Genomic DNA, 72,089 nt, shown 5'->3' with positions numbered 1-72,089 from the left:
TTCGTATTAACGTTTATAATAAGCCCTTTAATGACTCGAACGAAGTTTGAAGCAATTATAGTAAACTTTTGCGTCTTTTTACTGCACAATTTCTGTTCGACTGTTTTGTTCTAGAACATTCTTTGGATTTCACTTCGGGAGTAACTTTTTCAAGCTTTTCTTCTTGATTTTTCCGTGATCTAACTTGCTCTTATTTGGAAATTAAGTCTGTTGCTAAAACAACCGATTGTATGAACAGATCCTGAGAGCTGAGCGGTTAATGCTTCCGTCTCCTACTCTGGATGTTCCGGGTTCAACCACTCTTTGGTCCGTTTTTTGCACTCCCAAAAAATTATCTAGGCTGAAGCCACGTCTGAATTAAATTGCTTCCCCTATCGTTCGAGAGCAATTTTTCCGACGTTATTCTGTTTGTTTGTGATTAATAACCGCGTCAGCAATTCCAGGTGGCTATTATTGCGCTTCTAATTTTTTTTTACCGTCTAACAGGTTTTTGTTTCGTCTTACCCTGACTTCTTGGAACTGACTTTTTCAATGACTTCTGCTTTGCAGTTAAAATTTGTTCGTGACGTCATTTCTGCTTTTGGTCAATTACGTGACTTACCTCACTAAAAAAATGACTTCTGAACTCACTTATGGAACTTTAAATTTTATGAACATTTACTAATTAGAGGTCAATAGCGTGCATCTAAGTAATGCCAAACTTATATGCCCAAATTCCTGAGTAATAGAGTTTTGAGTTTTAATATCGAATTTTAATTTTGAAAAAGCTCCATTAGGACTTTTTCCTTGTAGAGCAAATGTGTCTCATAAAAATGACAGTCCGAATCTAACTCAAAAAGTCTAGTGGTCTATTAAAAATCTTGTGGTCGATCTGTCAATCTTATTTCGTTAGTTTTTCAATTCATGGTAGGCCACAAGCGTCTATCGCGGCTAATTTCCGGCGAACTGCCGTCTATGTTTTTGCTGTTGTTATTTTGCTCTGAGCGCTGGTGTCATTCTCCTCTTCTCTCAATTTAGCTTAAGCTGGTCTCACCTGGTCCCAGTTAGCTATGATTAAACCAGCTACTCAGCAGTTGTTTCAGAAATATTTTCCCGACGCTAGTCGGTTTTGTTTGGTTTATTCATTCACAGCCGTGGCCGGTCAATTGCCCGACATACAATTTAGCCGGCACATTTTTAACCGACACTTAAGCAATTATAACTACGCGAAAACCACAGGTCATTAAAATTACCCGCGCACTAAGCGGGTAAAGTAGGGTTCCTTAGTTTTTAAACATTATTTGGCTGTAACAACTAGCTAATTTGGGCATGACTCAGCGGACCGCAGGACTTAATCCATCGGCCTGATAAGATCTTTCGGCCAATTGGCGTGTCTTCTAATTTGTGTGTCAGCTAATACCCTAGCTCCTGACACAACAACATGCAAGAATTACTTCTTTCTGTTTCTCTCTGAACACAATTTACGTATACAGAATAGCTCAAAGTTTAATGGCTGCATCAGTTTTTCCGAGATCAGCGTCAATCTTGATTGAATTTGCAAAATAAAAGCGATCTTTTCCTTAGTCGTAAGTGGACTTCGAAGACGTCTGAGGTTTTTGGTTTGCGTTTTAACGGGTACTATGCTCAATTTATTCTGGAGCTTATATTTTTCAGGAAGGTGTGATATTGACAAAAAATGTGCACAGTGATTTCTGCCAAGAGAAATTCCTTAACTCCTTTATTAGCCGCAACATTTTTGTCTAAGTGAAGTTGTTGTCCCTCATGCCTAAAGCAAGCCACTCTCTAGTCTACGTTTTAAAGATTCTATTTCCAGAGAAGCGAAAATTTAATAATTTGAGTATATGAAACAACAACTCCCGAGACAAGATTCAAACTTTGATTCGACAAAGGTCTTTATTTGAAAACTGCAACAAACTGAAGAACAATATTTGATAACCATGCAAATAAGGATAATTTACTTCTACTATGGCAAGAAAATTTGAGTGTAAAAAGAGGACACATTTCTTACCCTATTGTATGGTTTTCGTCATGGTCCTGCTTCCGGCCTGTGTGCTTAGAGAAAGTTTCAATTCTAATGTTTATATACTAATGTTGATTTCATATAGCTACAGTTTGACGCTATAATCATTGCAGACATAAACGCCATATTTTTTGTTTTTAGAAAATGGGTAATGAAATCTCAATCTAAATTGTGGGGGTGTCCTAGTTGTTGATTCAGTGATTTTGTTGGTTATTTCCTATTATTGTGCAAGTTGTTAGCTTTAGTATTTGCATTCGACGTTAAACACGTCATTAGAAAAAAAATAAAAATGTCATTTTTTGTTTGAATTCTGATTTTGTCAAGTTTGTTCAAAGTTAAGCTACGCGTTTTATTCAAGCTGCATTTCTTTGCTCGGATGTGAAATTCTTGGATGAAGTATTAAATCGTAGAATCACATCAATGTCGAGATGTAGAAACGAGAGTTCAAGCTGTTTTTGGTTTTCGGGTGGACGTTGCCTCTTCAGAAGAAATGTAAGGTAGTACATATTTAAATGATTTTGGAGATGAGATTATCTATAAATTGAATTAATTTTCAAAAATGGGCTTTTCATTTCTCCTCCCCCCCCCCCCCTCACTTCACCCCATATTAGCCCCCGTCCCATCTTTCCTCTCTTAACCCAGCGCGCTTGCTACACCGTGCCGGCACTCTCCAACCCCAGTGCCCTCACCCCGGCGCTCTCACCCCAGTCCCCTTCAATTTAGCTAGCCTCCCTAAACCGTAGCTAGCAACTGACGAAGCCAACTTCTCGCCAATCGTTTGAGAGCAATTCGCCTGACGGTCATTAGAATCGATTGCAAATATTTGTGCTTAGTCTTTGTGATATCTTTTTTATTGTTTTTAATAGCCGCACAGCGATAGTTGGGGCTATTATTGGCCTTCTCTTGTTTTTTTTTGTTTCGTCATCAAGATTTTTGTGACGACCATATGACGTCACAGCCACCTCAAATCTGATTTTTGTTCATTCGTTCGTGCAATTTCAACTGAAGTGCGTGCTTGACGTCATTTTTCGCTCTTAGTGGAGCGAGTTCTTTTTTGTTCATTCGCGTGATTTAAAATTTTTGGTCACACTTGACTTACCTCACTCCCAAAAATGACTTCCTCACTTTCAAATTGACTTTCATTTACTTTAATTCAAAGAGATGAGGTCAAATGGGAGTGTGTCACTCTAGATGAAGGTTATTTGCGATCAGCTAATAGAGGCAGCAATAACTTATACAGATTTTTAATCAAAATATAACAGATCAGCCTTCAATGAAAAGACGAATTTTTTTGGTCTGTCTTTTTTACTGTTTTTTTAAGACTGCCGATCTACGAATCTATTGCGGCTATTTTCTGGCAATCTGCCAGCTATGTTTTTTTTGGTTTTTTGAATCGGATTTTTTTCTAAAAGGTTTTCCCAATCCATTCATAGTTATTTCTAGGCCCAGTTTTTAAACCAAATTTCTTTCTCGCTGGTGAGAATTTTCAAAAAGAAAATCAATTTTAGTTTACACGTTTAGTTAATGTAAGCATTGACGCTGGATTTTGAATTAATCATGAGCTGATGTTGTGCTGATGATTGTGAGGTTTCTGTATTATCTTCTGTATCTCTTCTTCCCTGGCTTTTTCCGCTCCTTAGCTATCAATGCTCCGCTTTCTTTCGTTTCGGACATTTGGTTGTTTCCTTCACTCGGAACTCATATTTTCAAACTGAATCGAGTTTGAAGTCATTAATTAGAGCACTCATCATTTAATCTTTTTGGCATTGTTGGAAGAATCAAGCTGAATCAACAAAGATTGAAATTTAATTACGATTTTAAATTATTAAATGAAAGTCGTCTCCTTTTTTCTTATCCCTTATTTGTTCTTTCCAATTCCACTGGAATCCGCTATGGTGACACAATTGAGAAGAGTGCAAGATCAACTATCAACGAAATTTTTTGTTTTGCGCTAAATGGTGTATCAATTAAACTGCGGTTTTGAAATGTTTTTTTTTCCAATTTGGAATATAGAACCATAAAATCGATTGAATCAAAAGTTTGAGAGCTCTATTTTTGAAATAATGAGGTATTAGCTCTTATCAATTTTAAAACCTACAGTAGCTGTAAAAGATTAAGAGCATTTTGAGTTGAATAGGAATTGCTGAAATCCAACATTTTAAAGTTTTTGTTTGTCTGAAATCAGTTTTGAAAAGTTTTCAGCGACGCGTAGCAGAGATCGGCCTCTTTCATTTTTTCGGCATTAGTAGTTTTAAGCTTCGGTTGAAAAGGGTTGCGCTCAATGCATTTTTATAGGCATTGTAGCTTCTAGTTCAATTGATTTTCAATAAGTGAACAATGATCAATAAGTGAACTAGTTAACAACGATTGCTTTTCGGTAAAATTAACTATTTTTGAACTGTTGATTTTTTTTACGAATCCTTTGGCTCTTTTTAACTTTCTTGTTAAAAATGTTCAATTGACGCCTCTTGTTGACAAATGGGGTCTGACTTGCTACTGAAAGATGGCCAGAAAGCAAAAATAACTCGAGAAAATTTCTGCGCCGACATCGTTCCCGACTGTTTAAAACGACAGAGGCATGATCAAGTTGAACAGGTTTCAGGTGGTATTCAACTTCTTGCTGATTATGCAAAACTGGAAAATTCTATATGGTTTTTAGTCGTAAGTACTTTGTTTCTAGAAGTTTTTGGAATTTTGAGGAACAAATATCGATTTTCAGTCAATTCATAGAAATGAGAAGTTAATATCGGAATTGTAACGAAGATGCTCAAACTCAGGTGACCAAATTATTTCTTATTTGAATATTTAATTTGAGTTTAGGAAATAAATCCACATAATTTTAGACAGGAAATAAACCCCTAAGGAAATAAAGCCCCATTTTAAATTTGAATTTGAGTTTAATATCAAGTCACACGGGCCGCTAAGGCATGGCCAAGCACGCTGATTGCGGAGAACGGTAAAAGTCAAGTTGGTTTTTTTCCGTCCCCCCCCCACTAGCTTAGTGGGTGCATATTTGCACCCCCCAGACGCACGTGCAATATTTTACAAATTAATTTTTTGTTCCGACCCTCTTGAGGGGGGAGGAACTATATACTCAACTGGGTTTTTTTTTTGTTCCGTGAATTTTCGCCGCTCGATATATTCATCGTAGAGAGTTGAGACTGGTATCATTAGAAAGCTCGTCCAGCGTAGAATATGGAATTAAAAAGATTTTTTTAATTTTCGTTTTCTACAGGGAGTTATCGAAGTTTAAACTTCTGAGAAAAGAAGAGTGAATTCACGTTGTTTTTATTCACATTTTCCGGAATTTTTGCCTAAATTTTCGTCAATTTTGCTAAAATTTGTTATATTTTTTAAGAATAGTGTCGTTAATTTGTTTTTTGAAGACGAACAAGCAAAGTTGATTGTTTTGATTTAATTTTTTTGGTCAAAAAATCTGGATAAACATTTCAAAATTCAGCCTTTTTCATCAAAAACAGCACGAAATAAGCTACTTTAGTCCACTTTGATTAAATTTGCCGACAGTACACCCCCAAACAACACACATACAATCTTTGTAGACTCAGTGGGGGCTATTTCTGCTTCAGAGTCCGCTGAGAGTGCACTCTAGTTAAAACTTTGCCCGTTTTTGCTAATTGTACTCGTTGATTATCAAAAATGCAGAATTTATTTTGAGTTTCAACTAACAAATTATCTATATCTACAACATTCGAAAAATCAATTGTTCTTAACGGACAATAAGCATTAACAGGGCTAGTTTTGGGCCGTTCTTGGACTGTTACAATCCAAAAAAAATCGGGTTGTAATCAGTCGGTCTTTTTTTTTTAAAAAAAAAAAAATTTTTTAATAATAAAGAACAGAACATATCAAATCAAAGCTCAGGAGTGATAGGTCCAACCAATTCGCTTGCTAAGCAGCTCCAGGCTAATGCATTTAGTTTTTTAATTGAAAGTTTATGCTCGTTTCTTTTTTAAAAAATAATTGACTTTTCAATAAATAATGGCTTAATTAACTTTTCCTCTATTTTTTTTCTTAATTTGTTCAACTTCCAGCTTAGTCTCAGCAAAAAAAGACTACTTCTTCTTTCTAATGAGTTAACATTTATTCTCGGTTGCAGTTTTAAGCCTGAAGTTATTGTTTTCTGGCTTTGATTCTACAAGATTTTAGATTTTTGTTTGTTTTGATATTTGCCAGTTTTTCACGTTTTCTAATTTTGTCACATTATCAAATTATTGACAGTTCTCATGTCACCTTATTAGCATTCAAAATAAAACAGAATTGAACATATTAAAATCCTGAAAGATATAAATCATCGTCTTAACGGCCTCGACGCCTCTTTCTTGAAGAAATCAATTGAATTTTTTAATTTTGTCTTAACTGTCATTTATACCTTGTCGTTTCGGTCGTATGAAATTTTCTGTATAGTGATAGCTTTCATTGGCTTTTCATGGAAGAACAGAAAAACCGATATTCTGATATTAGCAGATAGCTGATGGCTTTCATGACTTTGAAACCCATCGGTTTCCAAAAGTTAAAAAAAAACTTTTTAATTTCGCAATTTTGTTCTTTTTATGTTTCTTTTTGTTACCTAATCTCATTAGTTAATTACAGGTCAAATATGACATTATGGGTGTCAAAGGAATAAAAGGGATTGGTTTCCCAAGATCTTTTTTTCAAAGAAATTGTTATGACCTTTCTGGCTTCGACACCGCTTTTTCACAAAAAAAAAGTAAATTAATTTGATTTTTGTCATATTTGACGTTCCTTCTGTAGATGCAAGAAATATTCTGGATAATTACAGGTCTCGAGGGTTTCTTTTTCATGAATAAACGACGCTATTTAAATAGCTCTTTTTGTAATTAATGCCTTTCATGACATTGCATGTAATTTTGTTTCGAAAAAAAATTACATACTTTAGCACTTCGCTTTTTTGTCTACTTGTTACCTAGTCCTACTAATGAATGGCCACGTACAACATTATAGCTGTTTGAAGAAGGCGCAATCAAATATATTTTGAGTGCCAAAATTTGGCTTGACGGTTTTGACAGCGTTTTCTGGCAAGTTTCAATTGAAATTTTGTTTGTTCTTTGTTGTTCTTTTTAGCCGCTTTAAAAAATGAATAAGGGCAGGTCCTAATGCCCTTCTATAGAAGCAGTGGTAATCGTAAATTTGTGATAATATTAATTGATTCCTAATGGTATTTATTACTTTGAAGTTAACTGTTTCAAAAAAATAAGTTAATTTTTTTACTTTACTGTTTTTGTTCTTTTTTGTATAATTGTTACCAAACCTTTTTATGGACTGGTCGCATATGTTTTCTGGTGATTTATAAGTTATTTTTGTTTAGTTTCAGGTTTATCTGACGGTATGTTGACTTTGTTATTAAATTTAGTTTTTAAGAGGGACATAAATTTTTTGATGTAATTAATGTTTGTTGTTGTTGTTGTTTGATTTTGCTGTTCGTCTTGACTCGCTTTCTTAATATTGACTTATTACAGCAATCTAATGCATCAATTTTTACTCCGCTGAGTTATTTGTTTTGGAGGTTATCTTATCTTTCATACAGAATTTTTTGAAAAAGACTTAGGCTTTTTTGGGATTCGCAAAAAATAATTTTTGTGTTTTTCTATCTGTTCCTCATTTGGTAGACAATTATGCCAAAATTGTGGATGGGCGGGGTCGGAACTTTATGTGCCATCGCACATTACCGAGCCGCCTTGTTTTACTATGTATTATGACGTGCTCTGCAACTGGGGTGGGGGGGGGCATAAAAGGAGATCCAATATGGGAATTGGTCAAATAATTAATAATTTAATGGCTGGTGAGAAATACTTGATGGCAGTAGTTTGGAAAGCAGTTAAATTTTAACGATACTGCCATTCTTCCACCCCATTATCAGTAATTTCTCTATTCGCATATATCGCCTCATTAATTATTTCTTTTCTTTGTTTATAAATAATTGGTTTTCTACACGGTCTACTGTTAATTTTTGCAATGCCTGAACTTATACAGATCTTAGGAGAAATACAGTTTCTCTTTTAAAAATTTTTTTGTCATCTTTGCATTCTTAACTAAGATTTTGAAGGTAAACATTTTTGAAGGCTAAGTTTACCAGTATTCTAACGAGATGTTTGTTGAACTAGCTTCTTTCTGCTAAACTAATCGATGCCATACACAATGATGCTGCCCCTCATGACTCCAAAGTGGAAATAAAGAATTTGTACTTCAGCTGGACAACAAAACAATTCTTCGTTTTCATAGAACTCTACGAAAAAAAAGAAAGGCGTAAATATGATTTCGATGAAGCCATCAAATCACGAATTGATTTAATCGCTCGAGTGTTCAGAAATCAAAACCTCTTAGACTTCGTTTCAATTTGCGTACGTTGTAACGATGTCAATTCGGAGTCATTCAAAACTGTGTGCGATGTTGTCGAGTCTAAGAACCTGCATTGTTCCTACGCTCAAAACAGAAAACCCTTTGCTAAACCATTGCTGATAAATGCCCGTCCTGAACAACTGCATAATCTTTTAACATTGGCCCAAAGCTTAATCGGCGAATGCAAAGATGACTTTCATTTCACGGTCGATGAAAAAGGCGTCAAATCTCTTCAAGAGAATGCTCGTCTACTAACCGATTCGTGCAGTGGACTTCGAGGGACCTGTTTCCTGACACCATCGGAAATATTTTGTGTTCATAAAGCATGTCTAAACCAACTGATACGTGTGTTCACAATTAAAATGACGGGGTTTCCTTTCCCATTATAGCCCTCCCACGAAATTATAGCCTCCCATTATAGTATGTTTGGCAAGATAGGCGGATTATAGGTACTATGACCACTAAGCTGGGAGATGTGGTATGATAGGAAGGACCCAGAAGCACTTGAAGAGACTTGAGAAGTGAGAATTGCCAACATAATCAACAGGTTCCGAATATGCTTAACTTAAGAAAAAGAATTAATTACTCTATGATAGATTAGATTATTATTAAATAAACAAAAGAGTTAACAGAAAACGGGGTCGTTCGACCCTCCTATTTCTGCCTTGAACAAGCTGTGAGCAACCTAAGTTTGCAACCGAAAATCAGAGAAGCAGGAGAGAAAAATGTTCCAGCCTAGCCTAGTAAAATGATGGTGGAAACTATTTTATACAATTCCCGTTACCAAATTTGTGTGCAGTCCATTGCCGTTAAGTAGATTGCACTAGCTGAAAGAATTGTTTTCTCCTTTCTCTTTTTGCTAAGATCCACCAAAATTTCCGAAAAATTGAAAAATGGCGTTATCTCTAAATTAGAAGAGCTAGTGGGGTAAAACTTTTTCACCAAAATCCGGGCTTAATATTGGGATTCCTTTAGCGTGCCGCCAACGGGTGAGATAAATTGGGACAAATAAAAATGAAAAATATTGTTTACTAACCCGATGTTGTTTGTCAAGAACGACTCTTCATTTTTATGATAAAAACTTTAAATTTCCGATGCTGAGGAGTCCCGTATTTCCACATGGAGAACGCCATTGCATCTGAGCAAATTGAATAGTCTTATGCGCCTGTATGTTATAAAGAATCATTCGATCTTTTTAATTGCTCTTGAACGCAGTTCATAGCAATTATTGTAAACCTGTGTGTCTTTTTTTATGCAAATCTTTCGCTTGACAATTTTGCGCTTTTCTTCTAAAGCATTCTTTGACTTCTCAGGTGAATTTTTTACGCATTCGTTCATCATTTTTTAGTGATCTCTAGTGCTCCGAAGTTGCTAATATAAAATCGGTTGCATCATAGCAATATTAACTGACTCGTAGCGCAGTGGTTAGTGAGTGTTGCCATGGATCGAGAGGTCAGTGGATCGAATCCCGTTGGGTTCAAAGTTTTTTGCACCCATAAAGAAAAATTGATCTGGACTCAAGACCATGAATTAAATTACCTCGCCTGGCGTTCAAGAGCAATTTTTCCGACATTTGTCGGTTTATGTTTCTTTATTAACGGTTGATGAAGGTAATTTTGGTTTCATCGACATGTTTATTTTTCCTTAATTTTGAAAAGTGAATGCAAGAAAGTTTCTGCGTAGATTTTTAATCGAGCGCAGAACAAACTGGAGAAGTTCGTATATATAATACTCGTAAACAGCAAATAGGTTATTCGAAACAAATATATCTTGAGAATGGTCAGAGCGTCGATGGAAATAAATAAGTTTTTGAATTTTCTTCAACAGGTATTTTGGTAAAAGCGCCTTGTAGCTGCAATATCCCTACAGAGCAGAAAATTTAAGAATTGGACAAATATTCTTTGATATTAGTCTAAAAGGAGCTCACGAGGAGCAAAATGTCGTGCGACGATTCTGCATTGTCTACTTAGACGTTGTTTCGCAATTTCAATGTGTGTCTGGAAACTCAACTTAAGTCAATAAATTTTCCTAGGTACTTGCGATTTGGTTCAGAGCAGATTGGTAAATAATTCAATTTAAACACGTTAATGGAAGCATGGTTGTTATGCATCCTTCACTTGTACAGTTTTTCTTTATTATTTAGAACAAGCTTATTGGCATTTAACCAATAACTAGGTCTCTTATGGTCTGATTCGATTTCGGCATTAAGTGTTCCAGCTGCTGTTAAATGTGTATCAGCTGCTGAACAATTGACATTCACGGTCTTACATTCCTGAGGGAGGTCATTTATATAAATCAGGAAGAGTAAAGGTCCCAGCAATAGAGTCCTGTGGAAAACCACAGTTCACTCGATTCGAAGGCGAAGAAACTCCATTTACTGCTTTCTGTTTTGGACTTGTGAGATATGATTTAAATCAATCCAGGACAATTCTAGGAATTTCGATGGCTTCTAATTTTATTACTAATAAACAATGTTCAATAGTGTCAAATGCTTTTTTAAATCTAAAAAAAGTGATAATGTTTCATTTGGAGTGATTGAATCGTATATTTTCTGTGAAGTCGACGAGCGCATTGACTGTGAAATGCTATTCCAGAAAACGAATCTAGAAGACCTTGAATCTTTCAAGATAATTATAAACTTGATTATACATTGCTCTTTCAAAAACTTTACTCCACACGATTAACATCGAAATTGGTCTATTATCGTTTTCATCCAACTTTGAATCGTCTTTATGTGAAGATATTACTTTTGCGGCCTTAAGAGCACTTGGAAACACTCCATGGAAGAAAGACTGATTTGTTAAGTGTTTCAATTAGCTTACAATTACATGCAGTGAAAATTTAACTTGAATATTGAAAATGTCATCTACGCCAGTAGAACTCTTTATCAAGGCCTTCAATTATCGTTTTTACTTCAATTTTGGAAAGCAATCTTGTATACATAGATTGTGACGCATCCTTGGGTAGGGAGCTGGTAAGAGAGTTCTTTCTTCAATTTGGTGCCATTAAAACAAAAGAAATTATTGAATTGTTCTGCAATATCGTAATCAGTTGCTAAGGGGTTGTCTTCATTGCAGGAGTCCATCAATGGAATTCTACGCTCAGTTACACTTAGATCGTTAAGCAGTTTATATGTTTGTGTTGAATTTCCAACTCTTAAACTTAGGGGAGTAGTAGGCTTTTTTGGTGATGTCAAGCCTATTTCAAATTTTATAACTGAGAAATTTCAGCCTTTCGAAGCTAGTAGTTGTTTTTGCTGTTTCCAATTAAGATGAGCTTTACTCCTCTTGGTACGCAGGTGTTTCAGCCCAACCATTTTGGGTTTTTGAAGCGCTCTTTCTTTAGAGATTCTTGAGGTGCAATTTTACCGCTAACCCGTTGAAAGCGATCATTCAATAAATCAAACTCATCATATACATTCTTATTGTCTAGTGTAATATGCGTATGCTTATTGAACTCTGTTCCAAGATCGTCAAGATATTGGTTAGGTTTTTCTAGATCTTTAAATAAGCGTGTGTTGCAAAACTTAAGAATAGTACTTTGATCCATTATTATTGTTTTTAGTTGAAAATGATAGGGTTGTAATCAAAAAACGACCAATGATCAAGAACCTCAGTTATTTTGTTGCTTATAAAAGGACCAAAGCAGGTTGATGAGGTATTTCTGTCACGAGTTGAGAAAAATAAGTGATTAGAAAACTACGAAATCATTTGTGAGTTTGTTTTTTTCGAGTGTATTGTTAAAATCGCCTGTTTTTAAAGGGAGTATCAGCTAATAAAATCTTCTCAAGGAAGTTGTCGAACTCTTCCACATAGACTTGTTTAACATTCTTAGGTTTTTTGTAAGTCACCGCTACATTGATTTGATAACCTTTTTTCAATTGTCACAAATATTGTCTCTGGTAGGGTGTTTTCAATTTCAATCAGGATTGAATAACCCTTGAAAATTTATATCATCACTTCACCCCCTGCGGAGGTGAAATTTTTTCCGGGATATTTTCATAAGTATGCTTTAAATAGCATTCGCATTGTCCTGCTCGGTGAGAACGGTTTCGGTGAGGCACAGTATTGCTGTTGGAGACTCAAGACTATAAACAATTGCTTCCAGATCATTATAGTGTGCTCTGAGACCTTACATTTAAAAAGAGTAATGAATTGCAAGTAGAATTGATTGCACTCAGTTTTGATTGACTTGGATCTATGCACGTAGCATTATTGTTAACGAAAACAATTAAACGTTTCGTTAATAGAGTAGCCCGTATCGTCGCCTTCATCATCTAGGTTTGCGTTGTTGTAGACGGTTTTATTATTTGTCATAGTGGACAAGATAACTTCTCCTCTCGTCCAGCATGATGCAACTCTATCGTCATTTTTCATGTTAAAAAAGATAGCCGAGCTCTAGTGATATCTTCAATGACTTTGACATTGCTACCTTTCAATGGCGCCTTTTTCTTGCGGAGTTATACCTCGGCAACTCTTCTTGAAGGGCGGACTTCCATTGGGCGTACGAAATCTTTCTTGGACGTTGGAATCCTGTGCGTGATGGAATTGTCCTTTTCATCTAGTTTTGCGCCCTGCCGATTCTCGAGTTGAAGAACCTTTTGCATTGTTTCTTCTTGGTTCCCTAGTGCTGCATTGCCATTTTTGTCAGTTCGTTCTATTTCATCTAAACCAAACACATTTACGTTGTCACGACGGTTGTAATTCTCTAATTGCTTAGTTCCGCACATGGCACGCAGAAACAACGTCATTCAGATTTTCGTTTTTCATGTCGACGGCCTTCTTAACGGCTTCAGTGATGCTGTACTTCAGATCATTTACCATCTTCTCGGTCATAAGTGGAATCGCATCATCAAGAGATTTTCGAAGTATTGATCGTTTTCTTCCGTGAGAGGGCTGATAGACGTACATGGTCGCCTTGGCGTTTGGTTCGCGATAGGTGTGGTCATGATATCAAAGGGGTGGAAGGGCTTGATTTGTCACTGCTGTCATATCTTGGGCGTCACGTGGCTCAATTGTCTCTGACATGCGGATTCTCTCAAAATATTTAAGACTATCACAACAATTAGGCTAACACAATGACGGAGGCATGGTCAAGTTGAATAGGTTGCAGGTGGTACTCAACTTCTTGCTGAATATTGAAAGCTGGCAAATTCTTTGTGGTTTTCCTCCTTAAGTAATTCAGAGCAACTAAAGTTCTTTAGACTTTCATTCAATTCATAGAAATTTTAATGTGAATATCGAAATTGTAACGAAAATGCTCAAACTCAGTATAGCAAGTATTTTTTGATTTGAACATTTACATTGGTATAGGAAATATACCTCACGAAAAAACCCTCACTTAATTTTAGATAGGAAATAAACCCCCAAGGAAATTAGCCCCCATTTTAAATTTGAATTTTGGTCGTGATAATTTTTTCGGTAATGGTGTAGTTTCATATCAAGTCCCATGGCCCGCCAGGCGTTGCCAAGAACGCTAAATGCTCAGCTCTGTAATAGACAACTGGGGGTTTATTTTCGTGGGGGTTCATTTCCTATCTAAAATGAAGTGCGTTTTTTCCGTGGGTTTTTCCGAAACCATTTACTTTGGTTAACAACTGTTTTATAAAAGCGTAGAATTGTAAATTATCGGTCGGTCATGTTCCAATGGGGAAACAGCTCCACCTTAAGTAATTCCCGAAAGTGATCAACTAATTTGGGAAGTCCCGATGCGAGAGGCAAAAGCAGAAGGAATTTATCCCTTGGACAACTTGAAAAAAATCAAAGGCGAAATTGAAGATTTCTATAAGGACGCCATAGCTCCAATCGAAAGCGAAATGAAAGAATGTCTGGTATACTCGGCCAGTTCAAAGATGCTGGAAAATTGTATCTCTGTTCCAAGAGGACACCGATTTGAAATTGATTGGGTGCTGTTTCTATCAAGCATGATGTTGTTCATTGAAGTCAGTGCAGGCAAACGACATAAGCAAAAGGCGGTTAGCATTACCTACTAAATAGCCATTTTATCTTGAAATTAGAACCAGTACTTTGTCACTTCTTTCCGTAAACACAATCTTAATTGAACTAAAACTTTATTTGAAATAATTAATAGCCGCCGTCAGCCTCTCAAACTGTATTATTTAGGCGCTCTCCTTTTTTACAATTCAAAAAAATTGTATTGGGGCACTGTCTTTTTTAAGATCTGTTCACTCATTTTCATTATTTTTGAATTCAAATTGGAGCAGCGATTTTGGTCCCGAAACAGGAAGTGTTTGAACAAAAATTCGCTGTCTCGCTAGTGGTTTTTTGTTAACATGCGGCAATTTCTCTTTGGTTTTTAATGTTTTTCGATTTTTGCCTAAGTGGTTTCCCCAATCCATTAATTGTTCATTCTAGGCCAAGTTTTTTGTTTGAACCAAATTTCTTTTTTCTCGCTAGAGGTTTTTTGTTCACATGCGGCAGTTTGACATTGATTTTCTGTTTTTTTAACTGTTTTTTTGGAAATGTTTTTCCCAATTCACTCATAGTCTGTTCTTGGTCTAACTGTTTGTCTAGCCAATGAAAGTTCTTTGAATTGTACGTCAGTACTTGTCCTGCTATTTCTTTTTAATTCGCTTTACCTTTTGATCACGTTTTTCGTTTTACATTAGTCACGATTTTCACTCATGACTTCTGACTTACCTCACTCACTGTTCAACTGAATGGTTTTTAAATCCATTAGCTCAATGAATAACGCAAGATAGTGAATACAGTCAAGGTCAAAAGAGCAAAATCAAAAGACACGGGATAAACCGATAAGGCCCGGCCATTAAGTCATTGAGAATTAGGTTATCACAGTTCCTTAGAGTGTTTGCTAGCTGTCATTGGTATTAGTTTTATTAGCTTTCAGTTTAGAAGCTGAATTAAGTGAAGTTCTAGAATCCAACCGAAACTCTACGCCGAATTAGAACACTTTTTGACACTGAAAAAAATTGAAAAAAATTTGGACAATTTATCTCTTTTTTCTGTTTCGATCTCGATGTGCATCAAGCGCGTCAATGGCGGCTATTTTCCAGCAATCTGCTGGCTATGTTTTGTTATTAAGGTGTCCCGCTTTTTAACCTCTATTTGTTTAACCCTTATGATTTAACCCTTGTATCATTTCACCCCGATTTTTATCTTTTATATAATTTAATACTGTAGTTAAGATATGCAGGCTTAAATGAATCGGGGTTGAAAAGAAGTAGAACCTGTTATTAATTACTGTTTTATTGAGTTGCCAATTTTTTTACCCGCAGCGATATGATTAAGTGCTAATCAGCATTAGTCTTTAAACCCGCCATTGGGGATCAGCATTAGTCTTTAAACCCGCCAGCTGAACTCAATTTGCGGCAGTCACCTGCTAAAATTCAGAAACAAAGTGCGCCAAAGTGGTGTCATTTTTTACACTTTACTTTTTTTAACCGGTTTTGTCATATATCATAGCCTATAATGACGTCATTTGAAGCATCCTAAGTGAAGTTATTCACTCCACCCCCCACTGACTGAAGCTACGAGCAATAAATTCCAGCTCCCACTAGTTGTTCCAGAACAATTCTTCCGACGTAAGTCAGTTATGTTTAGTATGCTGCTTAAATTTACCGCTGAAAACAGTGCCAACCGCGAGTATATATGAAAAAACTGTTCAGTGAGTATTGACGGCAAGACGCACGTAAAAATGGAAGACGTGCCAAAGTCTAGGAAATTTGGCCTATCATTTATGACTGACCAATCAGATTTGAGGAAGTGTTAATAAAACATCATGTTTTCTGGTTGGCTCCCATTGCACACAAATCCACTCGACACATTTACAAATTCTTAAAATTTATGGTGCCAGTACTTGAATGCAAAATGCTTAGAATCACCGTTAGAAGGAAAATCTGTTTTTAGACAAACTAGTATCGTGTTGGAAGAGATAGATTCAAATCATTTCCAGCGTGAAGCTGGGATTATTCAAACAGAATTAGGCTATACTGCACTTTTAAAATTGAGGTTAGTTTTCGTTAACAGAGTTAAGGTAACTTTTGCCTCAACTTTACCTTAACTTGTTAAGGTAAAATTATCTTAACCTCTTTTGTAACGTTCTGCAGTTTATATTTTCATTTTTTCTGTAAAATTTCCAAACTTTACCCGGACTTCATTTTGTGTGTGAATATAAACTCCTTAACAAAAGTAAATGTTCAAATGGTGAAATACGCAGTTAACTTATTGTCTACATGCTTTTGCAGAACTTTTTTTGCAGCGACTTATTTTGCTTTACTCTATGACAAAACTCACGGAGAAAATCCAGATTGAAGTTTGTAATTTTTCCGTAAAAAGCTGTAAGTTGAATTCTACGTGAACGCTGTTCATCTTGATCATAAGCTTTTAAACTACAATTGAAGTTGAAACTTGAAATTGGAAGGTTACTGAAATTGGAAGGTTACTGAAAATTCTCTCCAGAAGCAGGCAGTTTACTCTGTGATTTTGTTATAACATTAATTTTGTTAATCAGTGTAAGTGAATTCAGTCAAAAGTAAGTTAGCGCCCTTTATTTTAAAGATTTAGAAAATTTTGACGCCTTATTAAAGCAATTTTTAATCAAATTTCAGGACGAATATTTTCACCAGTAAGATACTGAGATAAAAGGTATGGTAACCTACCAGAAGACCAAATGTAAAATTGATGAACTGAGGTCCAAGTTTCACAGAAAATGAAAGCTGTCTCAAATTGTTATGTTTTCATTTTTGTTCAACAATTAATGAGTTTGCAATTGCGTTAAAAATTAAAGGGAGAAAAAGTGCGAACGTTTTTACAGGGAAACTTGGATTGAGTTTTACATTGGGATGTCTGGTAGGTTATCATACCTATTATCTCAGTATGTTACGGTGAAAATGTTCCTCCTGTAATTTGGACGCAAATTGTTGTAATATCGCGTCAAAAATGGGTTTTCTTCTTCTTTAAGATAAAGGGAGCTTACATACTTTTGACGTTCAGTATAATTTATACGCTCAATTCACTTGACTGATTAAAAAAGTAAACGTTCAAATGACTCCCTGCTTCTGGAGAGAGTTTTCAGTATCTTTCCAATTTCAGCATTTAACTTAAAACTTCTTGAAACTTACTTCAAATTTCCATACATCAAACTTTATGAATCGACTGATAATCAAAAAATTTTAATTACTCTGTTTATTTTAATTACTCAAGTTAAATTATCTGAAATTCTTTGTGAAAAAAATGCTATTGAAATTGGATTACAATTTGGCGTAATATGACGTCAAAATTTGAATTGTTGCTCCGTAAATCTATATGATGCTAACTTTTGACGTTCGGTATTCAATGCTAGCCATTACGTTCAATTTCTCCCTCCGTCATTTTCTATCCATTGTCTAAATTTTGGTAGGGCTGTTTGTTGAGAGGTCATCTCAAAGCATATAAGTTAATTTAACTAGAAGCGACGAGCTATTTATTTTTTAGGAGAAAGGACCGGAATTACGAAAGCTGGAGCAAGTTTTCTCCTCTCATTTGCCTATATTCAACAGCCTTGCATACTGCGTGAACAAAATGGCCAAACTGTGTCCAAGTAGCGAACTGGGCGAATTCAGACGGCAGTGTTTCAGATGTCTCGTATTCGTCAAAGACATTTCTCGGCAACGCTGGGATGAAGTTTTGGGGGAAAATCATGCGCGCCAATACCTCAAAACTGGTTTCAATAAAATTCGATTTAATGCAAACGGAGAATATTTGATAACTGAGGTGCTAATTGCTGCTAACGACGAGCGATGCCGGCGAAAAACGTTAGACATTGAGCTGTACAACATCAAGCTTCATAAATGGGGCAACTCTGCAGAGTTACAGAGGTGTAATATGACTCTGAAAGACTTATTCCTGAATACAGCAGAAATTATACCAAATACGAGGATGGAGTTACTCCAAACTTTGAAGCTCATTTTCACCAAATCAGCGTTCCAATATTATCAAGGTCAGTTTACGGTTTACGGCCATCTTGCGTACAGTAGGACGGTACTCTTTTTTACTACTATAGGACTATGACGAGGTTAGAATTAAGTTTAAGTTCTGTGCGAAGCTTATCACGCGCTTTTTTATAGTTTGCTCAAGCCGAGAGATATATAACAAACCAAAATATCGAAGTGGTTTTTTTCTTACCTAAAATATACGTTGGAAGAAGCTTCACAGTAGACTTGAAGGCTGGGGGGGGGGGGGTTGACGTGTCTTGCCACAGCTTGAGCACGATCTCTTGGTACTGTGGCCTGTGAGGTATATTTAATCTATTGCTTTGCTTCCAAGCGTCACGAATGCTTTAATCTAAACTTGTAAAACAATTGAAACACCAATTGGAGCAGAATCGTCAGTAGTATATGTATTAAGCAAATGAAGGTTAAAAATGTACGTATCTATAAATAAAACGCATGAAAGAATCAAGCAATTTTGGATAAAATTGGGAAGAAAGTGGGTAATATTTTGAAATATTTGGGATATTATTGGGGCTAGTTTGGGTATAATGGGATCAGAACGAAATTGGATACTTGAATGAACTTGCTAAAACTTGAATGAACTTGTTTAATAGTTTTTGCTAAAACTTGCATAGCCATATTTTGTCTGATTTTGAAGATGTGGCTAATATGAGGTATGAATTAGATTACGTTAAGAATGACAGAATGAATATAATGGAAACTTCACTTTTAAGCTAATTTCGTAAATTTTAGCTTGGCATACTTTTTAGGAAATCTAAATTTTGGACTTTTAGAGTTTATAATTTTTTATAACAGAAGTTGCCCTAAGTTATTTTTTTTTAAAAAAACTATCCAATATCGCCTCAATGTTTATTTGACCAAACTCCCCCAATGTTTATTTGACATAAATTTGAATTGAAATTGAATCAAAGTAACCGAAACTTTTTTTTGCCATTTTACTCAAATTAGCCCCAATAATATCCCAACTATTTCAAAATATTACCCACTTTCTTTCCATTTTTATCCAAAGTTGCTCGATTCCTCCCTACTTCAAGCATTGTTTCGCCGAATTTCATCCAAAATTGGCCAATTTCTTGGCAGGTAATCCAATTTTTCCCTAATTTATTAAACTAGCCCTAATTTTATCAAAATTTGTCAAATCATAGCCCAATATCATCCAGAGATGATACAATTTTTTAACAGAACTCAAATGTACCCAATTTTTATCTAAAATTATCCCATTTTTTTGAAAAAAAAACAATATACAAACATTGCCCAATAACTTCCCAATTTTACCCAGAATTGCCCCGATTTTTTCCGCCTTTATCATAAGTTGCCCATCTTCCCAACCAATTTGACTTTTTCAAAATCTAACCAATTGTTTCAAAATAATACCCAATTTTTGATGCAAATTGAAATAATTCTCCAAGAATTTTTGTTGCAAAGTTAGGTATTTAACAAAATTTTAGGTATTTAACTCTAAATTTTAACAAAAACGACCTAGTTTTTCTCCTGATGCAACAAAGTTGATTTTGCCTGTTTTTATTAAAAATTATCCCTCAATTTTCCTCAATTTATTTCCTCCCCATGATTTATTTCAATTATTTCCTCGATTTTTTAAAACAAAAACAACCCAATTTTCCGATTTTTTAATCGTGCAATTTTTTCTAGACGATTTTAGTTGCCAATTGTTATATAAATAAGTTTTCAGTTTTATCTGTTTTTGTACACGCCTCTTTAGCCCATTTTTACCAAAGAATAATTATTTCGCTAATGCTGCCAATTTATCTTAAAATTTTATAGAGAGAGGACTGACGTTATAAAATTAAATTTTCAACTCTTACTATCAAAACCAAAAAATTTTTTTGCGCCTAAGTAATAGTCTGGCCAATTACTAATAAATTCAATTGATCAAGTTATAAGCCTTAGCGCATAATAGACACGCTTAATGAAATTAAACGCTGCAGCTCACATGACTTTAATTACTCTTAATAACTTGTAACTGCTTAAGTAACATTCACGAATTTGAATCCTGTTTTTAAAAGTAAAACGTGTTAACATTTTAGGAATTTTTAGTTATTCAGACTCCATAAAGGCTCTTCGTATGCGTTACATCTGAAAGATCGTCGCAAGATGTCAGTCTTTTCTACTATAGATAAACGACACAGCCCGTATAAATTTCGCAACGATGCAATTATTAATTGCTCTCCAACGAAGTTTTTAGCAATTATATTAGTCCTGTGATGCGATTTTTTGCTTGACCGATTATTCGTCTGACCCATATGACTTTCGTCCTCAAAAACGCGTACCAAAACTGCTTTGAGGGGACAAATTCATATTGTGTTAAGGGTGGTTCTTAAGTTTGTGCCCCTCAGTCATACCGCCTCACTCTCACCCCCCCCCCCCCCCCAACACGCCCCCAGTCCATCCTCCTCCACATGGTGGTTTGGATCCCCCTCTCGTCCAGCCTTACCAACCGTCCTGGTCAAGTTTTAAGCATTTAGGCAAAATAATTTTCAGTGAGAAAAGAGTCAATAATTTTCAATGTTTGATCCAAATAATTGTATACACATTGTCAGGAACTAAGAAAAGATCAATTTCGGTGGGCTTGTCAAAAGGTACGATTCTTTTGTCTAGGAAGTAGTAGGTAAATGAACTCTTTTTAATTGCTCTCGAGCGACGTTTTAAGCATTTATTGTATACGTGTGTCTTTTTATGCAAAATTTTTGCTTTTATGGTTTGTTCTACAACATTCTATCGATTTCACTTCTCAAGTGAATTTGTTCATGCTTGACTTCTTAGTTTTTACGTGACCTAGATTGCTCTTATTCGGAAAAGTCTGTTGCTAAAAGAAAAGTAATAATATATCTATTCTGCCCCCCAACGTTTTCGCCCCCAGGTGCACGTGCTATTTTTCACATCGCAACGTGCTATATAACAACACATAAATTGTAATGGGGGCATAAAAACCGAATAGATCGGCGATTGTAAGAGGAGCTACTACAAGGACCTGATAGCTGAACGGTTGCTGCTTCAGTAAATTACCTCAGAGGTTTTGTTTATTCGACCCTCCTCTGGGTCGGAATTTTTTGCACGCATCATAGATTCTCTCTGCTAAAATTCTGATTTAGATTGCCCTTCCTGTCGTACGAGAGCAATTTGTCCAACGTTAGTCGGTTTATGTTTGGTTTATGTTTGTTAAGCTGTTATATGAGCCATTAGGCTTTGCTTTCAGTCAGGTTCAGCCAGCAACAACGTAAAATACTTGACGACATAAAGAATCCCTTCAAGTTCATCATCGGCGAAGCAGGAACAGGCAAGTCATACGTCTGCATGGCCTTGGCCAAGAAGTACATTGAGCAACTGGGCTTCCACAAGGTGTTCTACTTGATCCCAGAACACAAGAAGGCTTGCAAGAAGTTTGTGGAAAAAACTCTGAGACGAGAGTTCCTGATTGACGACAGCTGGAAAGGTTACCAATAATAGAGTTCTTATTGCTCCAGCACAAAGGCAGTTTAAGTCATCTCGAATGAACTTTGGAGCAATTATTGTATTCGTGTGTTGTCTTTATGCAAAAAAACTTTTCGACTGACTTTTATCGCGCTCAATCATTCATTATAGCTGCAAACCTGTAAGCTGAGCGGAGCTATATTGCGGTGCTCTTGGTTTATTTATTACGACTCGAAGAGGAGAATTGATTTTCTTAGTTTTTTTAAATAGCCGCCGTCATCTCTGTAGGCTATTATCGCGCTCCTATTTTTTGTACAATTCGAAGAATTTGAATTGTATTTGTGCGCTGTTTTTTTTTATGATCTGTTCACATATTTTCATGATTTTTGAAGTCAAATTGGAGTAATGATTTTGGTCACGTCGAAACAATAAGTGGAGCGAAAAAGCGACTGGTTTTGCGGCGTGATATTTTTTCGCTCTATTTTCAAAAAGTAGAGTGAGAAAATGGTGTTTGAAGAAAAATTCGTATTTTCAAACCATGTGTTGCAGAGACCATGTGTTGCAGAGAAGCTGATTGTGTTGGCTAACGTGAACCGTCAAGATCTGGAAAAGCGGCTGAGAGATGCTCAGGGTTTTGGGCGCAAGTTGGGACTCATCATTGATGAATGTACAATTTCAACAAAAAGAGACCTGATTAAAATGGGTGACAACATTTCTGCTCTGTTCCCTTATTTTGACATGATTTGCCTCAATGTGCCAGTGGGTGGACAAATCAATTGCACTCCGGGGGTTTTTAATGTCACCAGAACCGCGGGGTTTCAAAGATATGTTCTAACAGTTGGCTACCGAAGCAGTAACACCATCCTTCTGTTTAACTCGAGGTCTCTGCACGCCAACACTGAGTAAGATATTTTCAAGCCTTCTTAAATTGAATAAGTTTTCAATTTTGCCTTTTGTCTTCAAAAATCGAACATTTGAAAACTGTTCTTTTCGGTTTTATTCATGACCCAAAAAACATACGTATTTTTATTAAAAGAAAAGCATATTGGTTTCAACGTTAAAAAAGAACGTTTTGCAATAAACGAGTTGAGAGGAAACTTTCGATTAAACAATCATTTCTAAATAATATCATAGGATCTTGAAACTCAAATTTTTGATGAATTTTTTTCCTGAACTTTTTTATACCTTTGTCCTGTCAGCAATCTTTTGGTTATAAGGAGATGGGTGACAGCTCTTTGGTGATATTAGATCAGGTTCAGTCAATGAACAATAAGAAAAGTCTCAGGTTTGATTTTTTTTTAAAATTTCTACCGAAGCCAAAAAAGCAACTTGGAAACCTAAAAAAATGAAGGATCGACTACGTGTACTGGAGCGCAATAATGACTATAGATTGTAAAGGGGTTTCCAACCCGCTCGAATTACTTGAAGTTAGGTTCTGCGAAACATTTTCCTTAATAATGGGTGCCAATACATGAATAAATGGATGAATAAATGAAAGCAGAAGTGTCAGAAAATGATGCATATGAAAACTTCTATGAAAACTAGTTAATTGCTCTCAAACGAAATCTTAAGCAACTGTTAGTCCTGCGGTTTATTTACGACTCGAAAAGGAGTATTGATATTCTACAGGTTGAAGCAATTTTGTTCATTACTTGAACTTTGACTTTTTTCCTTTGGAACATTGACTTTTGTTTTAGAACACTGATTTTTGTTTTCGAACTTGGACTTTAACAGTAGCTTAGTATTTAATGTTAGTTTTTAGGAACCGTCGTTAAAATTCACGATCAAAAGTTAGTTTTGAGAAGTTTTGATCCCATAACAGTCCCTCCTCCCTGTACAAACTAAAGTCAACCCCCACCTGCCCGTACCCTACCACACCTTTCCTCCCTCTCTACATACCAACTCTGCCCTCAACCAATTAGGTCCCCACAAAACCTATCTATCCCCTACCTACTCAAGAGCAACCCCTCCTCCTACCCCCTTCCCCCAAACTAATTAATACTGTCTCAAACATTTTCTGTAGTTTTATTAGGCAAATAAATTTAATTTTGGTTTGTTATTTCTTTTATTGTTCTGATTTAGGTAAACTTAGTGAAATGTTTATATTGTACGACCCTTAGAGTTGTTTCTGGCATTCTACCGGCTATGTTTTTATGCGATTTGTCGTTTGACCCTTTCTTGTCTGAACCTTTTGACTTAGAATGGAATAAACAGGTAACATCATGAGATCATTAGGTTCTCTTAGAGCTTTAGAGTTTGACCCTGTGAAGGGCATTTCTTAAAATTTTTTACGCAAAAGTTTTGATAGTTTGTTTGAGTGTGTTAAGTATCCCTGAAATCATTGATAATTTGTTTCACTGAAATGAAACTGACAGCAGAAGGGACACAATGTTATTAAGTTACATTAATTGCGGAAAAGGTCACTTTCAATTGAGAACCAAAAGATCACCGAGTAGCGGTTTTGAAAATTGCCTGTTTCTAATAACAGTCAGAATCGTTTTTTAGCTCGAACAACTCAACTGAAATTCAGAACAGAAAATCTGGAAGGTTTTTACCTTATTGTAGTTTGAAGTTCTTCAGAACTAATGAAAGAGTACCTGGATAACTTTTTCTCTACCGTGACTTGAAGATTGATCACAATTCATGAAGGGAAAAAACGCACACAATTTTTTACTTGGAGATTTTGAGTAATATTGATCTCCTTAATTTGTCGATGCAATGGAAACATATTTGAGCAATCCTTGACCTGAAATTTGTAAACTTTTCAGTACTTAAACCGCTAAATCAATGAAATCGCTTCACGTTTTGTTCATTTTGTCCGTATTCAGAAGCGTTTCTTTTTTTACAATCCAAATATATGGATTGTATACGTTGCTTTGTCTTTTTACAGTACAAAGAATTTGGAATGTATTGTTCCTCTGTCTTTTTTTAAAGATCCGTTCGCTTTTTTCGCATTTTTCACGTCAATTAAAAGTGCTGATTTTAATCACGCTGAGTAGTAACAGGAGCGAAAAATAGCAGGTCTGAGGCGTGCTGTTCAAGCTATCTTTAAAAGGGGGTGAGAAATTGGTGTTTGAACGAATTTTCAGTTTTTCAGAGATTTTTTTCATGCATCAATATGGCTTCTGTTAGCAGTGTTTCTTCTCTTGAGTGCTTTAAAAATGATCCACGGGTGTTCTAATTGCGATTGATTGCAGTCATCCATGGGCAACTATAGCTTTTTTGACTTTGACACCATTTGTAATCAATATTGAATGCTTGATTTTTTCCGCCTTTCCTGAATAGTAGTCCTGTCCTATCACTTAGTATCCTTTTTGACTTATCTTATTGCTTGCTAATCAGAAATAAATGAACAATTAATGGGGTGAGTCCATAGATAATGGTTTTCATGACTTTGACACTATTTCTCATATTTTTCTAGCGATAATTGAGTTTATCATGCACGTTGAACTTTTCGTTGTCTTATCATTCAACCGCATTGAGACAGGTCTCACAGGTGTCTAATAGAGACTATGTTGATGAGTTTTGTTTTTTTTCTGTTTGAAGCTATTGAATTCCTTGACTTTGACTCTAATAGTTTTCAAGAAATATCGTCAATTTTTTAGTTTTGTGACTTTTCGTCCCTTTGATGTCTTATCTCTTAGTTTCATGAACGAAAGGTCTATTCAATCGAGTCCATCGTTTTAATTCTTAGGTATTACTCTCTAGGAATTCTACGCTGCTCTTTTTCAAAAAAATTATTGTGAATATTTAGTTTTGCTTGTACGTGTTGTAATTACTGCTGTTTTTTTCCGCATCTTCAGTACTGACGGTTCTCTTTGCTTGCTAATGACGATTTAGTTTTCAGTGCGTAGCTAATGTTTTCGGCGACTTTCAAACTGGTAATGTTCAAAAATCATGAATAAGTTATTTAGTTTTTGCGAAAATTGGTCTTATTTGTCTTTTTTAAGTCTCATGACAGGTTTCCTTGGTTGAGAAAAAATGCATCTAATTAGGTGCTTGAGTTCACATGTTTTCATTTTTGTTTTCGACACTTCTTTTAAAGTTGAAACTGAATTATTTTTGAGTCGTGCATTTTGCTGATTTTCTTTTAGTTTTGTTGCTCACTCTCAAAGGAAAAACAGTTCTCATTGGCCTTGTAGAGTGGCAACTTATTTGCTCAATTGGGTCAATTTATTTGCGTCAGTTTCTGGCTAAATTTTTCAGTGACTGAGACACCGTATGTTGTGGAAATGTTTTCTTTTTCAGCCAATAGAACTGCTAAAAGATTTAAGATACAATTTCTTAAGTTTTATAGTATGCTGTGGTTAAGGTTTCTGGAACGTGGTCTTGTTTTGATACACTTTTGACTCCTCCAATTTTCAAATATATTCTGATTGCCAATTTGCTTTGTTTTTGTCACTTTTTGCGTAATCTACTACTGATTTCCACTAGATTTTTGTATTGTTTCTTAATTCCACGGACACATTTTTCATAAGTTGTTAATATTGTTTTTCTCAAAACAATAGATCTTGTAAAATGAAGGTTTTTATAGCTTTTTAATTGCCCCCAAACGAAATTTGTCGCATTTATACGTGTCATGTTTTTTTTGCAATGCAAATTTTTTGCTTCTCTGATTTCTCGTCTTACCTTTTTGACTTTTTGTCCTCAAAACGGCCACCCACCCCCATTTCAACCCCACCGCTTTAAGGTAAAAGGTAACATCCCTAATCTTTAGCTAACTACTGACGAAGCCAACTGCTCGCCAGTCGTTTGAGAGCAACTCGCCCGATGTTAGTAGGTTATATTTTGTTTGTTTTTGCCCATATAGGGTTATATGTTTTCGCTTTTTCCAGTTTGATATTGCTGAAAAAATGCTAATTATCAGGTTATTAGTTGGTTATTTTCGTTTGATTTTAATTCAGGCCACGTCCTGCTACGTGTAAGATGTTTTCACACTTTCTTCAATAACTTTGAGCTTTTGAAACGGGACAAGCAGGTAAAACTCGATGGGCATTAAGTTGCAATAGAAGACCTCAGCTGCCTTTAGTATTCTTTCAGGTGCCTAATTCGCTTAAACTAGTGGAAGGCTTATTTTTTTTGTTTTCTGTGTGCCTGGTTTGTTGATTGTTTGTTTAGTTTCTTTAAAGGTCAATCATTGTTGCATGGCTATTATGTTGCACGAAAACTTTTTTAATGCTAATATTTTTATTTTCTTTTCGTTGTTCATGCCAAATTTAACACTAGATTCGAAGCATTTTTCTCTAATCTTAGTTGTTTTTTGAAAATTTTCATTTTTTAGTTGACTTCAAATTTGTAGGCAAAAGAATTACTTTTAAGGCTTGAAAGGGTGTTAATGGTTCGACTCAAACAACACAGAATTGATTTTGACGATCCGAATATCATCAATTTTTGCAATTCTCCATGGACGTTTTGCTGATTTTTAGATTTTTAAGCAGTTTCCAGTTCTAATTTACTTTCAGTGACCAATGTAACAGTTATTAGACTTAAATGTGGTTCAATGTATTAGTTTTGGTTAGGCTGATAATTTTTTGAGGGTTTAAACATCACAATTTTCTAATGACTTTCGCAATTTTCCAAGTTTTTTAGCTTCTTCAATTTTTGTTAGTTTAAGGGCCGACGGAGCCGACAAAGATTGAAATTTTGATAGTGAAAGATGTTAGCCTTACAGAATCTTTTAAGAAGAATTTTCCAAGATTTTCAGCTCTATGTATTTAATTGTGAATAATTTTTCTGGGTTTTGATCTGTTACTGCCCTCTATGTGGCTCGTGCATAAACCAATGTTTTTGTAGCCTGCAGATTTGCTATTTTGATTGTTTTGGTATGAGTTTTTGTCAATATTTTTTGCTTTCATTAAGTATTAGCTAGATTTTACAAAAAATGGTTTTATTTCTCGTGGTCTTAGTTTTATTCTTTTTAGTGACATGTTTAATCGAGTGATTTTATTAGTTCCTTCAGCTCATAGCAGCTTTTCTGACACCCCAAGAAATAAAAAGTGATTTGGTCTTTTGGTCAACTTTTGGTCTTTTCGCTTAGTCGAAAAAATCACAGTTACCGCGGGTCTTCTAATGCAGCGCAATTTTGTTAGCAATGATACCGTTTGATACCAAAAATTTCAAGTGAAATTATGATTGTTGCCTTCACTTTTAGTTTTTTTTTGCTCCTTCAGCCATTAGAATTGGTAAAAAGTTCTTTTTATGACTTGACTTGCAGCTATGTCATTTTTTTACTTCGATGCCACTGGTTTTCAAAAAATATTCTGCTTTTCTCCCTCCTTTTTGCTTTGTCTGTCATTGATACAACATAGTTGCTTTTTCGTTTGCTCCGTCTGAGAACTCTTAGAGTACTTACTTTCAGAAAGTGCTGTTTTTAGTTGTTTTTAAAGCACTAGTCTTTGAAAACGATAATTTGAAATTTGAAAAAGAGTTTTTGATTTTTTTGCACTTATAGGGTTATGGGTTTTTTTGACTATCTAAGTTTGATGTTGCTGTAAAAATTTTAATTGTCAGCGCATTCGGTTGTTCAATTCTTTGGATTGTAATTTAGGACGTGTCCTGCTATGTTTTTCATGATGTTTTTATACATCTTTCAATGACTTTCAAACAGGATAAACAGATAGAGACCAGTAGGCATTAAGTTTCCAGAAGCCCTACGCTAGCTGTATAAGTCTTCCATGTGTTTAAATTGCCGAACGGCCTGGGAATGAAGAAATTTGAGTTGAAAATGACAATTTTTGTAGTTTTTGATTCTAACATGGTTCAATTTGTCATGATTTTCTTCATTAAATTTTTTGGTAGATGTGTATGAAAATCACGTTGTTCAAAATAACGTTTTGAATAAAGGTTTTTGGGCGAAGTTGTTGTCTTTTTTTGAGTTTTTCAATCTTTGATGTTCAATAAAACTTTTTAGGAACTGAAGATGGGTTTAGGGGTGGTTTCTAGAGACAATGGGATTGTTATCAAGCACAACATTATCATGAACTTTCGCGGCGTTTCAATAAAGTTTGCAATTTTTGCCAAATTTTTTGAAAATCTTTGTCATTTTTGCATGTTTTGTCCGTTACGGCGCGTGAAACTGATTCCAGCTTGCACTTCTTTCGAGGTTCTTAAAGTCATAACTTTGGGTGGCTTTAAATGAAATTTGCATTTTTTTAAAAGTTCTTTTTGTTTTTTTTTGTTCTCTTCAAGATATACATATTTGGCGTTTCTTCAATAAAGTTCCCATTTTCTTTTAAGTTTCATTGAAAGTTATTCAGTTTTTTTATAGTTTTTTTTACTCTTCAGGGTCCAAATACATTTTTATGACCTTGGCAATGTATGGATTTGTTAATAGTTTTTTTACAATGAACCGATGTTTATGATATTATGATGTTATTTATATGAGTTTTTATTGACGTTATCAGTTTTTATTTGTAGGACTCATGAAGTTTTGATCGGTTTTTGCATGGGATAACGCGTGTAATTTAGTGGCATAGTTCTTGGTTTTGTTGTTTTGTTGACATAAGCGTCGAAATCTTGAGCAATGTCGAAATGTTGATCTTACATTGTTTGCGTTTTGTGCAAAAGTTTCCTATTATGCAATTTGACACTTAGATAAATATGCGATAATTTTTGAAGTTTTGGGAATATTTTATCGGTTTCAAAATTTTTCGGCTCAAATAGTCAATATTTTTTGATATTGCAGCTCTGTTTATGCATGAGTTTTAAAATTACAATTTTTTGCTGAGTATATTGAAGTCAAAAGCTCTAGTGGATATTAGTATTCAACACACCTTAGTGGATATTGGTATTCAATACACCTTGGCTTTCAAAACTCCTAATTCTTAAAGTTTCTCAAGTTGAATGCAATTATTTCTGTATTTCGTTAACTTTGTTCATCTGGTCTGGTCAAGTACAGTAGTTTGCCGAGGAACTTGCCCTGCTATGTTTTTTTTGTAAGATGTTGTACACATTTTTCATTGACTTTACCCTTCAAAATTGGATAAATAAGTAGTGCTCAGTGCTCCTTAAGTTTTTTAGAGGCTCTGAGCTGACTCTAGTCCGTTAAGTGCTTAGAGTGGTGCAGCGGCTGTTTTTGTCATTTTTTACTGTTCGTTCTTTTCGGGTTTTTTGTTTGATGAGTCCTAAAATAACGTTTGTCAACGTTGCTAAAGGTCTTTTGAAAGACAAAAATACTTTGAATGACAATTTTGTGAGCTATGTTTGTTTCACTGCCAATTTTTTGAGTTTTGAGTTTCTCTAGCCTCAGGGGCCAAGGAACCTCCTTTAGGTTTTGGTGATAATGCATTGTGCGCAGAGGCGATGAAATTATTTGCAGCATTTTAATATCATGAATTCTAGCAAATTGTAGATAACGCTTGCAATTTTCAAATTTGAAAATTTCTTAATTTTGATTTTCTTTGAGCCACAAGAGCCAAGGAACCTCGTTTAGGGTTTGATAAGATTCTTGCATATTTGCTAGGGAAAATGGGAAGATTTTTCATTTTAATATTTTATGATATTTGGATGATTAAACAGTTTTTTGATAAAGGTTGATTTTTGCCATTGTTCTTAACATTATTATCATGTTCCTAATTTATCCATCTTTATTGGCAAGTGAAATTTTTTATGCTTGAGATTGGGCTAATGTGGAATTTTTTAAATCAGTGAAATGTTTCTTAAGATATTTATCTCACGAACTTTAATGTGAAGCATTTAAATTGCAACATTTGAATAAAATTTGCAAGTGTTTGCCTGTTTTGAAAGTTTTGTCATTTTACTAAGTTTATCGATATTTAAGGGGCAATAAAACTTTTTGGGTTCGGTGGATGGGTTACAGGAAAAAGTGCAGAGACAAAAAATAGTTTGGAACATATTAATCTTTCAAAGTTTAGAAACATTTTTTGATTTTTGTCTTTTTAAATTTTATAGTATGTATCACAGTTCTCGAGTTCTTCCATTTTTAGTGACCAAGAAAGCCATATTCAAGGTTTGTCCGTGCTTTAATGAGTGTATTTAACTTGATCAAGTTTGGCCCTCAGGGTAAAAGATTTAAGATTTGTAGCAATGATTAGGTTTTTGTTTAGTTCGACTATCTTAGTTTCTCTAAACGTGTGTCTGTTTGGCTGGCATTGTTCAATTGATCTGCTGGTCAGGTATATTGGTCCTAAGTTTTTCATTCAATTCTTTAGATTGTATTTCAGGACTTGTCGCTCAATGGTTTTTTACATCCTAGTCTTCAAAAGCGAAGTTCAAAATAAAAACGTGATAAACCCATTTTCAGATGACCGCTACTTAAACTTTGTTCTTATAAGTTTTCATTGCGATATCTAATGCTTATTGATTTTGAGACTAGCCCCTGCATGCTCTCATTAGGGAACAGGAGTATGTCTAACTACGAAATAAAAATAAAACTTCTTTTTTCAATCCCAATAGGGGTTTTGGGAATCAACGGCGGCTATTTTCCGGCAATCTGCCGGGTATGTTTTTATTTGTTAAAAAATGCAATGCCATTGAATTTCGGAGGGTTTAATAGATCAATACGTTAAAGTTTTGATGAATTTCTCACGTCTGTTAAATAGCCTTGAACTCATTATTAATTTGCCTTACTGAAATTGGGCTGACGGCAAAGGGGCCCACTGCTATTGAGTTAAATAAATGATCACTTTCAATGGAGTACCAAAAGATAGTGGCGTAGCGGTTGTCAGAATCATAATGTAAATTTTCTTTGAATATTGTCGATTTGCCTGTCATTTTGCTCCAATGCGACGTGTTTCAGGAAACACGTTTGCGGAACGAGCATTGTATCTGTTGCTCCACGAGCTTTTGATGAGCAGGCCATTGATGTCACTGTTGCTGCAACAAACGACACCATCAGGCGTGAAATTAAAGAGTGGCGAAAAATGCACCGAGCGCAAGACAGGACAATCATAGTATTCAGAGACGATGACGCTCAGTTACGACGCCGGTTCCCCATGAAGAGTGTTGCAGGAGAAGAATGTTTCTTCGCGTCAACAACCATGGCACTTAGCGACTTAAAGTTCTCTGGATTTGAGCAAGAGCACGTCTTAGTGGTCTTCTTGGACCAAGTTTGCCCGAACTATTCCGGTATGACTCTATAAATTCTAGTGTCTTTATTAATAGCCGCACAGCGATATCTGGGGCTATTATTGGCCTTCTCTTGGTTTTTTACAATTCAAAGAATTTGAATTGTATTGGGGTGGTCTTTTTACGACTCGAAGAGGAGTATTGGAGAAGTCCTTTTTTAATCAATTTTATTGGAGTTATTTTTGAAGCAGGAAATGAAAAGCGTGAAAAAATTTGGCGTGGTTTTGCGACGTGAAAATTTTCACTCTAATTTTAAAGTAGAGTGAGAAAACGGTTTGGACAAAAATTCGCTTTCTCACTGGTGGTTTTTTTGATCACATGCGGAAATTTCACTTTGATTTTTACTGTTTTTTCGATTTTTTCGATCGGATTTTTTTCTAAATGGATGTCACAATCCATTCATAGTCCATTCTAGGCCTTGTTTGAACCAAGTTTTCATTTCTTGCTAGTGGTTTTTTGTTCACATGCGGCATTTGACCTTTTTTTGTCTGATTTTTTTTAGAAATGGTTTTCCCAATTCACTCATAGTTCGTTCTAGGTCTAGTTTCGTTTAGTGTTTCATGTTTCATTCTTTGTAATGTACGTCAGGACTTGTCCTGCTGTTTTTTATTTCGTCGTCGCGATTTTTGTTACAACCATATGACGTCACAACCACTTCAAATCTAGTTTTTGTTCTTTCGTTCGTGCGTACGTGACATCATTTTTCGCTCTTAGTGGAGCGAGTTTTTTTTTGTTCATTCGCGTGATTAAATTTTTGGTCACACTTGACTTACCTCACTCTCAAAAATGATTTCCTCACTGTGAAACTGACTTTTTTTACTTTAATTCAAAGAGATAAGGTCAAATGGGTGTGTGTCACTCTAAATGAAGGTTATTTGAGAGCAGCTTATAGAGGCAGCAAAAACATACAGATTTTTTATTCAAAATATAACATGTCAGCTTTCAATGAAAAGTCGAATTTTTTGGTCTGTCTTTTTACTGTTTTTTTTGAGACTGCAGATCTACGAAGCTATTGCGGCTAATTTCTGGAAATCTGCCAGCTATGTTCAATTCTAGTGTCTATCAATTCTAGTGTCTACCAACAAGATGCCTCAAATATTTGGCATTTAATCTTGAATAACAACAAAGTGATGACATAAATAACATATAAAGAAATTTAACATTAAATAGACAAAATGTAGAATTATGTTTTTTGCGCTATATAAGTATGCTGTTAGCGACACATCTAGATAGGATGAAATTAATCTTGTTGGTTTAATAAGATGTTTCTCAGCTATGACATCAATTTTTACACGTGTTATTAAAGTTTCTATGGTCCGTCTCTGCTATTATTTTCTTTTTATTATGCCACTCTTTTATTTGTTGTTATTTTGCACCTTTTTTTGAGGAAATAAGAAGTCGTATCATTCAAAATAGCAAAATAATAGTTTTGATACTTTTTGAAAGCATCTTTGTTTGCCCCTGAATCACAGGGAAGCAACCAGATAATAATCGCAAGAACTCTCGTAAAATTTTAAGCGGGTGACAGCTTGAATCTTTTTCCACAGTGCTTTCTCTGTTCTATATTTTTTTCAACTGTTTTGATGTGTATGGTTGCTAATATCTGCTTCTGTATCGCTAAAAATTTGCAGCTCTTCAATTTGGCTACATCTCGTGCAGGGAATAGAGCATTCGGATCGTTTTCGGTGTTTGTGGATTAGGGATTGTGGTGCCATTAGGGATGACCGATTTGTACAATCTGATTTGCCTATACTCTTTGATCTGTTGTCGGTGGTAAGTCCTGTCATCTCTCGACATTTGATTAAGCTTTGCTGATATTGCATGTAGTTTTGCTAACTCAAATTCTTTTTAATTCTCTGTGACTCCGTGTTTCTTTTGTGACTTTGTGACTCAACTTTACTGTCTTCAGCCGTTCAATTTTGATAAATTATATAATCCTAAAGTGGCCTGCAATAGTCGACAACCAAGCTGGAGTTTTCTTCTATATCTCAGAGATGCGGTATCTGTTGACTACCCATACCGAAACTTTTCTTTTCCTTCAACATGCAATTGGTGTGTGCATCAAAGGTTTAGGTATACTTTGGTTTCAACAAAATTCGCTGCTGCTGTCGGTTGTCACCTCGATATGCTCTCTCTCTCTCTCTCTCTCTCTCTCTCTCTCTCTCTCTCTCTCTCTCGTTCTCCGCTTTAGTAATTGTGTTCTGCGTCAGATGGCATTTTAATTGGGTAAGGTATTGTGAATTTGACTTTATTATCTCGGCTTGCTGCTTTCCGGCTTCTAAATTTGACCAACCGTTCGGCAAGCAACTGTTTTCCAGTATTTTATGGGATTTACTCCCTTCAGACTGACTGATCCTAACAGCCTGGTTGTCGAGTTTTACGCTGGTCTGGTTCTTTACGCTATTCTAATTGGCAAACGATCTCTTGGAAACCAATAGTCGTTCGATCGTGTTAAGGACTCGGTCGTGTGAAGAACAACTGTAGTTGATTGAAGTTAAAAACATTCTTGGTGATAAACTTTGTTCACAGCTCTACTTAAGTTGTCAGGCTTTAGACAGTGATAGTTTTATTGCTTAATTTTTGTCATAATCTCAAATAGCTCGTAAACTTTGCCGATTTTTAGGTCTATAAAACTTGAACCTTAAAGGCAAACTTTGATGAAGAATGAAATCATAGCCAATTTAAGAGCCCATTGCACTTCGTTACTTTTTCTGAAAGTTCGGAGTAAAATTACTGTTTTCAGAATGTTCAATTGGTTATGATTAATATCATCTCTAACATCTTTGTTACTCATTTCTGATTGGTTAATAAAGTAGGTGGTTATAGTCAACATTTTTACTGTAAATGTCAAGTATTTGCTATAGATTTTTTATTGACAAATACAATGATGATACGTTTTTGGCAGTAGATGCCTCAAATATTTGGAATTTAACCATGAATAACAACAAAGTGATGACATAAATAACATATAAAGGAATTTAACATTAAATAGAAAAAATGTGGAATTATGCTTTTTGCACTATATAAGTATGCTGTTAGCGACACATCTATATAGGATGAAATTAATCTTGTTGGTTTAATTAAATTAGCTCAGTGACAATCTTAATCGTGTGCGGTGTTGACACGTTGCTTGTCGGCGTCCTTTCCGAAATGGGCAAATATGCGGTTCTAACTTGTAGAGTTCCTCAGTTCTGACTTTTCCCAGTGTTCTCAAAATATGGTTTCAAGTTTCAATTTTTGGCGTCTCATGGCTCATGTTGTTGTTTTATAGAGGTGGCGACCACAGGTGTCAGTGAGTCTGCGGAATCGGACATCGCTGAAAAGGAGACGACTTCGGTCAAACCCTGGCCGGGAGAGGCTTTTGGTCAACTTCTTCTCAACGCCTCAACTCGAGCGAGAAAGTCACTTCACTTTCTTGTTACTACCAATGTGGAAAAAGATGAATTGTTGAAACTTGTTAACAATGTGGATAAACATTTGATAGTAGCCTCTTCACTTGATCTTGGGGTCGAAAACGAGGACGAAACTTTAATTTTGCAGAATTTGGATGGTCAGCACGCCGAAGATATTGCTCGTATAGGTGTACACAGAGAAAATATTGATCTTCTCTATCGATATTTCAATCTGAAAGTCAACATCATTGACTCAAAAGAAGTAATTACGGCGTTCACTGAACTCGTCATGCCAGGACTTATTGGAAGAGAGAAAAGTAAAGACTTTCTAAAAGAACTTACAGATTTTCTCGAGTATTACGAAATTGAAAATGATTTGAACCGATTTGAATTCGGCGGAATACAGAAATGGTATACAGCTGCTTATAGTCGAGGCCTGTTACGAATCATTGAGTGGCGTATGGGATGTGGTGTGCCTCAAGGAATACCAGATGATATGGAATCTCTTATTTGCAATGTTTTATTCTCAGCTTGTTACCACGGATCTGCGCACGTGATCAAACATGCTCTTGACAAGGGTTGCCAATTTTTCAAAAACGATGCTGATGTTGACATGCGTAAAATAATGTTTCGTCAAAGTTTTATTGTCGACGAGGCCGATGAGCAGCAATCTTTGCTTTCGCTTGTTACAATGACAAATAAAGATCCCCAGGCTGCTAAAATTTTGCTGGGTTACTTACAGAGAGACCATTTTAACGACAGGAACATTGAAGAAAGCCTTAAGCAGTCCTTTTTATGGTCAATCGAATACTGTGCCTTCGAAATGTTGCGCTCCCTAATTTGCGGAGATCACGAATCAGAAATGTGGACAGTATTTAAAGACACGTTACCGATCTCCTTTGGAAGAGGAACTTTTGTCCAATTTAAGGAAAAAGTGGAAAAATATGCCAATTTGAGTCAAGATCCGAAATGGGAGCCAGAGTTGAAGAAAATTCATAGTTTCATCGTCGAACTTCGGCAAAAATTGGAAGGATAGCGTTATCCTGGGACATTTTTTTGTTTCTCAATTATAAATCTCCTTTATTCTCATATCTTTCGCTCTCTGGAATAATAATATTAAGCTTTCAATCAATGCTTTATTTACATAAAATTGTGTAAAGCTCAGTTAGTGAATTTAAATTATCAAAATGATGATAGTTTTTGCTAATGGTTTTTTCAAGTTTGCTTGCGGTTTGAAAGATTGATCAGAGAACGAGAAACAAGGAGGCTCGGTAATGTGTGTCTGCACATAATGTTCCAAACTCGTTCATCAACATTTTGATTTAATTGTATGTAAGGAAGAGACAGGTAGCTTTCAAAAAAAATTGTTCGGAAAATGGTGTTCGAGTAAAAAAAAATCGTTATTTCAAACCAGTAAATTTGAAAAAAAAAATGCCACAGAGTGCCGATGAGACCTGCCATTAAAGAGATTACCAGACAAGAGAAACGGCAAATAAAATAACAACAAATTAGTTACTGTCGAAACTGAACATCCATTCTTTAATCCACTCAGTAACGAAGTCAAAATATCATCAGGTAAAACCTAAGCTAAACAAAATTCCTTGTTCTTCATTAGAAGGCAGATAGGACCTTTCCTTGATTAGACGAGGTAACAAGTGGACGAAAAGAATAACAAAAAGTGTAAAAGCCAATGTAAAGATTGTTTGCTCTGCAAGAAGGAGGATGGGACCTGCCATTGATGAGATTGTTACAAGCTGATGAAAGAGGAAGTGCTAAGTTAAAAATTAACCGATACTTTATTAATTGCTCTTGAACGCAGTTCATAGCAATTATTGTGAGCGTGTGTGTCTTTTTATGCAAATTTTTTGCTTGGCAATATTGCGCTTTTCTAGAACTTTCTATGACTTCTCAAGTGACTTTTTCTCGCTTTCGTTCATCATTTTTAAGTGATCTCTAGTGCTCCGAAGTGAAGCTTGTTGCTAATATAAAAGCGGTTGCAGCATAGGCAAATTAAGTGACTCGTAGCGCAGTGGTTAGTGCGGTTGGCCAAAGATCGGGAGGTCAGTTGTCCGCATCACGGTGGGGACGAGGTTTTTTGCACCCTTAAAGAAAAATTGATCTATACTAAAGACCATGAATCAAATTGCCTCGCCTGTCGTTCAAGAGCAATTCTTCCGACATGTGTCGGTTTATGTTTAGAAAATTGTATTTAATGTCTTAAGAGGTATTAGATTTCAGCAGAAAGTATAAGATAGGTTCACTCTCACTTCTTTAGAAGACCAATTGGCTCTTTGGAGAACGAGACAATGGCATTATGACTATAAGAAGAATGACGAATGCAAGCCAAACTGAATTCATCAAAAGTTTTGGGAATTATCTTGTCCAACCATATAAACCATGAGCTTATCTCTTAAAAAAGATAATATGTTCATCAAAAAATATTTTATCTAAAAAGGACCTCTCATTAACTGAACGTTTTTGTTGTGAAATTTTGCGAGTCTGTAATTGATATAAAAGAATCTAAAACGTGTACAACTGTTCTAATGAAGTCAACGCTTAAAGACAATTTGAACCTTTCTTGGTTGTACAATCCCACGATGAGACCAATTTAGCCTTGATATTCCTTTGCGTAATTAAAAACACGTAATTCGCTCAAATCTTTTAGCAATACATGTTAAAATGTCAAATTCATTGAGGTAGCAAAACGTCGGCAGTTTTGTGAACCCTATCTTTTTAAAAGCGGAATTTTGACCTAGCATTCATGGAAGATGAGAGGTGTATGTTAGTTTTTTTTGTCTGCACATTGGTAAATTTGGACAAATTAGGCAAACGAAACGTTTTTGACCGATTTTAGCTAAAATTACGGGCGAACAGAAAACGAAACTCAAAAATGTTTTCAGTTTTTGTATTCTACACTTGGCTGGTTTTCTAATGACATCACTCAAAACTCTCTTAGGTGAATACTTCGCTGACAACTGACCAAAGAAAAAACCAAAAACCTCGCTGAGCATATTGTGCCTTCCCCTAGGGTTGAGTTGGAACGATGAAATGTTTTTATTTTTTCAGTAGAGAAGAGAAATATTTCAAGACGCTTATCAAGTTTACCATGAACAAAATTTGGAGGTTGACGAAAATAAACTTCAATTCATCTTTCAGTACGAGCCAGCGCCCTACCAACTAAACTGGACTATTTTACATCTTTGATTCCATAAGACGTATCTTGATGCATTCAAGTAATCAGGGCCTTAAGGTGTTGAATATGTGGACAAAAGAAAGATCATAAATGGAGCATATAATTTTTTACAATACAATCAGGTAGAATTTATTGTAATAAAATATTATAATAGTTATTAAATTTTATAATGCTGCTGTCGAAAAATACTGCAAATTGGGGCAATAGTATTTGAAGAGTATTCAATGGATGAGTTAAAAGCGCTAGCTCCTACTTCATTTATAACGATGATGCTGGATAGAGCCTGTTCTAAAGGTTGTTATTATACGTAAAATAATGTAATGTAAGTGTTTAAAAACAATTGATTTTTTCAACTTTTCCGTTTCAAATAAATTCACTCGAAAATTCACAAATAAGAATTCAGTTTGAAAAAAAACATGCTTAGTTTTATTCTGAAAGAATACTGAATTTCGCGTTAGTTTAATGTAATGAGTTGAAACAATATTACAGCATTATGAACGTTTATAAAGCAGATCTTTGGATTCAAAAACAAATAACATTTCTTTCTGCAACAAATTATCAAAATGAAGACGAAAGTGGACAGTTTAGAACTATCAAACTCTTTCTATAAGTATTTCTTTCCTAACAATATGCTTTTGAGTAGGTTTCTAATCAGTGCTTGAGCATCGAAATGTTTGGCAGCCAGCAGAACAAGGAATAGACATCAGTTTCCAAAAGAATCGTATTAGTTAGTTTTTTGCAAGAAAACTTTTTTCAACAGTTAGCCGATTCAATTGTAGCTTATATCGTTACACAGCACTCTTTGTTTGTGCAGCACGGCTACTCGTTAATTTTTAGTGGATGAATTAAATGTTTGAATTAGCCAACTACTTTTAGACAAAATTTTCAAAAAGGAGGCTCGATAATGTGTGTGCACCAAACTCATTCACGTTTTTGATCACCTCTTTGAGTTTTCAAGTCTCTGATTTCTTCAAAGTTTCTTAGGTGAATAAGAATTTTAATGAAATTAATGACTCATCAGATTATGCTGTTTAAGAAATCGTCAATCTTTTGTTAATTTGTGAGACTACATTTACTTTGACTAGAAGACTTGAGTTGTTTTTAATTAGAACAGAGTTTTTCAACAACCTTGTTTACTCAAATAAAACATGAATGCTTTCAAGATATACGTTAATTCTCTTCAAAAGTCAAGCAACGAAATCGGCTTCGAAGTTCTGTGAAAACAGGAACTGGTCTATGCTGACACCTTTCGCCAGAATCAAAATCAATTGTAAAACAAATTTTGACAAACTCTAGAATCAAATGTAAAAACAGGAACAAACTTGAACAACATAGTTGAACACTAACAATTTTAGGAGGACTTAAATACTAGAAACGCTTATGTAAAATTATCACGGACTAAAGCGGAATATGGAAGAGCTAATTGTAATCCACTATCAAGTAATTTGGGTAGAATAAAAAAAGTATAGAAAACAGCGAATTAGTATTGACCGTGTAGCGATATACTGGAAAAGTTACACTTGCGACTCTTTAAGATTCTGCTATTTGGATTAAAATACGAAGCCAGAAGGTATTCGGGGCTTAATAAAACTTTTGAGGCCTTATCTACTAATTATTTTTGGGGTTGAGGCACACGATCAATGGATTGTTTAATAAAAGCAGTGAAAACATTTTTTACGACGGATTGTGACAAGATTGTTGTCCGCAACTGTTTTTCAGCAGAAGAAAGGGTCAAAATTTTATTTTGAACTCACTTTTATTCCAAAGTAAACAGCGCAAATAAAATTGGCGTCAGAATTGATTATGCATTGATTGAAATAAGTTTGACTGTTTGATTGAAATAAGTTGTAAGACATAATTGAACAGAAAGTTGTCAAAGTTTGTCACGGTTTTATTCAAAACTATGAGAGCAGTTCGCAAAAGTTCAACAGCAACTAACGTAGGCGCCAAGAATCTTGCTTGTTAACTGCAACAAAATAATTTAGATGAGACAACAGATTATATTTCAATAATATTTTTGATATCTTTTTCAGGGTTTTCTATCAGTCTGCTAAAGTTGGTTGAAAGAAAAATTAATTTTCAGTACACATCCCCCCTGAGTTGGCTTAAAAACAAGAAGTCCTATGGAGTCTCCGGTTTCCTTTTCTAATTACCAGCCGGTTGTCTCGTTGTCTCACATAGTTTTAAACAGACACTTGTCAAAAACGGCATTGAATAGGTTTTAAGTAACAAAAAAACTCCGTATTGTTCCGATGAATGGCTAAAAACAAAGCCTTGAAACTTTTAAATTCTCGGTTTTTCTGGTTGCACTTCTACAGTTCTTGCAAATGAAGAACTTTGGTAAGTTATATACTGAAATTCTGTTTCAAACGAAGAAAAATTTTTAGGACAGGTAGTGTGCCATATCAAAGTTTTACTGTCATCCAAGTAGCCAAAGCATTTGAAAAAATGGAACCAAGACAAAAGTTGATAGATAGCTAAATTCGGTTGAGAAAGCTAGAGTAATAATTCTTGATGATTTACAGTCTACATATTAGTGGAAGTCTAGGGGGGGTTACAATGTGATTCACTTAGAGCAACTCCTTGAGCCGAAAAAAATATCTCTTGAAAATGAAATTAGCGAAAATGAGACTAAAACCATGAGATATACTTTATTTGGTTCTTTTTGGAGAAAGATCTTTAGCCTGGTTTTCTTACCTATAGTACTCTGCTCTAAATCTCCTATAGTTGTTTGTTTGTAACTCCGCAGTAGCCGGTACCCAGCCCGGTTGAGAGAAGGAGGAGGAGAACACACCCAAAACATACTGGGAAAATTTTAATAGGTCATTTTTTCAACTTGGCTTGAGATATTTCCGACATTTGTTAGCTATTTTATCACTTCCTTTGCGCTCAAAGCCATCTCTGAACAGACACACTTGCGTTCGAAATCGGTTCTGATCAGACTCAATAGTGGTCGAAATATTCTCTGATCGAAGAGTTCTGAGCGCAGGATTATCGACTGTCTTGCGCTTGAACCGTTTATGATTAGACCCAGTTGCTCTCAAACCGCTTATGATCAGACTCAGGTGCGCTCAAACCGTTTATGATTAGACTCAAGTGCGCTCCAAATTGGTTATGATAAGACTGAAGTGTGCTTGAATCTTCCTCTGATCAGACTCAAGTGCGCTCTTGCGCTCGAAATTGCCCTGTAATTTCGAGCACACGATGGACATGCGTGCACTCGAAATGGTCTGGACCAGGGCAATTTCAAACGCGCTGCTCGATCTGGGCAACTCCGATGGAAAATGGAAACAAGATCGTATTAAGCATAAAACTGACCAAAAACAAACAAAATACTGAATTAGCTCAAAAATTGGACGCAAAGATCTCTCCTTCGCTTTAAAAATATGAAAATCTAAAGCTAATTTTTCATTAATTGTTCTCAAGCGTTTTATCGAAGAAAAATAGATATAGGTAAATCTCTGATCAGATCGCCCGGACTCTGGACGGACTGGACTATCCCTGATCAGACTATACCCGGGCCGTAGAGCAGTTGTCTTACTCTGTCACTGGGTTCTGCTTTTATCACACCCCACACCCAACCCGAGGTGACCCAATTTGGTCTGATCAACTTTTGATTGGACCCTGCTCCTTAAACTGGGAAATGTTTGGCCATTTTTATCGTATTTCCTGAGGTCAGCATTTTTTCCATTATACTGTGGAATCAAAAATAGATCATTCTGTCTTATGAAGATTCAAACGATAGCTGAACATGCTAGTAAAACAATGTTCAGAAGACATAAATAAGCAACATAGGTATTTACAATTTGTTATTTATCCTTGATTGTATTTGGTTTGTCAAATGTCTGAACTGCTATTATGCTCTGTAACTTTGAAAATGACATTTGGTTTCTAATTCTATTCTAGCTACAAGTTTAAAGTTTGTTTCAGAAAACGTTATTATTGCTAGTGAGTTATCAACAATTAGTTTTACTCCAGAACCGATATTTTAGAAAGGAAATTTAATTTAAAAAATTTAAACAAAAACTGATCTCGATTCAATTTGGATTAGGTTTTACAGACCTATTCGTCAATCAGGAATCCTGTCTAGACATGTTTTCCAGCATCAGTTGTATTTTCTATTTGATATAGGAAAATTATAAATTTGTTCTTACTAAAACCAAAAATAGTACAATCTATTTTAAGGTGCCTCAAAAATTAGTTTATTTATTTAACTGCACTGCAAAAAATAACCTACCAAAACTTAGCGACCATAGCAATTAATTTAGTGTTAATTTATGCCCGCCGTTTATGACAATTACTAATCATTACTGGCTGTTATCCACATGTATAGACTCAATTGAAGGACTATTTAATCTAATTTGGGAGTGAAAATGGTGTCCGGCGAGGATTATCTGGGTCTATTTCTGGCAGTCACTTACTCCTTCTGTCTGTGCACGTTTCTTCTCATTGCCAAATTAACCCCGGCTATACCCTATTTCGTGTTGGCATCCAGGGCTCTATTCCACATTTCGATAAGTGGCATATTTTTGAGCCTTTTTTGGAAACGGGAAATTTGGATTGGAGTGTGGAGGAATTATAAATTGGTGTTTATCAGGTTTGTTCTAAGCTCCCCCAAGATGAGGTCCCAGACGGAAGCGAGTATAGCTAGACTGAAGATGAACGCACGAGGGGGGCGGGGGGGAAGGGGGGGGGGTAGTGCATTCGAAATTACATAGCCTGGAAACAGAGAAACGCACAAAAAGTCTGGACGTGAACGCATGAAAGTCGGCATGAACGCACGAAAGGCTGGACATAAGTACCTTATATCATGAACGGTCGGTCTGAACATAAGCACTTTCCGTCTGGGACGGTCTGTTCATACTTGCTTCTGTCCGGCACCTCAAACTGGGCCGTTTGTTTTCAGTTTGCAAATGAAGAAACTAATTTACAGCTTAACCTCTAGTAAAGATCAGAGCTCGTTAATAATGATTAAAAAATTCGTTTTCGGTACGTTCAGAATAATAACAAGTATTTTGAATTTAGTATTTGTTTACACCCGTACCGAAGGGATGCTAGGAGGAGTTTCTCCTGTTAGAGCACCGTTTCAGAGCTGTTGAAGGATAGATCAATTTTTTTTTACATTTGAGGATTTTATTCTTTATCTAGAAAAATCAAAATCTGCATTACTTATCCGTTTGTTCACTAAAAAATCGAGGAAAAAGAAGCTAATTTTGAAAACAATTGATGAGAAGGAAACTTTTTTTTAAATTATCCAATCGCAACCTATGTTGCGGTCTCAGATCGAAGCGATCTTTGGTAAAACATTCGGCCGGACGATTGTCTAGATTTTTCGCACGTACAAAGGGCTCATAAGACTCCGCAGTTTTGACTCAGGACGCCCCATCATTTTGCGATCGTTACAGATCTGGTGAGAAGAAAACCAATACGTCAATTTACCATTGGACCAAGTTATATAATCCTACTTAAAAATGTCTACGGAATCATTGTCCCTTAACGGTGTTTTTCTGAAAACCATTTTACGAATCTAAGTAGACAACTAAAGTAAAAAACACATTCAAATGAACCAAATTCTGTTTCAATCTAACAAAAACTGCTGGAAAAAGATTTCAAAATTTTCAATCTCTTAAAATTTAGTTCCCCTTTTAGTTGAAATCAAAAAAGATTGTTTTGTTATGCTTCAATGTTTTTCTTACAAAATAGTTTTTTTAGTATAGCAAAGCGTTCAACTCAATCGCAAAAACTATTGCTTTGTCTTCAGCGTTGTATTCTCTGCCCTTCATCTTTATTTGGACCTTTTTTCAAAAAAAAATCATTTCTATTGCCTTTAATTGATACTTTTCTCGGGACTTGCTTTTGTAATAATAAATTGTTCTCAAGTATGTATATAAAAGAATAGTTGATGGAACTAATTTACATACACACCTGAAGGGACATCAAGAGGTTTTTATATTTAGTCGGGTGATGCTTTTGGGAAGCAGTGTATTTTAGCTCGAGAAATGTTCATGAAAAATTAGGGTTATAGTTTTTTACTCTACAACATTTTAGTTAAGAACTGTTATGAAGGTTACAATTAACCAGAACCTTTATTTTTTGGGTCTGTTTTTGTCTGCCAAACTTTGATGAGACTTTGGTTTTTAAAAATGCAGTTTTTAGCGCTGGATGCGGTGAAAGTGGTGAAAATAAAACTTTCACCGCTAAAAACCGCACATCTTACGTCAGTCACTGGTAAAAAATTTCACCGCAAATACTTTTTTGGTGAGTTTTTGAAAGACTTGAGATTTTAGCGGTAAAATTTTTTCATTATTTGACAAAACCTTGACCCGGGTTTCCCATTATGGGCTGCTCACGATTGATCAGAGTTGACCGGGGTCGGGCACATAAAACTGGGATACAATATAACAAAAATTTTGAAAATTTAGATCCATTTAATTTTTTATTTTATTGTTTCCAATGATTCGAGGAATTGTCATTTGTCCACTGCACCAATTTTTAATATCTCGCATGCAACCAATGTACCTGAAAAACTTGATTTCAAATTGCATCATGATTTCTTTTTCCATTTTTTGTTCCGTAGAATTTAATATGAAATTAAATCCTCACTCCAGCTCAGATACGGAATGATGACGTCTTTTTTTCATCTTTTATTCTCTCAGTCAAAGTCAATTTTATTATGTTAAATGCTGTATTACTGAGTTTATGAATGCTTGGCGATACTGCAACAATGCAACAGGAAACTTTCATATTTTTCATGAATGACTTCATAAGTAAAGTTTTCTGCTTCAGATCCGCAATCAATGGCGTTACCATGGCAACCAAAGTGCTCTGTGTGAGATACATAACAGTGGCAGATCTCGCAATCATATCCCAGACCACACCTGTGTTTGTCTGTATAATAGCAGTTGTAGTCTTGGGAGAAAAAATCACACTCATTGACAGCTTCATCATAATCAGGCATTTTCCTTGCAAAAGGATTATGAAAATATCACCCAAAAAGAGGTCCTTGACTTAAAAACTTAAAAACAGACATTGTCCACGACGGACTTGCACGGCGGGGGGGGGGGGGGGTCCCGACCTAACAGACACCCTAGCCTATGTCAGACCGTGGCCAAATCGAAATAATTAATACAAAAGAATGATATTGATTCAAAAGTCTCCCCTAGTAGTTTAATATTTTAATACTCACTGATATTCAAATTAGATCTTTCACATGTTCGTTGCCTTTGGCGCCGTATTAAGTTTTTTTGGAGAAAATTAGGACAATTGATTAGATTTTTGGAAAAATAGTTTTATATTATTATTACCAGGTTTATCGTTCCCACATTTTAAATTAAGATGCGCGATTGCATATGCAAAAGCTTTGAGATAAATAGAAAGTTATCATATCAAAGTTGTTGAAATGGCAACTGAACAAAAAGACTTGAGAACGTACCTTTTTTAATCAAGTGATCACCCTCAAAACAACTACATGAAGAGGATCCTATATTGAGTGCAGATTCAACCCCAAATGATTTCTTCGGAATCAAACTTTTTTTAACAAGTAAAATGAAAATATAACCCAGGGGTTAAACATTACAAGTTTGAAATGTTATACACAAAATTAGTACCATGTTAAAAATTAAAATAAGTGGTTCCGTTTTTTTAAAGGTAAAAGTAACTTTTGAAGCGACCAACGTTCCTTTCTTTGAAACACTCATCTGCTTATTAAAACTTCCGCAGGCAAAATGTCAGAATCTACTAAGAGATCTCTAGATATCTCATACTTTTTTCTCATAGAAAACTTTAACTCCCCAGCTGATTTGTCGATTAATTCGCTGCATTGAAATTCAAGTTCTGAGAAAAATAGAGCACTGAAAGTTAAACGAGAAAGGACTAGGGATTTGAATAGCATCAATCGTGCGTTCAGAGGTAAATGATAACGTATAACTTGTAGCCATAATTGATAGGACTTTGTTGAGTTGTACATGAATGTTTAACTTAGAATCCATTATTATACCCAAGTATCTGCAGTGACTTTGTGGCTTAAAATCTTAGGTTCAAGTGATCCATCTCAACTGATGGGGAAAATTCTGAATCTCTTGAATCTGGTTTTTGCTAGAAAACCCATGATCGGTTATTGTTATGCCTTGGCTGGTGGCTCGTGTTGATTTTTCTGTGTTTGATAAAGTAAGTCCAGAACTACTCGCAAATTCATCAAATAAAGTGGATTCCCTTTTTTTGAAATAATTGAGATTATAGTCGCCAAAAAAACAAAATTTCGTCAGAGATTGAGTAGGCCGAGGAGGTTTCTGATGTTAATTCGTCAACAAAAAAGTTTACCAAATTTCTATTTGGACATTACGAAGCCTTAATTAGGACTTTGTTTACCGGTAATCCAGATATTTCTAACCATAAGGACTCAAAAAAGCTTTCAATGAGTACAATTAGATCAATTCGCTGTTTTGAAGATATGTACCTTGGAACCCAGATGGCAACACCTCCACCCTTATTTTTTCCTGTCTTTGTTGACCTTGATCTTGAATAAAATTTCTGTTTCGGACTCAAAATTCAAAAACTTTTCTGCATAAAAAACTGTTTCATTTAGGATCAGTATTGTCTTTTGAGTTGAATTTGTTAAAAATTCAGTGAAAACGTGATATTTATTTTTTAAACTGCGGGCATTGAAGAAGAAAACGTTCAGATTTTCGAAATCCCGTCTAATTATTTATATCAGCATGTCCGATTCACGAATGTGAGAAAAGCGACCTGATTTAGATGACTATCATCACTTAGCATCAAGCGCATGAAGTGTAAAAAAATTTTGCAATCATAAAAAAAAGAAAAAAGCGGAACCTAATTTTCACAGTATAATGACGATAATTTTGGTTGTGTGACATAACCGAATATATAATTTTTCAATCGAATTGCTATGTAAAAAAGCAAGAACTAATAGTTTGGAAATTCTCATATTTTGCTGACAAAAAAACATTAATTCACACAACCAAAGCATTGATAAACAACCAGAGCACTGAATTTGTTGCAGTGAAATGTTGTTTTGTGATACAGTAATATGCTATTGATAATAGTTACCAAAACTCTTGACAATTTATTATACTGCAGCCAAGTTTAGGTGAACACCATCATTACATATTTGCCATGTTGTAATGTTGCATCTCAAATCCTCTATTTTTATCGATATAAAATATTTCTCAGTTGCTTTTCTCAGTTGCTCCAAAGCAATATTTCTCAGTTGCTTTTTGAACTCCTCAATTTCAATATTTCAATTCACACTCGTAACGGCCATTTTTTTGTGTTTCAAAAATTAGAGTTTCCGAAATTAGAGCTCGCTGAGTTTTCAAATTTTTAAATTGCTTTTGTAACAGTTTCATATAATTGAGATGCTGCGGCCACCCCCCGAAAATCTCTTATCAATACTATTTTGAACGGTTTGAAAAATTGGTGTTTTGCTTTTTGCTCCAGGAGAATACTGTTTGACTGTTTGTCTCAAATCAATAATTGTTGTACAGGGATAAGAAAGAAACCCGGTATCATAATAAATATCAGATTGCCATATTTTTTTGTATGTGCTCTCCGAAATAATAGGATGGTTAGTGTTTCTGTTTATAGATTTTGGAAAAAACTTTGGTTCCGACGGATCAAAAAAATCACTCGAATTTTGAATATTGTGACCCATCAAGTTTTCAATATCGAAGTGTTCTTGTCCCGTAAATATTTGACTTCCGATTGGAATAGATCAGTCATTCGACACTGGTACGCGTTTGCATTGTCTTCCAATTATATCTGCTGCTTTTGATTTGCAAAAACATGGTTTTGTTTTGAACCGTTTGAGTTTTTGTCGAATAATTGTTTCTCCTCTTGTACGATTACGTTTTTTCTTGCTTTAAATGCTTTCGCATGTCCTGGATGGTGTTTGTAGTACTTGAAAGCTCATTATTCCATTCAGTTTTAGTCTGCTGAGGCATTTTTAATTCAAATTTTGGTTGGATTTTGATTTACGCAGCAAATTGTATTTACCAACTGTTCTGCTCTTTGACTTTTGCTTTAAAAAACAATTCCGACAAAAACACATAAACATTACTCTCATTGTTTTACGAAATCATTTAAAAAGGAAGATTTTTTTCTATGTACCCCCAACCCAACCATATATCCGGCAACTAATTTTCATGAATTTTTAAAACTTCAGCAACGTTTGTTTTGTCGGGATAAATGAAACTTTTTACAGACACATTGACCTGTCTGGCATATAGAGACTCAATTTCCGAATTGAGAATTTCTTAATCAAAAATATGCAGAAGATGCAGAAAGCATATATTTTGACATTTTCAAACTTTCCAAAAGAAATATGTGAACTGACATAAATTTTGATATTTGCTGTCTAATTTATTAGTGCTTGTTTGCAAAAAAAACATTTTTCTTGTAATGAAATGAACATTTTTTGCTATGCTTGAAAGCAACCATGCCATTCCAAAACACTTTTGATGAAGCGCCAGTCATGTGCCACAATTAGTCTGTAATGTAAAGGATACATAGCTGCACTAAATCTGAGAAGTGCAATGAAAGGTCTGTTCATTGTAGCGTTTTTCTTATTTTTTGGGTCTTTTTAGATTCAAAAACACTGAAAGTTTATTGAAAGTAAAAACTACCAAGCTAACAATCTCTCTGCCACTCACTGGATGTATTGGTGGACAATTCCTTTTGTTGTTCGGTTTTGTTGTTACGTTTTTCTTACATTTGCTCCTTTTAATTTTAAAAACACTGAAATTTAAATGAGTTGGTTTCTGCCAAGCTGACAATCTCTCTGCTACATATTGAGTTGATTTATGGACAATTCCCTTAAAAAACAATAATATTTTCATTGAAAGTTTAAAATATGGCTTTTTTGGCATATTGCGCCTCAGACTCGATAAAAACCCATTTTTTATAGGTAGTTAGTGTACAAGTACAAAAAGTTTTATAATGCGAGAAAAGCTGCAAAACTTTCTTTTCTGTCGATTTTGTCCATTCCAATACCCTATGGCTCTATCAGAATGTTCCGGTTTCAGTAACGTTGTTTTCAAAATAATTTTAACGGTTCGAAACAGGTGCAAAAAAATAAAAACGAATGTCCTGAACTCTAGGGTGGCTCCCTATTTGGGACTGGCCTTGCAAACAACATCAATATATTGGGTTTGTCTCCTAGATCGAATGATAAAACACCAAAAGTTTACATTCAAAGAACAAGTTTAGGTTTCGAACTATGTTTTTTGGAGAAAGTAATTTCAAGTTATTCGATGGTTTGTTTGGGGTGTTGTTGCAAATCTTCTTGTACATATATTTGCTAAAACTTCAAATACTGGGGAAAGATGTAAAGCAGATATATATCCTTTTTGTTCTGATCCTTCAAGTTTTTATTTCTTGAAGTTTTTAATTAACACATTTAGCCTGTAATGTAATGGTTACATAGCTATACTAAATCTGAGAGGTCCAATAAAAGATCTGTTTGTTGTTACGTTTTCCTATTTTTGGATCTTTTAGTTTTAAAAACAATGAAAACCAAATGATTTGAGAGCCGCCAAGCCAAAAATCGCTTTGCTACTCCTTTTGTTGACTTGTGGACAATTCCTTTGAAAAAAGGTTACATTTTCAATGAAAATTTAAAATTTTGTCCTTTTGGCGTATTGCGCCTCGGATTCGACAAAAACTGTCGAGTTGAATAATCATTTTAGATAGTTATACAGACTAACAAAAACCATCGTTTTTGCTGGAGAAAATGCCACAACAAAAGTAACAAAATTTTGGAAACAAATTATTTAATTTAAAGATTTTGCAGTTTTTTTACCAGGCAGTTTTCGCATTCAAAGGGTTTGTGTGCATTGATTTTCTTGTTTACAAGTATTTTAATAATAGAACGCCTTGACAATAACCAATCTGTCTTGGATTGAAATGTTATTTTTTCAACTCATATGGCTTTCATAGAATTGAAGAAAAACGTTCAAATAATCGCCTCAGAAACAGTAACAACCAATTCTGTGTCGTTGAGCATAGCAAACTAGACCGCTATTAAGACATAATTAGGAGAAAACTTGATATTTGCTGTGAAAAATCTATTACAAACAATAAAATTTTAATGGAATTTTTTTGAAATTACAAAATAATTCTTTGTTTATCACCTCGGGGACATTTAAAAAGTTTCTTTGAACACGGCGCATTATATAACACATTTGAGCATATGCAGCTGACAAACCGTTTTTGTAGATTTAGGTTTTGTGCCGGTGCTTTCCGTTTTCAGGAGAAAATTACCGGTTGAATTTCTGTTTTGCTCTGCAAGGCTATGACTATCCGTATCAGTGACATGGTGTAAAAGAATAGCGATGGGATTGGTGTAATAAATTGAGAATTTTTGTTGGGCTGCACAAAAATCTGCTGAAGTCTATTTTTTTGCATATAATTTGGAAATCAAAACTTGCACTACAGCCACAAACATTTGATTGAATAGGAATTTTCCGAAATGCCTTTGGCCCAATTCTGGATTTTCAGATATTTGTTTTCAAATTAGTAAAAAAAAAGTTTTGTAATGCGAGAAAGGCATTAAGTTTTTCTTTACCGTCAATTTCGTCCATTCGAAGACCAAATCGCTCTATCAGAAGATTTCGGTTTCGGAAAGGTTGTTTTCCAAACTTAATTTTTAACGGTTCGAAACAAGTGAAAAAAACTAAAATGTGTATTTCTTGAAATGTAAGCTAGCTCCCTATTCGGTACTGGTCTCGCAAACAACATTATTTTGTTCTCCTAGAACAAATGGTAAGACACTAACAGTTTACAACCAAAAAACAATTTTCGAACAATGTTCTTAGGAGATAATTTTTTCAGGTTAACCGATGGCTTGTCTTAGGGTAATTGCAAATCTTCCTGTGCATATATTTGCTAAAACTTCAAGTACAGGGGAAATTATTAGATTAGATATATAGTCATTTTTTTGATCAAATAAACTACGCTTTTTCTTGAAGTCTTTAATTCTTCATGTTTTTAAATGCCACAAATAGTCTGTAATGTAACGAATACATTGTTGTACTAAATCTGAGAGATCCAATAAAAGATCGGTTTGTTGTTACGTTTTTCTTATATTTGGTCCTTTTAGTTTTAAAAACACTGAAATTTAAATGAGTTGGTTTCTGCCAAGCTAACAATCTCTCTGCTACATATTGAGTTGATTTATGGACAATTCCCTTTAAAAACAGTAATATTTTCATTAAAGGTTTTAAATATTGCTTTTTTAGCATATTGCGCCTCTGACAATCGCCAATCCGTCTTTGACGCCCACCAGATTGAAATATTGTTTTTTAAACTCATATTGCTTTTAATGAATTGAGGAAGACCAATGAAGTTTTTGCCTCGGAAACAGTGACAACCATTTTGTGTCGTTGAGCATAGTAAACTTTATCGCTATTACGACAGACTGAGATGTAAACTTGATATTTGGTGTGAGAAATCTATTAAGAACAGTAAAACTTCGATGGATTTTTTTGAAATTACAAATTAATTCCTTGATTTTTGCCACGGGGTATTTAAAATATTTCTTTGAACGCAGGGCAACATATAAAACATCTGAGCATATGCAATTAACAAACTGTTTTTATTGATTTAATGTTTGTGCCAGTGCTGGCTTTTTTTAAAAAGAAGTTCCTGGTTGGATTTCTTTTTCGATTTTTTGTTTGCTCTTCAAGGCTATGATTATCTTTATCTGTGATATGGAGTAAAAAATAGAAAAGGTATTGGTGTAATACATTAACAATTTTTGTTTGGCTGCACAAAAATCCGCTAAAGTACAATTTTTGGCATATCATTTGAAATCAATATTGCACTAAAACCACAAATATCTCATTTAATAGAAATTTTCCGAAGTGGATTTATTGAAAAATGAAACTTTTTATGCCCAATTCCGGATTTTCCGTTATTTGTTTTCAAAACAGTAACAAATTTTTTTATAATGCGAGAAAAGCAACAAGAATTTTTTACTGTCAGTTTCGTCAATTCCAATACCCAATGGCTCTATCAGAAATTTCCAGTTTGAGAAAAGTTTTTTCCAAACTTAATTTATAACGGTTCGAAAGAAAGTAAAAAGATTTGATTTTTCTGAGCTGTAAAATAGCTCCCTATTTCGGACTAATCATGCAAACAACATTAATTTTCTGGGTTTCTCGATTAGAGAGAACTGTCAAACACTTAAATTATTCAACCAAAAAACGAGTTTCTGAACTATGTTTTTCGAAGAAAGTACTTTCAGGTTAATCGATTGCTTGTTTCTTGGTAGTTGTGAACCTTCTTGTGCATATATTGGCCCAGGCCTGTGCATACATTTAAAATTTCAAATACAGGGGAAATTTGTAAAGCCGATAGAAATTCATTTTGTTCTGATCCACTAAACTATTGTGTTTGTTGAAGATTTTGATTCTTGAGGTTTTTAAATGATAGAAAAAGCCTGTAATATAACCTAACTGTACCAAATCCGAAAGGTCTAATAAAAGATCTGTTTGTTGTTACGTTTTTCTTATTTTGTGTGCTTTTAGTTTTAAAAACAATGAAAATAAGATGACTTGAGAACTGCTAAGCTAGCAATCTTTTTGCTACTCCTTTGGTTGACTTGTGGATAATTCCTTTAAGAAACGGTAATATTTTCATTAAAAGTTTAAAATTGTGTCCTTTTGGCATATTGCGCCTCGGACTCGATAAAAAACGTCGAGTTGAACAACAGTTTTAGATATTTATACAGTTTAACAAAAACGATCGTTTTGGCTGGAGAAATTTTGGAAACAAATTATTTAATTTAAAGATTTTGCAGTTTTTTATCAGGCAGATTTCGCATTCAGAGGGTTTGTGTGCATAGATTTTAATGTTTACAAGTATTATAATAATTGAACGCCTTGGCAATAACCAATCTGTTATGGATTGAGATGTTATTTTTTTTAACTCAAATGGCTTTTAAAGAATTCAGGAACTACGTTCAAGTTTTTGCCTCAAAAACAGTGACAACCAATTCTTTGTCGTTGAGCATAACAAATTTTACCGCTATTAAGACATAATGAGAAGAAAACTTGATATTTGCTGTGAAAAATCTATTACGAACGAGAAAATTCTAATGGAAATTTTTGAAATTACAAAATATTTCTTTGTTTTTCTCCTCGGGGACATTCAAAAAGATTCTTTGAACACGGCGCAACATATAACTTATCGGAGCATATGCAGCTGACAAACCGCTTTTGTTGTTTTTTTGTGCGAGTGCTTAATTTTTTCGGAAAGGAATTACCGGTTGTCTTTTTTTCTATTTTGCTCTTTAAGGCTATGGCTATCTTCATCAGTGACATGGTGTAAAAAAATCGAGAAGGTTTTGGTGTAATAAATTGAGAATTTCTGATCACCTGCACAAAAATCTGCTGATTTCTCCTTTTGTGCATATATTTTAGAAATCAATACATGCATTAAAGCCAAAAACATCTGATTTAAAAGAATAATTCTGAAATGCATTTACTGAAGATCGAATTTTTTTGCCAACTTTTGGATTTTCAGATATTTGTTTTCAAAACGGTAAAAAGGACTTATAATGCGAGAAAAGCAGCAAGGTTTTCTTTACTGTCAATTTCGTCTGTTCGAATACCCTTTGACTCTGTCAGAAAATTCCGGTTTTAGAAATGTTGTTTTTCCAAAATTATTTTTTAACAGTTCGAAACAAGTGAAAAAAAATAAAATGTGAATGGCCTGAACTGTAAGCTAGCTCCCTGTCCGGTACAGGTCTCGCAAAAAACATTATTTTTCTATATTTTTTTCCAAGAACAAATGTTCGAACACTAAATGATTACAACCAAAAAACAAGTTTTGGAACAATTTTTTTGGAAAAAATACTTTCAGGTTAATCAGGTTAATCCTTATTTTGGGGTAATTGTAAATCTTCCTGTGCAAATATTGGCCCAGTCCTGCGCATACTTTTAAAAATTCAAATACAGTGGTAGTTTGTACAGCCGATAGAAATTGATTTTGTTCTGATCCACTAAACTTTGTTTTTTCGTGAAGATTTTGATTCTTGAGGTTTTAAATGACACAAAAAGCCTGTAATGTAACCCAGCTATACCAAATCTGAAAGCTTCAATATTCAAGATCTGTTTGTTGCTACGTTTTTCTTATTTTGTGTGCTTTTAGTTTTGAAAACAGTAAATATTTAAACGATTTGAAAACTGCCAAGTTAAAAATCTCTCTGCTACTAATTGGGATGATTGGTGGACAATCCCTGTTGAAAACAGTAAAATTTTCCTTAAGCGTTCAAAATAATTGTTTTTTCGGCATATTGCGTCTCGGACTCCTTAAAAACCATCAAGTTGAACTATCTTTATAAGCAGTTTTGCAGAGTAACAAAAATAATATTTTCGCTGGAAAAAATTCTCCAACAAAAGCAACGAAATTTTGGCGACAATTTTTTTAATCTACAGATTTTGCAATTTTTACCCAGGCAGATTTTGCATTCAAAAGGATTTGTGCGCCAAGACTTTTTTCTTTTACAGGTAATTTAAAACTAGAATACCTTGTCAATGACGAATCTGTCTTTGACACCCATTAGATTGAAATGTTATTTTTTCAACTCGGATTTCTTTTAAAGAAATGAGGAAATACGTTCAAATTTTTCCTTCGGAAACAATTTCAACCACTGTTATGTAGTTGAGCATAGTAAATTTTATCGTTATTAAGACAGGGTTAGAAAAAATTCGATGTTTGGTTTGAGAAATCTATTATGAACAACAAAGTTTTGTTGAAATTTTTTAAAATTACAAATTAGTTCCTTTTTTCAGGGACAATTAAACTATTTCTTTGAACACAGCGCAACATATAATACAGATGCAACCGACAAATCGCTTTTGTTGATTTAGTTTTTGTGTCAGTGCTTGTTTTTTTTAAAAAAGAAATTACCGCTTGGATTTTTTATTTCTATTTTGCTCTGCAAGGCTATGGCCATTTTCATCAGTGACATGGTGTAAAAATAATAGAGAAGGGATCGGTGTAATAAGTTGAGAATTTTTGTTGAGCTTTACAAAAATCTGCTGATGTCTCAATTTGTGCATATATTTTAGAAATCAATACATGCACTAAAACCAAAAACATCTGATTTAAAAGAATAATTCTGAAATGCATTTATTGAAGTTCGAATTTTTTTGCCCACTTTTGGATTTTCAGATATTAATTTTCAAAACGGTAAAAAGGACTTATAATGCGAGAAAAGTAGCAAGGTTTTCTTTACTGTCAATTTCGTCTGTTCGAATACCCTATGACTGTCAGAAAATTCCGGTTTTAGAAAAGTTGTTTTCCAAACTTAATTTAAAACTGTTCGAAACAAGTGAAAAAAAAAATAAAGTCTTTTTCGGAGAAAATACTTTCAGAATGTTCGATTGCTTGTTTTGGGGTAATTGTAAGTTTTCCTGTGCAAATATTGGCCCAGGCCTGTGCATAAATTTAAAAATTCAAATACAGTGGAATTTTGTAAAGCCGATAGAAATTCATTTTGTTCTGATCCACTAAACTGGTTTTTCTTGAAGATTCTGATTCTTGAGTTTTTTAAATGCCACAAAAAGCCTGTAATATAACCTAGCTGTACCAAATTTGAAAGGTCTAATAAAAGATCTGTTTGTTGTTACGTTTTTCTTATTTTGTGTGCTTTTAGTTTTAAAAACATTGCAAATCAGATGACTTGAGAACTGCTAAGCTAGCAATTTCTTTGCTACTCCTTTGGTTGACTTGTGGATAATTCCTTTAAGAAACGGTAATATTTTCATTAAAAGCTTAAAATTGTGTCCTTTTGGCATATTGCGCCTCGGACTCGATAAAAACCAATGAAATGAACAATCCTTGTAGGTAGTAATACAGAGTAAAAAATGATCTAAAGACGATGCTTTCCAAAGTTTTAGTCGCTCTCTATTGAAGTTTAAAACAGTTATATAACTCCTGTCGATCTTTTTATGCTTTTTTCGCTTGACCAATTTTTCGTCTGACGCCTATGACATTTCGTCCTCAAAAACGGGATAAACAAGTAGCGCTCAGTTGGAATTGAGTGCTCTTAGAGCCTTCGAACTCACTGGTCTCCAAGCATGCGATCAACAGAAAGTGTTTTGGAGGCCTATACTTATGGTGTGAAAGAAGGTTTTTAGAGGTCAACCCTCACCCCTCCACCCCTACCACAACTCCACCCCACAACAACCCCTTACTCCACATCAGCCCACATAACTGCATTTCCCCCTCCCAATCCCCTTCACATCCTTCGGGCCGTAAGGGCATCGTGCAGCCAAGGACCCGACTCCCACCGTTGCCAACCCCCCCCCCCCATGCAACCCCCCGGTGCACCCCCCGGTGCCTCCACTGCGCTCACTTCACGCCGCTTCAAGTAATCTAAAGCTACCTTCACTAAATCGTGGCTAATTACTGACAAAGCCAACCGCTCGCCGGTCGTTTAAGAGCTGTTCCCCCCGACGTTGCTCAGTTATGTTTTTAGTGGTATTTCAAAGCAATCATTTCGTTTTTTCTGAAAACAATTGTAGCGGCGTATTAAATCAACTTAAGTGTACTGGCAACAGCAAAGACAAAGACACAAACAAAATTTTGATATGTGGTTTTTATTTAGTTCGATTTAGATATGATCTTCAATGATACTTTAAAGCGATTACTTTTTAAAACATGAATTGAACAGCAGACTTTTTTCAAACATTATCTAAAACTTTGATTATTTTGCTTCTTCATTTTTTATTGGTTTTTGTGATAAAAAACAAAAAATGCAAAAACTGTGTGGTTTCAAACCTGGTATTCATAAGAAAAACAATTCGTTTTCTTTTTTCATGAATTCTCTGATTTCAGATAAAAAGAGTTCTAAAAAGCAAGCAACATAGTTTTCATCAGGCACAAAAATATGCACGGTACTACCAGATTCCTTGAATTGCAAAACATAATATCTTAGAGAAATACTCCATGAGGTTTGATGTTATGTGAAAATGGAATATTTGTTTTTTAAATTAGGTATTTGCTTGAATACCGACATTGCAACGTTTTTAATTTTTTTTTCAATCAATTTAATTGATGATTGTACAGCTCATAATCACGGAAATTTGCCATTGAATTGTTTTATTAGGAAATTTTGCGTGCCTTCATCCCCAGGTTGACTTTGTGGATAAAATTTTGTGAAATTTTAATTGTGAAAGACTTCCGTGAACTATTAATTGTCAGGGGCATTCAATGAATTTCTCCTCTTAAACGTTTCTGACATGAAAAGCACAATAGTCATGAACAAAAAACCAATTACAGACAGATCGGGTGCATTCTTGTTCCTGAAGATCTAAGATTTTTTGCAAAGCCTATAGAAAAAATTTAAAGAAGACCTAAGAAATAGAGAAAATTTAATTTGTTGAAATCGCGTCCAGTGTTGAAATCAATTTTCATATTTCGGAATTAGATACAATAGTACAATACTGTTCTTCGAAATTGCGAAAATCAATGTTTTTAATTTGAAACTCGGATCTATTCTGTATTGCAGGTTCAATTAATATGAGCTTCCCTTATAATTCAATAAGGTTCAGTGAATTATTATTGTGATTTCTGATTAAAGCTCAAGGTTTTTATGGCTCCAACAAAATGTTTTTGTAATTTATTTCTTAATTCTTGAGTTTTGCCAGGATTTGCTGTTCTTTTTTTGGTCCTAAGACTGAGCCTAAATCGTCATTTATTTTTGATATAAGCATTTTTCGTTCAAATTCGCTGTTTCCGTAACATTTGGAAACTTTTTTATTTTTTCGGACAATCAGAAACAAGATGAACAGTTTTGGTCCAGTTGTGGATTTTTATAATTCAAAATTAATTGGTTTGTAAGGGGGCACTGAATATAGTTTTTGAATTGTTTTTGCTTTTCTTGATTGTTTTTAATTAGATGCAGATCAGAATGATTTTATATCAAACCTCAATTATTGGGAGGTTTACGCGCAACAGGAGGCCAATAAGTGCACAAAAAGTTTCGAGCGCACAGCATATGGTTTCTTGATTTAACGCGATTTGGATAGAATTTTTATGAAATTTTGAGTTCTGCCTGTATTCAGTGTTAATGTGTAGTCTATAAACTTGACCTCACCACCTCAACTATGACATGTGCAATTGGCTTTCTAAGCAGTAACAAGTTCAACTATTTACCATTTTAAGTCGAAAGCTCACGGCTGCAATACCTTATGCTTTTAAAAAGTTTGCTTTTAAAAATTAATGGGTAATTTCAACTTTGCGAATTTTGATCTTTTTCTGCAATTTTTCCCCGTATTCTCAGCAACTAGAAACTTCGAATGTGTTTATAATGTAGTCTTCATTGCTATTTTTATTTAAGTAATGGTTTTTGTAATCGCTAATACTACGAAATTCATTATTTTTTTATGTTGATGTTTTCCAACTTTTGAGATTCGTTTTTGCTATCTTGTCCGATCATCAAATTAACAGCACTTTATTGACAATTTTCATATCACTTCAAGGGCGCTGAAAAAAGGCGCATTTAATATATTGAATATTTTTTGTGAATAGATTTTGATCTTATAGGCTTTGACACTGTTTCCTCGCAAAACTGATGTGACTTTTTGATTTCGGCCTGTATTTGCACTTTTTAGCAGTTTTAATAAGTACAAATCTCAAGGGTTTTTGTATGAAGGTAAAAATGAAGCCAATGAATGATTTCAGCTGATAGGTAGTTGTTTTCTTGACTTCGAATTTAATTGTCTTCAAAAAGTGTAAACCTGTTTTCTAATTTTGCCCCTTTTGTTTTCTGTCTACTCGTTAATTTTTGTCAATAAAAACTGGTCCTATATTTTTTCTGTTGAAATGCAAGTCATTTTGTTTAGTGGTTTTTTTATCTGATGCTATTTTGACTTTTTCATTAAGTATTTTAAGAACAAATAGACAGACATTGGATTTTGGTCTTAAGTAATGCCTGTTTTTTATTTGATTTTGTTGTTTTTCTTGTCTCTTATTCTCCTTAACGTCAGGTATCATCGGTCCTCTATTGAGTCGTTGTTTCATTGGCATACTTATTAGAGCTTAAAGCGTTTTTTTTATTGGATACACCAATTGCTTTCGAAAAAAAAGTGATTTTTTGAAAGTTTTCTATCACTTCCTCATTTGGTGGTCAATTAAGTCAAAAAATTGTTCAGCGGGGTTGAAGCTTTATGTGCAAATGCACAATAGCGAGCCTCTTTGCATTATTAAATGCCTGATAAAAATTAAGCCATGCGCTAAAAACTATTCATTTTCGAAGTGTTGAAATTGTGTAAGGAATGTATTGAAATATATGCTAAATCTCTGTAAAAATTGTGCAGGTTGAATGAATCAGTGTTTGTATGGTATGTTTGATTTTCGGATTCTACTGGCTGAAGCCCGTTTAATATTGTATTCCGACTTAATTAAAATTATTCAAAAGATTGAGAGAATTGGAAAATAATTATCTAGTTATAACTTGAATAAGAGGTCTTGAAAGCGCATTTTTTTGGAGTTCAAATGTCCTTAGCTCCTAATAATATTAGCCAAGGCATATGGTCTTGTCGTATAAACATATTTAAACTTTAAAATTTTGATAGAGAATGCTTGCTCAAATCAATCGTGAAAAAGTTGCTTCTCGGGAGTCGTTTGTGTGATGCAACCGAGATGGCTGTTCGGCTCGGGAAACGAGAACCTTCTCGGATTAGCAACCGATTCTAAACCAGCCGACGACTCTTACTCCAACGCCTCCCCCAATGTGGCCATAGCTTCCTGTGTGATGTTGTTCATTGCTTTCATGAATGCAGTGACCTCTGTGCTTCTTAAGAAATTGGCGGACGAGAAAGTTCACCCTTCGGCTGTTATTTTGATGAGCGGCTGCTCAGTTTTGGGTAAATATTCAACTGGTTTCTGGTCAGATTCTTATACTAAAGTTTCCAGAAATATTGGGGTAATGTTAGAAAAATAAGGACACTTTCATGATATTGCCAAATAATTTTGATGAAAAAAAGTATTGTTCACAAGGAGACTATAGAGGCATGTTTATGATACATGGCAACTAAACCTAAAGCCAAAAAACCCAACGATACAAAATGCTTAAGGTGTTAAAATACCCAAAGTGCGCCAAAATACCCAATAAGCCAGTATTTATCATTGGGCCAAAATACCCAATTTAATAATTTCCCTCAATAACCCAATTACAATGTAGCGGTTGGTATAGTCGGTATGAGCGCGTGTATGAAATTTAGGACGTTTTTTTTAAAATCAGACTTGAGCGGACAATTTGGTCTGAAGATCGGTTGTAAATGTGTCAGATCAAGTCCCAAATGCCCCTGAGGCATGAACAATTTCACCAGACTTACCTGTAAGTTTTGATAAATTTACTACATTAAACATTTTTCAAAATTTTTTAGTGAATAGCATTTCTGTTAATTTTATCAATATTTGTCGCGTTTTCCGGACCTATTTTGGACGGTTTTGGACCTCGTTTAGACTTGGATTAGGATTGCCAAGTGTAAAAAGTCACATGATCATAGCTCTGAATCAGTAATAAATGAGACTTGTAATTAGACCTGCCAGTACTAAAATATTGCGTAGATTTTGGGTATTTTTTCACATTTATTAATTTTTACAATGGGTATTTTGTCCTGAAATCGTAAAATCAACCCCGGAAAAATCCAATAGGTGGAGTAAGAACTCTATGATGTGGTAAAGTAATCATGTTTTTCTCGATGAGAGATCATCAAAAGTTAAAACTACAGTAAAAACCCAAAACAAAACCCAGATACATAAATGCGCCCGCACCATTATATTTCGATACAAACAAAATTATTAAATCTATTTTTCAGCTTGCAGTACAATTGGTACATGGCTATCCCTTCAAATCGGGCAAATAGCCGACTCAGATTTATGCACTTTGGACTGGACAGTGTCTCTCTCTGCTATGTTGGGTGGTCTAATCGGCTACCTGGCCCAACTCTCCAATTTTATGGTATCCCAGCGAATAAAAGTCAGCGTCAAAAGCGTGATCACCTGTACTTTAAACGTCCTGATTGGTTTTCTATATACCGTCATTCTTACCCCCACTGAAACGGGAATCAATTTCTGGAAGATTGCCGGGACTATTTTGGTGCTAATTTCTGGGTTTTTGCTGTATGCTAAGAAAGAGGGTAATCTGTGTCATGGTTATGGGTCTACTAATACGTCGAGCAGAGGTACATCAACAGTCGTGTTTCAACTCGAGGAACCTTTGCTAACTGGCGAGGACACAGAAAGTGGTTTTGACAGTGATGAAGAACTATTTTCGTCAAAAGTATCAAAAACTGAGTAATTTTAATTTTAGTTTATTTTAAATATGTATGTCTTATTTAGAATTTAGAATCGCAAAAGATTGTTCAAATGATCAAATTAAAAAAAGAATTTGAGCGATACTGAGACAACAACAAGAATAGATAATTGCGGGCCACTTCCGTTTTTGTCCCCTTCCGTTTTGCCCCCCCCCCCCCCTGTATAGCTTATTATCGGTGTCAGGACAATTTACCCTATGCCATTATACCTAATGCCGTCATACCCAACCTACCATTTTCAGAAGGACTATTTAGCCCACTATAAAACAAAGGGCCCGTGTGACTTGAAACGACTTTAAATCTCAATCTTACACGAGATCATATTGTCCGCTTAAGTATGTTAAAACATATGCGTGTAATAGCGACCTCAAATTTGTAGTAGGATTTTTGAACAAAAATATCAAAGTGCTTTGGGTATAAAGGCTTTAAGGCTTTAATCTGCACGCACTGAGCTTGAGGGTGTAACCGGAAAAGGTCCTACCATCAAACGTTCACGTTTTTGTTCAAGCAGCAATTTTGAATTGAATCTAAGGAACTGTTAAAGTACACCTAAGGTTAAGCAAATCGATACATTTTTAACATAATATTTCCAAAGTATTTTTAAAATTGGGTCTTTTGGGTTTTTCTTCAGTCGAGTTTTGCCGATCGATATATTTTTCCGAGCTTGTCTAGCGTAGAACATTGGGTCACCATTGAAAAAGATGACAGACCCAAAAAGAGAAACCAAATCAACTTTTCTTTTTTTCTGTTTTTTTATGCCCGGGCTGACCATCCAGAGCATTCCAGTACTGAACCAGTGTAAATCCATAGACTGTATATAGACATTTTTACCCTTGTGCAGATTTTGTTCATGTCAAAAAATAGACTGATCAGTCTATTTTCCAGAGTAAAATTGATATTCTGTTTTTTACCTGATTTTGATCTGTCCATTACTATTTTCATACAATTATCAGCTTAATTAACATTATTGTATACCTCTTGTCAGCCTAAAACCATTCTGTTCCAAACCTGTTTCAGCTCTGATTGTCGGTCACACCACATGCATATTCACACCATTCTGCATCACACCACAGACAAATTCACACCGTTCTGCATCACACCACAGGCAAATTCACACCATTCTGTGTCACACCACAGTCAAATTCACACCAGTGACCCGGGATATCGTGAATATACCTGTAAAGTGACCCGGGACATCGTAAATACACCTGTAAAGTGACCCGGGATATCGTGAATACACCTGTAAAGTGACCCTGGATATCGTGAATACACCTGTAAAGTGACCCGGGATATCGTGAATACACCTGTAAAGTGACCCGAGACATCGTAAATACACCTGTAAAGTGACCCGGGACATCCTGAGTACACCTGTTAAGTGACCCGGAAGGTCGAGAATAAACCTGCTCTGGTTATGCAATTATGCGAACGCACCCCGAACGCTCCCCGAACGTACCCCGAACGCGCTCCAGACGGATCCCGAAATATCCAGTATCAGTGAAAGTAGCAGTATGCACACAGTAGGTAGTATGTATGTAGCTGTTTTAACTGATAACGTGTCGTTACAACAAAATGCATGCATTTTTGCATGCATTTTGCATGCTTTTCTGACATGCTTAGCATGTTTCAACAGTTTCGAAAATTTCAGTGTACTGTTTTTACTATGAAATTACTCTGAAAAGTCTGAATAGTTGTTCTGTTTTTTTTTCTGGGCATAATGACCAACTTTTTTGATGTAAATAAGCTGTTTGAGTACTGGTTTTACAAGATAATATGGAGATACTCAGGTTCAGTACTGAAATACCCTGGGTGGTAAGCCGGGGCGGTAGTCACAAAAACTTGAAGAGATCACTAGTTTTCATACCTTTGCAAAAATCAAATAACTCACTTTTCAGTCGGTTTAGGCGTTTTCCGTCCACTTTGAACGTAAAATAACACAATTTTTATCTCTCTTATACGTAAAAGAGTTATGTTTGTTAGTTGCAAGTATAGGCGCCAATTTGTCGCGTATTAAAACAAACTAGAACTGTTCTTTCGACCCAGAAAATAAAACATCGTCTAACATAAAAAGCATTAACTAAATTTGATAGCAAAACAACAAATATATTTATTGCGAGACAGATATCGAACATTGTGCCGGGCTTTTCAAATACGCGACTCATCGTCACTTTTCAGGTCCTCGATTCTGATCATGTTGGCGATTCTGATTTCGTTGGTGCGCATAATATCTTGTATACAGAGATAACTGTAATAATAATAAAACTATTTATATGATCTGTTTTTTTGTACAATCTTTTAAAACATTTTGATTTGGATGTTAAAATTTTTTATGCCCCCCCCCCCCCCACGTTACACGTTATGCCCCCCCCCCCCCCCCGTTACAAAGCGCGTTCCATTATATAGTAAAACATTCTGTAACAAATTAGCACGTGCATCTGGGTGTGCTAATGATAACTAACTCACTAAGGGGGGGGGCACAAAATAGAAAATACCCGAACGCATCTACGGTAGGATTTCCGGAACCCGTATTCGGAACTTAATTCTAATATCAATATCGATTTTTGCAGCCCCCCTCCCCCAGCCCCCCCCCCGTTACAAAACACCTGATATTACGTAGTAAATCATTATGTAAAAGTATAGTACGTGTGTCGGGGAGTGCAAATAATATGCACCCACAACTGAGCTGGGGCTGGGGGACACAAACCGAAGAGATCCAAGAGCTCCTTTGAAAAGTATTCAACATAACCGATCTTGTTGACATAGGTCCTCTTCAGGACTGCAGTGATCTTGCCCGGGTGTATCGGAAAACCCTCTTCCTCTTTCGGTGTCAATTAAGATATTTTTCGCTATCAGTTCTAATAATGTCAAGAATGCACATTACAATTGCAAAGTGAGTACAAGATGAAGGCAGCCAGAAATTGTGAGAAGAGTAAATTTTGGGATCCCCACCCCCCATGTTTCGCCCCCCCCCCCCCCAGTGTTTTTTACGCCCCCAGTTACAAATTATATGTTGTTATATAGCACGTTAATAGGTGAAAAAAATGGCACGTGCGCCTTGGGAGCGTATAAAATATAAGCCCACTATGCTGGGGGGGGGGGGGGGGTTGAAACAGAATAGATCCAAATTTTGCTAATCTAAATTGTTGTTCATGAGATGATAACAATTAGACAAATTCGACAATAAAGTTTTACCCAATAACCAAAATATGGATGTTCAGCTTACAACCCGAAAACACACCAGTTGTAATGGTCGCGCGAACTAAAGATATTTGATCAACCAGATTTGTAGACAAATCAGAATCAAGCTGCTTGTTATATATTTCTCATTTTTCCTTGTCGGCTAAATACCCTGTTGACGACAACATGGAGATTTTGGGGAGCCGCATAATTTAGGCGGACTAATGCATTACATATTTCAGTTTAAAAATTCACCATTAAATGTAATAAATTTAAATTTTCCTGAAATATGAAAAAAAAAGTTTCTCAATTTTCGTTGCAAACATGTTCAACACTTTTCATTTTGACCCACTTTATTGTGGGAGGCACTATATGCTCAACTGCGTTTTCTTCTTCAGATCGATATATTACTCGCACAGAGTTATAGGTGGTATGAACAGAAAGCTTTTCAAGCGTAGAACTTCAAATTAAAATGATTTATTTCGTTTTCTACGGGGAGTTACGCAGGTTTAAAGTGTTGTGAATTTTAGCCTCATCTGCGTTGGTTTGTTGACAATTTTTATATGCACTCACTAAAGTGGTGGGGAACAAACAGAAAAAACCCAAAGGCATCTACGTAGAAGGTTTCGGAACAGGAATTCTGAAACTTAATTCTGATATCGAAAATATACAAAAATATATTGGATTTACAAAACACTTGTTACTGCATATTCAGTCATTACGTAAAAGATGGCACATGTGGTGGTGGGTGGGGGGATGCAAGTAAAACGCACCCACAACCAAGCTGGCATGGGGTCACAAACTGAAAAAAATCCAATCGAAGCACTTCTTCAGTACTGCAAGGATCTTTCCTGGGTTTATCGGAAACCCCTTTTGCTCTTTCGGTGTCAATTAGGATATTTTTTGCTATCGGTTTTAATAATGTCAAGAATGGACGGCACAATTGCAAATTGAATACAAGACGAAAGCAGCCAGAAATTGTGAGAACAGTAATTTTCGCTAATCTAAATTGCTATTCATGACATGATAATAATTGGATGAATTGGACAAAAGGGTTTAATCCGATAACCAAACGATGGATGTTCAGCTGAAAACCCGAAAACACACCAGCTATAATGGTCGCGGGAATTAAAATACTTGATCAAACAGATTTGTAGACAAATGAGAATCAAGCTGCTTGTTATATTTTTTTCTTTTTTCCTTATCCGCTAAATACCATGTTGACGACAATATGTAGGTTTTGGGGCGCCGCATATTTGAGGGAGACAAATGCAATACATATTTCTCATTTTAAAAAATCACCATTAAATATAATAAATTTAAATTTTCTTGAAATATGAGGAAAAATTTGTCAATCTTCGTTGCAAACATGCTCAAAACGTTTTCTTCCTACCCACTTTTTTGGGGGAGGAACTATTATCTCAACTTGGTTTTCTTTTTCAGGTCGATATATTAATTGCACAAATTTGAAGATGGTATAAATAGAAAGCCTGTCTAGCGTAGAGCTTCAAATTAAAATGATTTTTTTTTTCGTTTTTTAAGGGGAGTTAGACAGGTTTGAAGTGTTGTGAACTTTAGCCTCACTTGCGTTGTTTTGTCGCATTTTCGCCTTCAATGGTGTATTTGCTTAAATTCTATTGCAAAATTTTTTAGTGTCCACATTTGTTGTTATTTTGTAGTCTTTTGACGTAATCTCACTACTGACAGGTCCAGTTGGCTTCCTAGGCAGCTATAAGTTAATCACTTTACTTTTTTTTCTGTCCAGAGTTTGTTAGTGTGATAGATTTTTGAAGAATTTGCTTTGACGTCAGTTTTGACATTGTTTATCTTGCTTTTGTCACCTTGCAGCGAATTAACAGCAAGGAGAGAGGGGGGTTCCTTTAAGTGAATTAGGAAGTATTATTCCTTGCGTGTTTTCTAAATAATAGTTTTTGCCTTTGATACTACGTGTTTTAATATCTTTTACTTGTGTTTTGGGCATTTTCAGTTTTTTGAGTTTCTTGTTTTTACTGTTTAGCCATAATATAAAAAAATATAATCAACAAGTAAAATATCCTATTAATGGCGCTGAATGAAGGTTCAATTGATTATACTTGATTTTGATTAGTGTGAGTAGTGATAAGAGTATCATAATAACGCCTTCGACAACTTTTTCTTGCCAACTTAAAATAATTCTTCAATTTTTGCCTTTATTTGCGGTTTTGTAGGCATATGACATTTCGGATCAAAACACGTCGCTGTAGCTTTCTTATATAAAGCTATTAAAAATGTCCAATTTTAAGTTTTTTATTAGTACCAGTCGATAGCTAATAGTTCTCGTGATTTAAAAATTAATTGATTGCAAAATGTGTAAACGCTTCTTTTAATTCTTCCCTTTTTGTTTTTTTTTGTGTTATTCAGGATCGGAATGATTTCAAACCAATAGTCGCTTTTCTAGCAGATCATATTGACGTGCAAATGAGAACCAATGAACAAACAAATGTAACCTGTAAATGTAACTGAAAGTTTGAATATTTTTTTACTTCAACACTTTATTAGCGTAAAATTTTTTGTAACATTCTGATATATGCCCATATTTCTTCTTATTTCTTAGTCTTTTCATTTAACCGCAATTTTGACAGGTCCAATTGGCTTACTAGGCAGCTGGAAGTTAATAAATTTAGTTTTACTTTTTAGTTAAAAATTTTTGGTAGTGATGACTTTTTCAAAAATTTTTGTCCAGAGTTTGTTAGTGTGATAGATTTTTGAAGAATTTGCTTTGACGTCAGTTTTGACATTGTTTATCTTGCTTTTGTCACCTTGCAGCGAATTAACAGCAAGGAGAGAGGGGGGTTCCTTTAAATGAATTAGGAAGTATTATTCCTTGCGTGTTTTCTAAATAATAGTTTTTGCCTTTGATACTACGTGTTTTAATATCTTTTACTTGTGTTTTGGGCATTTTCAGTTTTTTGAGTTTCTTGTTTTTACTGTTTAGCCATAATATAAAAAAATATAATCAACAAGTAAAATATCCTATTAATGGCGCTGAATGAAGGTTCAATTGATTATACTTGATTTTGATTAGTGTGAGTAGTGATAAGAGTATCATAATAACGCCTTCGACAACTTTTTCTTGCCAACTTAAAATAATTCTTCAATTTTTGCCTTTATTTGCGGTTTTGTAGGCATATGACATTTCGGATCAAAACACGTCGCTGTAGCTTTCTTATATAAAGCTATTAAAAATGTCCAATTTTAAGTTTTTTATTAGTACCGGTTGATAGCTAATAGTTCTCGTGATTTAAAAATTAATTGATTGCAAAATGTGTAAACGCTTCTTTTAATTCTTCCCTTTTTGTTTTTTTTGTGTTATTAAGGATTGGAATGATTTCAAACCAATAGTCGCTTTTCTAGCAGATCATATTGACGTGCAAATGAGAACCAATGAACAAACAAATGTAACCTGTAAATATAACTGAAAGTTTGAATTTTTTTACTTCAACACTTTATTAGCGTAAAATTTTTTGTAACATTCTGATATATGCCCATATTTCTTCTTATTTCTTAGTCTTTTCATTTAACCGCAATTTTGACAGGTCCAATTGGCTTACTAGGCAGCTGGAAGTTAATAAATTTAGTTTTACTTTTTAGTTAAAAATTTTTGGTAGTGATGACTTTTTCAAAAATTTTTGTTTAGATTACTTTTAGTGATGACTAGTAACAATATCACTAGAAGTTAATGAACAAACATTGTTATTGCAGCTAAAAGTTTTCATATTTTTCTTACTTCAGCGCTGTATTTAACTAAAATTGTTGGTAAAATTTTGATATATGCCCTTATTCCTTCTTATTTTGCAGTATTTTCATTTAACCGCAATGTTGACAAGTCCAATTGGCTTACTAGGCAACTGAAAGATATTCAATTCAGTTTTATTTTTTGCTGAAAAAATGTGGTTGTGATGACCTTTTCAAAAATTTTTGTTTGGATAGCAGTTAGTGATGACTAGTGAAAATGTCACTAGAAATTACTGAACAAACATTTTAATTTCAAATGAAAATTTTAATATTTGTTTTTACTTCAACACTGTATTTGCGTAAAATGGATTGTAACATTTAGATATGCACCCTTATTCCTTCTTATTTTCTAGTCCTTTCATTAAACCGCAATATTGATAGGTCCAATCAACTTACTGGGCAAGTTAATCAATTCTGTTTCATTTTTTAGCTGAAAATTAATGGTAGTGATGATTTTTTTTGAAAAAAGGGTTGTTTTTGAAAAAAAAATTACGATTTTTGGAGCTATGAAACATTTTTTTGTCACCTTGCAGTGCTTTATCTTAGATGAAAATAGAGAGGGAGATAATAAGATTCTGTAATCTCTAACAATTGAAGATATACTTCTTTGCTCTTTTATATTTTAAATAATGGTTTTTTGCCTTCGATTCTACAAGTTTTCATAATTGTATTCAATTTTTTGAAACTTTTGCGTTTCTGAGATCCCAATTTACTGTATGGCCACATTACCACATTGATAGCGATTACAATATCTTGTTAATGGCATTGAAAAAACGTTCAGTTGATTATATTTGAAGTTTTTAATGAAAAGATTATTATAATAACGGCTCTGACGATGTTTTATCGCTAACTTTTTTTTGATTTCCCGAACTGTATTTTAACTGTCTTTGTTTTGTGTAGGCGTACTACATTCTGGTTAAAGACATGTCTCAATGGCTTCCTAGGGATAAAAAATAAGCTAATTAATAATGCCAGTTGATAGCTAATAGTTTTCGTGACCTTGAAATCAATTGTTTTCAAAAAGTGTAAAAGTATTTTTTAACTCTGCCCTTTTTGTTTTTATATGTTAATTACAGATCACAACAATTTCAATTCAAAATTAAATTTTCAATCGATCACGTTTCTATATCACGTTTATATGTCACGTTTATATATATGACGTGTATATTATTAATAGATAATGAATACAATAATGAACATATAGTGTAGTTTCAGCTATAATACTTTGAACACGTTTTGCTTTAACACTGTATTTGATTTGCTTATAACCTTTAAGTTATTTATTGCTGTCTTGTCGCGTTATCATATTATTAAAAAGTCAAAAATCACATTAATGACGTTGAAGAGGATCGTATTGATTATATTTAATTTCTTTTTAGTAAATGGATTACAATTTTAACAGCTTGGAGACCTTTTTGTTGCGACCCTTATTTGACCTTTCGAAGCCTGTGTTTGTGGTTTTCTTCTTCTCATAATTGATTATGTCAACTGACAGTTTCTTTAGTTTTTTTTTGTTTTAGAGGTGTAGGTGAATCTCTTCTATGCTTTTATTTGATGCCTAATGATTTCAATGATTTTCAAGTTAATTGTTTTTGAAAAAGTATAAACGTATTTTTATTTTTGCTCTTTTTGTTTTTGTTCGTCGACTATTTAATTTTTTTCAAAAAAGACCTAGCCCATATTTGATTGAATTTTTTAGTTTAGGTTTTCTTTATGCTACTTTGACTTAAGTTTAGATAGTCATTGAGTTTCGATCGTAATAAATCGTTGTTTTCCTGTGATTCTGTTGTTTTTCTGGTGTTTTAGTCTTGCTAGTGGAAGGTATTATCGGCTCTATAATGAAGTGTTATTTTTATCTTTTAGTGGTTTTTGCTTAAACTGATTTTTTGAATAGATAAACCGATTATTTTCGATCAATTTATGACTTTTTCGAAGTGTTTGATCTCTCCTTGATTTGACAATTATATTCAAAATGTGGATGAGTGGGGCCAGAACATTATGTGCAAACGCACAATACCGAGACTCCTTGTTAAAAGAGTACTTTAGTTATCTAAATCCAAAACGATTTAGTGACACGAATCAGTAGAATTTTAAAATGGCATGATCTTTAAAACAATGTAGCGACTATTTTCACTACTATTGGTAATGTGGGGCCTGATTATGTGATGGCTACAACAATAGTTGTGAAGCAATTGCGTGGTATAGAAATAATTTTTCTCATCTTGAAAATTACATTTTATGTTAACACCGACGTAAAAAGATACCCCTGTTGAGGACAACAAAAAACGACAATCGTTTTGTAAGAAATTGATGTTTTTGTCGTTTTGTCGTCGATTTTGTCGTTCTGTCGTTTTCTACGTTTTCATTAGTTTGCGGCCGCTATCTCTTGGAAAAAAACGTGCAGGTCTTGCAGTTCTTGGTAGAAAAAAAACGTGCAACTGTTCAAGCTTTTTGGAACTGAAACGAGCAGGAGCTGTTATTTTCTTTGAGATGAGACATGCCACTGGGCTCATTAAGTTATCATATTTGAAATTTACAGGCGTTCTTAACATTTTTTGGAAATTAAACATTCACAAGCTTTCACTTTTATTGGAAATGAGCTGTGCCTGTTTTTTATAAGTTTTTGTGATTCTTGGTGACAAATAATGAATGAGCTTTTACAATTGCTGGAACGTGCCGGAGCTCCTAGAGTCTTTGGACCTGATACTTGCAAGAGCTCTCACATATCTAGGAATTGAAACCTGCTGCAAATCAGTGAATATTCGGAACGGAAAATTTTGGGAACACTTACACTGCTGGAACGTACAGGAGCTCTTGCATTCCTTAGTAGAGTAATATGAAGGAGATTTTACGTATCTAACACAGGTAATCCACGAGGTGTGCCAGTGCACTGAAGTTTTGTATAGCAAAATCGTAAGAGATTTTAATACTTTGAATTCGAAACTCGAAATGAGTTTTACAATTGTTCGAACTGACACATATCGTCTACATATCTATTGACACATATCGACACATATTGAAACCTGCAGTATCTCTTACATACCATGGGAATGACGCCTGCTGCAGTTCATGCGATACTTGGAAAGGAAAGGTGCAGGAGTTCTTTCAATTGTTCGAAATGAAATGTACAGGAGCTCGTTCAATCGTTGGAAAATGAAAAGTGCTGGTGAATTTATAATTGTTGACAATGGAACGTGCAAGAGTTCTTACAATTCCCGGAAAGGAAACGTGCATGAGCTCTCAAAAATTTTGGAAAAGAAACGTGCAGGAGATGATGTAATTCTCTGATGGGAAACGGACAGGAGGAAACGATTCTTGGAAA

The 72,089-nt window shown here is 34.8% G+C and overlaps 2 protein-coding genes across 2 annotated transcripts; both read left to right on the top strand.

Annotated features, from left to right (window-relative positions):
- Window positions 1-12,537: 12,537 nt before the first annotated feature.
- On the top strand, window positions 12,538-36,413 carry LOC142336834 (uncharacterized). The gene is made up of 7 exons (XM_075385777.1): window positions 12,538-12,678; window positions 14,014-14,372; window positions 17,851-18,355; window positions 21,583-21,819; window positions 22,363-22,699; window positions 31,555-31,883; window positions 35,155-36,413. The coding sequence occupies exons 2-7, from the start codon at window positions 14,106-14,108 to the stop codon at window positions 36,309-36,311; spliced, it is 2,832 nt and encodes a 943-aa protein (XP_075241892.1). The 5' UTR covers window positions 12,538-12,678; window positions 14,014-14,105; the 3' UTR covers window positions 36,312-36,413.
- Window positions 36,414-42,316: 5,903 nt separating this feature from the next.
- On the top strand, window positions 42,317-61,861 carry LOC142336833 (uncharacterized). The gene is made up of 4 exons (XM_075385776.1): window positions 42,317-43,065; window positions 45,255-45,422; window positions 60,105-60,364; window positions 61,322-61,861. Exons 1-4 carry the CDS (start codon window positions 42,842-42,844, stop codon window positions 61,801-61,803), a joined length of 1,134 nt encoding a protein of 377 aa, XP_075241891.1. The 5' UTR covers window positions 42,317-42,841; the 3' UTR covers window positions 61,804-61,861.
- The last annotated feature ends 10,228 nt before the right edge of the window (window positions 61,862-72,089 follow it).

The sequence above is a fragment of the Convolutriloba macropyga genome, chromosome 3 (genome assembly GCF_964194025.1).
Source record: "Convolutriloba macropyga chromosome 3, txConMacr16.3, whole genome shotgun sequence".
NCBI classification, from domain to species: Eukaryota; Metazoa; Xenacoelomorpha; order Acoela; family Convolutidae; genus Convolutriloba; species Convolutriloba macropyga.
Note: the sequence above shows the minus strand (reverse complement) of the source record. Positions and strands in the feature narration are given on the sequence as shown.

Bases quoted from the DNA above. Each gene is read 5' to 3' on its own strand.
- LOC142336833 (XM_075385776.1), top strand. From the start codon at position 42,842: ATGGTGTCCGGCGAGGATTATCTGGGTCTATTTCTGGCAGTCACTTAC. The intron at 43,066-45,254 runs GTTTGTTCTAAG...TTTCTGCTTCAG, and splicing joins TATAAATTGGTGTTTATCAG to ATCCGCAATCAATGGCGTTA. The intron at 60,365-61,321 runs GTAAATATTCAA...TCTATTTTTCAG, and splicing joins GAGCGGCTGCTCAGTTTTGG to CTTGCAGTACAATTGGTACA.
- LOC142336834 (XM_075385777.1), top strand. From the start codon at position 14,106: ATGCGAGAGGCAAAAGCAGAAGGAATTTATCCCTTGGACAACTTGAAA. The intron at 14,373-17,850 runs GTTAGCATTACC...TTTATTTTTTAG, and splicing joins AACGACATAAGCAAAAGGCG to GAGAAAGGACCGGAATTACG. The intron at 18,356-21,582 runs GTCAGTTTACGG...CTTTGCTTTCAG, and splicing joins AGCGTTCCAATATTATCAAG to TCAGGTTCAGCCAGCAACAA.